Raw genomic sequence first — 72,089 nt, 5'->3', positions numbered from 1 at the left:
TCCTTTATTATAAATTTAAATTTAAAGTTTTATTTTATTCAAAGTAATATATTTAGTTCTAGTTTTAAAAAGCAACTGAACAACTTATAATGCTTGTCTCCTTTTCCTTATCCCCATCCTCATCCTTCTAAGGCAATCACATAACTCTTATTGCTGTTTCCATATTCAGCTAACACATTCTACTGCTAATTTTTTAGTTTAGATATTGTTTCCTATTACAGGAATTAGGTTCCTTCCCTTGTGTTATGGAATGAATGTTTGCATCCTCCTAAAATTTGTATGTTGAAACCTTAACTCCCAATATGATGAAGTTAGAAGGTGAGGGCTTTGGGAGATAATTAGGTCATGAGGGTGGTGCCCTCATGAATGGGATTAGTGGGCTTATAAGGAGAGACATGAGAGCTCTCTCTGCTCTTTCCCATGTGAGGATACAAGAACCTGGCTGCCTAAAAACCAGGAAGAGGGCCCTCACCAGACACCAAATCTGCTGGACCTTGATCGTGGACTTCCCAGCCTTCAGAACTATGATAAATAAATGTGTGTTGTTTAAGCCTACCAGTCTATGATAATTTGTTACAGTGGCCTGAACTAATTAATACACCCACGCCTCTCAGTATAATCATATCAATACTTAATCTTATCAGTAATCAGTATTTCTCTAATTATGATCATATAAAGAATGCTCACAGTTGAGCTGCTGTATCATAACCTTTCTTGTACAGCTTTTTGTTTTGGCTAGAGCTAAGACTTACCTCCTTTCTGTGGGTTTGCTTAGTTTCTGTGTACCTGTAACTAATTTATTGTTAAACTCTCCAAATGAAATGCAAATCTCCTCATTACAACCAAGCAGTGCTGGCATGTAGCTTCTGGAGCCCTCCATGCTCCACATCTGGACTGATTTTCCTCTAGGCTTTCTGCACAGTTGTCATCCTGGGCTCTTCTTTTACCACTTTTTTTTTTTTTTTCTTTCTAGGATTCCCTTAGTCTTTATCTGTGTGGGAACTCCAGTTTCCTGATTTCCACATCTTCCTCATTTGTGATTTACCTCTTTGTTGTAATGGAGTATGTTTCTATGTGGCTTCCTTCAAAAAGGAACATGACAGGACAATTTTTTGATACTTGGACTGTTTGAAACTATCCTTATTCTACTTTGACATTTGGTTTAAAATTTGGCTAGAGTCAGGGTTCTGGCTTGAAAATCATTGCTGACAGAATGTAGGCCTTGCTCTTTTATCATTTAGCTTCCAATGTTGCTGTGTCAAATGCTCTTCTCATTCTTCATCCTTCCTCAGGGACCTGCTATTTCTCGTTGGAGGCCTTTGGGCTCTTCTCTTTATCCATAGTATTGTGAAATTTCACAGAGATTTTCTTTGTTGTAGGTCTATTCATCACAATGCGCACTCGGGTCTTCATAATCCAGAAAGCCATTTCTTTTAGGTGTGGCAAATTTTATGACATTATTACTTTGATAATTTCTTAGTTTTCAACTTTTCGATTTTCTTCCTCCTAAAATTCTTATTTAGATGTGAGGTCTCCTGGACCCCTCCTCAGATTTTATTAACTTTTTCCCTCCTTTCCTATTTTTTATTCTTTCTTATGGGTTTGCTTTACTTTCTGAAGATTTCCTCAGTTATCTTCCCTTCTTTTATAGCATTTTTATTTAATTGTTCTGTGAAAAGTCTTTTAAAAAATAGCAACGTATTATTATCTCATGACGCAAAAAATCTTTTCTGGTTACTTTGAGACTATTAATAATATATTTTAAAAAAGTTAAACCTTTCTTTGCTCACTGTATTGTCTTTATTTCCTGCAAGCGTGTCTTATTTGTTTATTTTGGCCAGTCTTTCCTGTTAGAGACTTCTCTCAAATGTGTGGTGAGCCTTGGCTGTATGTCCATATTTATAATGAAGATCAGAATTTCTGTGTGCAGGGGCAAGGCCTGTCAGCGGGTGGCCTCTGAGTGTCATGATCTGAGTCTTTGTAAGTTGCCATTTTTTCAGAGAGGAAACTTCCAGTCTCTTGCATGAGTAATGTGAGTCTCATAGCCCAATATGCATTCCTAGCCCGGATCCTCAACCCCGTTTTCAGAAGGATACCTCAGCTTCACCCTCAACTATGTCCAAGGACCCTGACTCTGGAATCGCACTAGTTTTGTCTCTCCAGCGAGTAAATCTACCTGAGGAGAGTCCTCAGGGTAAGGTGGGTTCTTGCCTGGATATATGAGGTGCTGGAACATCCTTGAAAAGAGTTTCAACCATTTCTCTCTCTTTCTCCTTTTTTTTTTTTTTTTTTTTTTTTTTAAGAAGTACATGTGTTAATGAACTTGTGACTTTCTAGACTTGTGTGACACAAATGATCTTGCTGGCTGACTTTGTCCTTTTCCTCTAGTCTTAGGGTTCAGCTTTTTGGATGCACGTGTAGGCACACACAGGCACATACACAACCAGGATCATACTATTCACAGACAGAAGCATATTTTTTAAAATGATCGAAAGAAACAGAAATATGGTTTAGACACCATTTTGTGGTCTTATGAATATTAGAAAAACATGGGTTCTATAAAATAAAACCTGTAAGATGAGATGATAATACAATAAACAGATTTGAAATTGGAACTGGTTGCAGAGAGAGGCAGAAATTTAAAATGAGTTCCAAGGGAAAAAATGTTTTTAAAGTAAACATTTAAGAACAGAGTTTTAAAATGCAATAGCAGTAGAAATAACATCATAGTAAGTCAAATGAATGGGGATTGAATACATGCTTGGTAAAAAATATTCCAGAATGCAGAGGTGAATGACAAAAAAATAAAGACAATCAAAGCCGAGGTAAGTTATTTGGAGGATTAATTACTGAGATCATGAGAGTGAGTGTTACTGAAGGGGATGTCAGGATAAACAGAAAGAAAGCAATAGTCAGAAAGATTAAATGACATTTGGCTGGGCTAGTGAATAAGGTCTGGTTTTGTAAACTGAATGAGCTCAAAAAATCCCAAAAAAATTCATGAAAATAACAACAGGTAGATATATCCTGATGAAAGTCTTAAAGTTCAAGGAGAAAAACCCATCTGACATGCATCTAGGCAGATGAGATTGGTCATTCATGAAAGAATTAAAAACATCCAGTTTCAGATTTCAGTTTTCCCTTTGTAATGAGAAGCTAGAAGACTATGAAGTGATTTCCTCAGAGTTTTAAATGGGAGAAAAAAAAGACTATCACCAAAGATTTCTACAATATATATAGGTTTTATTCACATACAAAGGTACCAGAAACACTTTATTGGATATACAATGACTACCAATGCATGAATTACACATATGTTTCTTTTATAAATATATGCAAAACTTTTCTCACTAAGAAATGAGTATATCCACACACACACTCAGGAATAGGGAAGTAATGAAATATAGAAAGATGAGGGCTATCATTGTAAAACATAAATCTTAATAATTATAAATTAAGGAAACAATAAAATGTTAGTACTCCAAAATATGCATATTTTAAAGTGAGAATGATTATTTGAAGGCAAGAAACTAGACCTCAAGTTCTGGACTATATCACAAAAACTGGTAGGCAGAAGTAAAAGTTGTAATCTAAAGTTAATAATTAGAGGAAAATACATTAGTATGCACAGTTGAACAGTTCAACCATAAGTGAGAGGTTAATTTCCTATAAATAACTAGATGGAAGAGAGGGAGAAACATAACTTAAATAAAATAGAAACCAAATAAAATAGGAAAGAATTGAAAAAGCAGAAAGCATTCAGAATGACCGAAAAACACTTCAGGGAAATGTGAGCTTTAATGAAAAACTATGTTTAGCTCCATACAGGACACCCTTGTAAGTTATCTAGTTCTAGCCACTAGTTGTCTTTGAGTTAGTTCACAACTGTAAGTTATTGGTAACTGAGAACAATGCTAAGTAATTCTTGTCTATAAACACACAAATTCTGCTCTGACCTGGTCAATTGAACTACCTCCGACTTCCCCTCAAGAAACCAGTTTGGTCCCATTTGTACATTAATGTCTATTCCTGATCAAATGTGTCTGTCCTTCGGATTCTCTTTTGAACTGATTAGCACATCTGTCTGGTTTGCTTGGGTGTTAAATAAAATCTTAATATGTGTTCATTTCTAAGAAAGTCACGGCTAAACTTTTTGGAAAATTTTTCTTTTAGCAAAACTGATCAGTTCTGATTAGTTATAAATGAATTAAATTCTGAGCAGAACAAAAACAAAGATATCAGACAGAATTAAAACAGCATATATATATATATATATATATAGCCATATTAAAGGAACTCAAAAGGTACGAAAATAAAAGTTCAGGCAAAAATATCTTGGTCAAGTTCAGACATAAAAGCAAGGATTAGCAATATTAGTATATGACTGAATAGAATTTACATCAAGTAATAATAAATCAGACAAATAAAGTCAGTGTAACTATTTGAAATTTCAATCTATAATTAATTTATGCTGTAATAGAATCTGAATATATCAATGAAAGAAATTATGTGGAAATGTCAGAGAAACAAGAAGAAATGGTCAGGTTCAATAGTAGTAAGACTCTTTGTTAAGATTCTCCTCTTATTTGACCCAAGAGCAGGCTAAATAAATAAATGCAAAACAAATGAATATCCAAGTAATATAATTGCCAATATTGATTTGTTAGTCATAGATTGAGTTTTACACCCTATAAGCAAGTAGATGACATAGCTGTGGAGATTTTCCTCTTGCAAAGTAGGCTTGCAGTCTCAGAAAGTTTGAAGTGGACAGAACAGATCATTAAGTTCATTTTTAAAAAGTGTTATATATTCCATAGATATTCTCATCGTGTCCTAAATCTTATTGTGTCTTTGACTTTTATCTTTAACTTAATTAGCAGCTTACCATTGAAGCCTGCCTAAATGATTGATAGACTGATAAATAAATCCAAAAAGTGGCTCTTTGATAAAAACAAATAAAAATAGACAAACTCCTAGATAATGCAATAAAAGTTAAAATAGAAAATAAAGTGCCATACATGAGTTTATTTCTTGTTTAATTAAAAGTGAAGAAAAAAACCATATGAATAAAAATTTATGCAAGAGCTGCTATGTGAGGGTACCAATTATAAGTCATATAATTGAAAATAATCTAAATGTTCAAAGATGGGCTATTATAATATATTCTATTTTATATGTATTTAAACAAGTGCCATCCTGTCATTAAGAAACATATTGTAGAATAATACTAAATAGTTAATGGAAAATTTCAGTTAGTGCAAAAAAAGCTGCAAACAAAATGCAGAGTATCATTTTACATTTATAAAGTAGGTAAAAATATGTATAAAATGCATGATAAAATATATACTAAAATATTAAAAATAAAATTTTCCCTAAATAGAGAGATCACAGATTTTTTTTTCTTTATGCTCAGCTATGTGTTCTAACTTTAACGACACACAATGCAAGTTTAAAATGTTGCTATCTGCATTAAGAATGCCTTCTGTTTCCTCCCTGACCCACTCTTCTTTCCCTAGGAGTTTGCCCAGCAGGTCATGAATGGGTGAGTGAGCTCTGTGGCATCCCTGGGCAGGGCAGCAGCTGATGGGGCCAGAGGTACACACCTGCCCAAAGCTGGGCTCATTAGATCCTCTCTCCTGAGAATTTCAAATTGGGATTCAGAATCAGCAGTCAGTTAACTGTGAGAATGAGCATCATACAAACAAACCTGGGGAACAAGGGCTGTCATTTGAGTGTGGCTATTCAAAAGCCATATGTACTGCTGAGCAGGCAGGAGAGTTTGGTCTGCAAAGAGAATAATCAATGGTAACAACAACAATGGATGCTATTCATTGTGTGCTCATTATGTGACAGGCAGTCTTCTAAGCATGCTGTAAGGACTAACTCATTGATAGGCACATCTAACTTTTAAGGTAGATTCTATCATTATCCTCATTGTACATGTGAGAAAACCAAGACACAGAGAGATTAGATGAATTAGAGAATAGTGCAGAGGGCAGAGATGAGAGACCATGTGGTCTCAGAGAGGCAGAGACCAGAAGAGTGGCTCCCTTGTGCCTCTGGGCATTGCAGGTCCTAGTTCTAGTCCCTTGTGAGGCCTGTTTGTATTTCCTGCCGTCTGTTTCCAAGAGATTACTCTGACTCCTTAAGCTAAACTCCTTGTTCTTCACAAGCTTGAGTGGATAACAGTTTCTTGCAGTTGAACAATCCTTGGCTAAGAGGGAGTATATGCTGGGGGTGACTACATATAAAGTGTCTTTGATATCTTTAAATTCTTTTCATGTTATCTTTGAAACCAGCCCAGCAGAGGAAACAAAATGTTGCTAGATTTCATCACAAACAACCACGTACAATAAGTGGCATTGATTCTCCCAACTCACAAATAATTTTAGAAAGTATTAAAAATATGCCCACTAAGGAGAAGATACTCATTGAAAAACAGCCCTTGAGAGACTAAAGAAATCTCCAGGTACTCTCCCTCCTCTGCACAAAATGCATATTTATATAAATCTTTATATACTATTTCAGGAAGAGTTCACATATTGTAGTGTGGCTACCAGCTTCTGGATGAGAGGCTATTGCTTACAAAAATTGCCTTTTTTTTTAGGTTATGTATTTGTACAGTTTTGAGTTAGTATCATCTAACCAGAGTGTTGAATGTTTTAATAGCTTCTAGTCTAACTTTGTCAATCTCTAGATGGAGAACAATTTAAGGGAGCCCAAAGAGCATGGCTGGAGAAGGAACACAGAGACTGGAGCTTCAGAAATTACTATAGTGCCAACAAAAATAGTTACTGCAAGGTGCTAAAACTGGATAAGTAATTTCCTTTTCTGAGACTCGACACTCGAACTCTTTTCTTGCTAGGTTTTAGGATATACAGTGGTTCCCCCTTATCCATAGGGGGTACATTCTAAGACTCCCAGTGGATACCTGAAACCACGGATAATACTGAACCCTATGTATACTATGTTTTTTCCTATACATACATACCTATGATGAAGTTTAATATATAAATTAGGCACAGAAAGAGATCAACAACAATAAATAATAGCAAAATAGAACAATTGTAACCATATGCCAGCATCACTACTCTTGCACTTTGGAGCCACTGTGAAGTAAAACAAGGGTAACTTGAGCACTAGTGCTGTGATAGCTCAACCGTGGATCTGATAACCGAGACTGCTACTGAGTGACTCACAAGTGGGTAGTGTAGACAGCACAGATACACTGAACCAAGGATGATTCACATCCCAGGCGGGATGGAGTGGGATGGTGTGAGATTTCATCACGCTACTCAGAATGGTGAGCAATGTAAAACTTATGAGTTCTTTATTTCTGGAAATTTCCATTTGATATTTTTGGACCATGGTTGACCGCGGGTAACGGAAACCACAGAAATCAAAATCGTGGATAAGAGGAGACTACAGAAAGATTTCTCCTTCTGGAGGTAATTTATATTTCAGTGTGGTGTTTGTCACGATTACTGAAAACGAGATAGACTTGCCTTGGAGCAATAGGATGTGTTTTTTCCCTGTGTTTCTTGTTTTGGTGTAGCAATGGCTATGTAAAACAGCTGGATAGATATTCTTACATAGAGGACCCAAAGAAAATTCAGTGGCCAAATATCCAGATGAAAAGAGAAGCATTCAGTTAATCATCTGGATGTTTTGTCTACACAAGGAGAAATCTGTGGATGTTTCCAAATATTTGAGAAAATATTTGGGAACATCCAGATGTTTGGCCTTATGCAGCTCAAACATTCAGATGTTTGACTAAATTTCGCCTTCCAACCGGATGCTTCGGCATCAAATAGACCCAGCCTTGGTTATAGTAATTACACATTGTTAAGTGGTGTCACAGAAAATTGTTTGAGGGAAAAACACGACACACCAAAGTGTGGAGGTTATAAATAATCACAAACATTACTAGTGAGGAAAGAAGGAGGGAATCACACCTCTGACCAATCAGGATGCATCACCACTAATATAAATTGTCAGCAGTAATGTTCTCTTTGCAGAAGGCCTAATAATTAAAAATAATAAACATAAGCTGGTGGCTCCTACTGATGAAAACGAAGCCAGTAGCACTTGCAGTGTTTACAAAACATGAAGGATGTGAAAAGGAACATCCTCTGCTTTGAAATGAGTTGAAAATTCTAAACTTCATGGAAACGGGTTGAATGAGAGTTCAGTTTCCTCCTCTTATTTTAATGTGACCTTGCAGTGTCTCCGATTACAGTGTTCTTAAACTTGTGGGAATCAGCCTAATAAAAATACTGTAAAGAAATACAGCTCATCCCTCAGCTGTGGGCCGGCTGTGTAGATTACCATGGTGCAGGAGTCAGGATCTGCCTCCAGAAAGCAGACTCCGTTTTCTACACAGCAGTAACATGAACTTGAATGGAGGCGTTAAATGAGAAGATCATGTTTTGATTCTAATTAAGATTTTAAAACCTGATTTTTAGCCAACTTGTTGTTGGTGAAAAACAGCAATGCCATAAATAAAATAGCCACAGATGGACCCGGATATTTGTTATGAACAACCATCAAAAATGCTTTTATTTTAATTGATTGATACTGAACAAAAGTAGTATTCAGCCAAAACCTTACTGGTAGTCTTGTAATTATTTTTTTTAACCAGTTCACCACTACATTCCAGGGGAACTTCAAGACATCCTACTGAGGAGTCTGGTACAACCTCTGCACCTGATGTGTGTTTGACTTTGCATACCAAGCCTGAAATTGTTCAAGAAAATTAATCTCTTGTATACTTGCAAAAACCTAGCTAGAAAGTAACCTAGATGTGGTCTGGGGTTCATTTTTAAAGTGAACAATCTTCAGAGAACCTGGGATTGGATTGCACTTAGCAATAATATGGTCTGTCATTGTTTATAGGATGGGAATGACTGTTGCAAAGCCAATGCTAATTTTTCAAGGAACTTATCTAGAAGATGCAGAAGGAAGAAACAGACCTTAAACTCTAAAAGCATTTAATATTTTTAATTGTTTTCTGAAGAATTAAACTCTGGTTTGAGAAAGCATCTCAAACATTTTTTCATATCAGAGCAAAAGTTACCCAAGTATGATCCAGTTAAAAGACATGCATATTTTTAAATACCTATGATACACTCAGCTTGCTTTTGTTTTTAAAGAAACAGAAAATATGACTTTGGTTCTAAAAATGCCTTCATTGGAGTAGAGGAGGAAATATAATTGCTACACAAATTGTATGGATTCAACGGAGGAGTTAGCTATGATTTCTTTCTCTGATGACAGTGAAACTTTTCACCTTTACATGCCAACAAACTGGAAAAAATTTCCTACAGTGTTGTGCTCACAAGTGTGATAGGAGAATTGGAAATAATCAGTGTCAATTAGAAAGACCTTGGATATCATTGGGAATGCCTATTAGAAGGGATAGGAGCGTGCTAGAAACAGATGGCTTGGGCAAGAATACTGGCTGTCTCTTCTAGCTTCCTGACCTCATGTAAGATATATAACATCTCTGTGCCTTGGTTTCCTCATCTGCAAAATGGGGATAATAATAGTAGTACATAATGGATAGGACTGCAGCCAGGATTAGATAACAGTATATGTAAAGCTCATAGATCCATGCCTGCTACATGAATAACTTTTTAATCCAAAGTACATGAATCAAATTGCATTGAATCAAAAGTTTCATGAAGACTTGAGATGAGAATGAGAACCAAATAAGCTATATCATAAGAGGCTGTGATCAGAAATAAAATGAGGTATGTTTTGACACTTAATGACATTCTAAAAGATTGGGCGGCAGCAAGATGTACACACGTGTCTGCAGAAAATGTGGTGAGGAGGTGGGGGGTTGGGCAAGGGAGATCAATCTCACAGCTTTCAATTAGGATTCTGTGGGCGGGGAAGAAAACTAGAATTCACAGGGAAGGAACTGGCTGATATTATTATTATTTTTTTTGATGCAGCATTTCAGAAAACATAATCAATGGCATGCGTCCAGTTCCCATTTAGTAACCAAAGAACTAGCTGCAGCTGTTTTTTATGCCTGGTGGTGCCAGTTTGATAGTGTATAATCATATTTGCATAAAGATAAAAAGGAAGGTGTTATAGAACACAGTTAAGCCTATGGTTTCACCATGAATTAAAGGTAATTTCAGACTAATTAGGTATAATTTGTTAAGGAATTCTTCCCAGCAATGATGACTCTGATTTTGTAATTACAGGACAATGCTTACTGTGGCTTTCAAGGCAGGAGAAAGCACACCCGAGGGGGTCGTGTCCCACACTAGGCAGATCTAATGGTGCCACAAAAGACAGGTGTTTTGTCAGATTTCAGCCACACACTTTCACACCTGCAACGCATTAACTACCGCAGCAATGTTAATGAAGACCAGGTGCCTGTTCTCCAGCATAAATGAGGAACTGGCAGGAGATTTGCTGTTTGCTACCTGACGTCTACTCCTGAGTCTCTGAACCCTGTCCTTCTGGTTGAAGAGGAAGGTGAGTGGGGTAACAGGCTTTTGGGTACTTTTGCCTTGGTCCTTTTCAGCTGTGGGATGGAGATACTGAAACATTGGCCTTCGCATTATGGTAGCGACCTCTTTACCCACTCATTGAATTTCCCATCAATTCCCACCCTAAAATAGTGGAAAACATTCTTCCAGCATTAAGTATCTCCAGGCTTTCTGAGCTGCTACCCCTTTTGTGCAGAGTTCAGCCTCTGAGAGTCCTGAAAATAGCTGATCTGCACAATCTACAAAATGGATTTCTGGAAAGTGCTGTGTTATCAGCTGCTACCAGGGAAAGTTTGATTGTAGCTACTTGAGTCTTTTCAAACTTGAAGTTTTGCCATTCCATCCGGAAATGAGTAATGGAGGCCTTGAGCAAGCCTTTTCACTTTAATAAAACACAAGGTTTTCATTGTGTGTGGGGCTACATCATTTTAATGCTCTCTGTTATGAAATACAAAATCTTTTTCTTCCTCCCTTAAGAAAAAACTCGGCAGCAAAGCTTTTCCCTCTTTTTTTCCTCCTTTTCTTTGTTTCACCTCTTTGAGCTGCAGTTGTCTGCTCCCTGCAATTTCCAGCAGTTAAGTGAAAAGTTAATATTGTCACACACACACACACACACGAATTGAAAGTGAGGAAAAGAATGAGCCAGGTCTAGGTTCTCAACAGTAGAATATAATTATCTAAATAATTACCAGTGACTTCTGGCCATGACAAAACAGCTTCTTCACCCTGGGAGATGGAAGGATGGACAAATATCAAAATGCTTTACACTATTTAAATTCCAGGTCCTAATTAAGTTAGAAAAGAATGGATTCACAGACTTTTAGAGTAGCAGATCTGGGTGTGAAAAGGATCATTCACATCCAGATTTCTTTAACTCTTCAATCTCTGAAGTGAATATATTGGACAAACCTTCAGAAACGGATACTCACACTCTTGAGGTGACCTGCTAGTAACATAGATCCAAACCATTCATTTCAGGTCATTCTGCAGTGTTTTTCAAGACATGTTTGCAATGAGCTTACATAAGATTTTCAAGAGGCACCGTGGAGGTACAAATATAGCTGGGGAGTTTCCAGAAATCTCTGGCTTTCCCTTTCCAGGTCCCACCACCTACAACTAAAGCAATTTTAGTTTTCAATTTACTTTATTGATTTGGTGTCTATCAATGATTTAATATATTACTTTTTTTTGGATTAATACAAAAACCTTTGACTACAGCTGCCAAAGAATACCCTATCTTATGGCAGAAAACACTTGTGCCTTTACCAAGTACTCAAGTATTTGAGCAAATCTAAATTCTTCATGTAGACAATGTTAGCCTTGTATGCAGATTCTCCTGAAGGCCACTTCTGTGCACAAGTGCTGAGACATTTGGACAGAGTGAGAAATCATGTCATGTTTTCAGTGTTTCTAGCAAGCTTAATGTCTAAAGCAAATGAATTACCTCTTATGCTACTAAAAATTTGGACTATAGTTACTGACCAGGAAACTCAACTTCAAATCCATGACTCCCCAGTCTTATTAAAAGCCCAGCTGAGATCACTGACATTTGAGAGACTATCTCAGGCCTTGCTACTCAATGTATGATCTATGGACTGGCAACAGTGACATAATCTGAGAACTTGTCAGAAATGCCAAATCTCAGTCCCCAACTCAGACTTACTAAATCAGAATCTACATTTAAAAAACTCCTCTGTTGTTGAGTCAACATATTGACTCATTTGCCTATTAAACTTTAACATTGTAATCATGTATTCTTCTAGATCAGAAATTCTTAATTTGGGATCCTTTGAGTCCATAAATTGGCCTCAGGTTTATCAACTCACTGCAATTAAATGCAAAATTGAATCTGTGTGGAGGTGTGGCTGTGCATGTTTGTGTTTTAACCCATAGATCCTTGTTTTTGGTAAAGAGCAGTCATAATTTTTCAGCTTTTCAAAAGTATTGCAAACTATAAAAATAAAGGACTACTTATTTGTAGTGGCCATGCACTTCTCTGGGTACTGTGCTGGGACAGAACTCCAGACATAAAAATGCTATCATAAAATTATAATTGAATTTTCTGAGCTTCTGCTGAGTGTAAAACTAAATTGTTTTTGCATCTTCTGCAAACAGGTGTTCAATGAATATGGCATTCAATTACAAAACTCTCCAAAGACAAAATTTCCGGGACAGATTCGTGAAATAGTTAATGAATACTGCACAGCAGTCACAATTGAACTGTGCTGGAAAAATAAGAATTGACAAGGATGAAAAACATTAAAAGGGCACTTAACCCAGAGAACTAAGAATTAAAGTACACACCTAATGAGGGTTGGACTCTCTATTTTCTTGCTGCTTGCTCTCCCATGCATATAGTGTCTGACCATAGCTACTTGGAAAATATCTTTTGTCAAACACATTGATTCAACAAATACTTACTAAATGCCAACTATGTGGTAATGTGGAATTATAATTAAGAGATATCTTAAAATCACTCTGTCTGGATTTCAAGTCCAGCTCCACTGTTCAAAGCTACAAGATCTTTGGCAAATTTCTTCTCCTCCCTGTGTCTAAAATGAAGATAACAATAGCACCTAACCTATAGGCCTGTGATGAGGGCTATATTAGTTAATGCACGTAAGTTCTCAAAACATTCCCTGCATGTAGTAAGCACTCAATAAGTAGTGACTATTACTAGGTACCTGGCACTTCTCTAGGCTTTGAGCTCCCCAAAGCTCTCACAGGTCTTTTATGAGGGAATGATAGATATTGAATAATTAATTATATAATTAATTACTGTAAATTGTGATACATGCTATGGATGGAGAAGTATAAGCTGCTTTTAAGAAGACCTGACCAGAGATGGGAGGTCAAGAAAGTTTCCCTGAGGAAGTGAGTTTTAGGTGAAGGGGAATAGGGAATGGGAGAGAGAGCAAGCAAGGTCCAGGGGGCTGGAGCTCAGCAAGTGGTCAGCAAAGGGTGTACAGGAAGCTGATGAGGTAGACAGGGCCTGGGTCATGCTATGCTTACTGGAGAGTCTTGGCCTTTAAGAAATTTGAGGTGTACAGAAAAGGTTTTAATCAAGGGAATGACATGAGCAGGTTTAAATTTTTAAAGTATCTCTCCAACAGGCATGTGGAAAATTGATTATAAATAAAATCAGTAACCGTGGAGACACAAGTTAGGAAGCATTTAGAGTATAATATGAAAGAATCAATTGTACCATTTTGTAGGATGTTGACAGTGAAAGATAGAGCTGGATGAATTCGAGAAACATTTAGTAGGTAAAGCAAGGAGGACTTGGGGTTGATAGAGTCCTGATTGAATTGTATTGTGCTTTTCCTTTTTATTTCTTCAAGACAATAAGAGACATTCAAAAGTGACTTTATTCCTCTATTTTTCCTTCAATTTGTAAACACAGACCTACTTATTCTCACAGGCTTCCCTTAGCTTCATATATGACCTTTAACATCCTCCCATAGATCCGTATATAATTCATATTGTAAATAGCCTTCTCATGTAAGACTGCTCCTGTTCATTTCGGAAGGAAATTCATTTATGCTTATAAGACAAAACTCTGTTTTCTGTTGACACTTCTTGAAAGCTTTTCAAGTTCTTTGAGGTGCCTGGGGTAGGTAGGACTAGATAAAATCTTAATTTTGCCTTTCTTAGAAGGAATACAACAAACAATATATTCTCATAGTTGTGATATACACACAGGATGTTAGTTATTATCCATCTCCACCTGCTTAATGTTGAAAGGGTGGTTTTTCCCCCACCCTTTCAACACTAAGCAGGTGGAGATGGATAATAACTAACATCCTGTGTGTAAAATCTTTGCTTTTGTTTTCCTTGGGGGATACAAGCAGTGAAGAGCCCAGTTATTCAGAATTCCTAGTGTTTCTGCTTTCTGCATATATTTGAGCATATTTAATCTTAATCCAGGACTTACGCTTCCTTATTTCATTGTGGAGGGGATGACATGATAACAATTGTTATTTCCCCCCAAAGGAAAAGAAGACAGTTATAAGAGGAACTAAGAACATATCAAGTAGGTTATAATATTAAGAGTAATAGAATGGTAATTATAGATGACTGTTAGAGAGGCTAGCACTTAACCAGGTGCCTGTAACCACCTTCAGAGTAGTAGTATTCCCAGTTGCCTAGGAAACCAAGGCACTCCATTAGGCTTACGTTGGCCCTGATCCTAAAGCAGCACTCACCCCTTGGTTTTGTGGGATTCTTCTGGCTCTGTCCTATCCTATACCCCCAAATCCCACCTCTTGTGTTTCTACACAGAACTCTGTCCTTAAATATTGTTTCCCACTTCTGTCCTCTCATTCCCTGAGCCTCTTCTCTTTAAGGTGATGGCCAAGAAATTAGAGAAAAGAATGCATTGAGGTGTGAATGACTCTTTTCTTTTGCATTGGCATTGCATGAGAACATAGTGAAGGAACCCCAGGCATACCTCTGATAGGCAGACAGTGCAGCTCCTTGGGATGCACAGGGGTGCAAAAACATTTTTCAGACCTTATTAAGTGATGTCCTGTTGATGGCACTCATGGCTCAATAATCTGTTGGGTTTTTTCCTTAAGTAAAGAAGGTGAGGGTTTTGGGCTCCTGGCCCTCACCCAGACTGGGTTCGCACAGCCCTGAAGTCTGAGCTGAATTCTGCCATCTCTCCAACGGCACTTAATTGCTTTTAATTATCCCTCCACTGAAGCTGAACCATCCTTCACCCGGGTCACACCACAGAACATGGCTCATAAGTTTTACAAGCCACCTTGTGTATCCCATCCATGTGTGCAGCCACCTTTTCTGACCGTAAACAATCCATCAGCCAGCTATCCCTGTCCCTGAAAAGGTCTGGATGCTAAGAGTAAGATCAGGCTCTTCTTGGGGTCACTATGTTGAGTACCATTGTACCAGGAAGCCTGGAGATGAACTTGAGACTTGAATTTTAAATCTGAAGATTGCACATCAACTGAACTTTAACATGGTCTTCCTTTTATTCACCTATGAATGCAATCAAATTTGAGAAAACTAAAGGGATTTGCATTTCCTAAGCCCAATTCTCTTGCTAAACTGTGAATTCTCACTCTGAATCTCTAGTGAGATCTTAGGCACCAGGTCTAAGTCCTCATTTGAATTCAGTAAATACTTGCAAAATAAATGAAAAGCCCAATATTTATGGGTGGCTTGCATAGTGAGGGTCTTTACTTATAAGAGGATTAAATAGAAACCAATAAGATCCAAAATGTATTTTTACACTGACCCTGGTCAGTATCTCAACATAGATGTCTTCATTCATTCATTCATTCATTCATTCATTCATTCCTCAGTCTTTCTGAGAGAAGCTTAGAGAAGGGAGGTGGAGAGTTTTCAGTCAAAGGAGCTAAATTCTGAGAATTTTGACTTTTTTCCTTTCTGGATTGACCATGAAGGCATCCAGGAATATGTTTTTGTTTATCTGTGAAGGATACTAGGTACAAATACAACTGATGAATACACCTCTCCTCAAATAAATTGATTAGACTAGCTAGTTGTCTCAAGCAGGCCTTGGTAAGAGCAGTGCTTCTCAAAGAGGGGTATTGGTTCCATAGATACAGGTGAGATGGCTTTTAGAGGTCCCTGAATGAATGCCTTTTTATTGTTCTAATATAGCATTTAATATTCTATTCTATTGCTTGTAAGTGATATCGGTTTCCATTTAGCAGTGATGAAAAGTTTCCATTAAAAATGCATGTATTTTAGTTAAGGAAAGTGAGTCATTAAAATAAAAATGTTAATAACAATACCAGTCAGTGATAACTGAAAATGTCAAGTCATGAAAGATGCTACGTAAGTGATTGGACTTTGGGAATCTTTGGGATAGAAGATGCAGCGATTTGAATAAAGGCTGCAGGGAGCTATAGAAGGCAGGGCACTCAGTGGAAGGTGTGGGGTGGGAACGAAAAGAAGCAGAGGGATATCTACACCTGCTAGCATAAGAGCATGCAAGGGAGTTGACAGGAGGCTGATGTCTGCAAACAGTCCCCGTCTTGTGGAGGAGTAGTGGTTTCAGAGTGAAGCATGGTGAGGACACCTGGTATGGTGAGAGAGCTCTCCACTTGCCTAAAACCCAACTCCCTGGGGAATGTCTGCACCAGCCCTGGCAGCATAGAGCTCCAGGATTTTTCCAGCTGGCTACTTCCCTACCCTCTCCTACATTCCAATATCATTTCCCCATTTTCAGTTCCACCAGAGATAGAGATTCCTCAAGGCCTTGAGTATTTCAGATGAAATGATTTCGACACCAAAATTGCTTTATGCTCACCAGAGAATGTCCTATCCAGTTGGAAATAAGGCCCATTTGAATTTGCCCCCTTTGTCCTTCCAAATGTCACTGGATGAGGGAGAGGACTTGGCAGAAGAATGTAGTCGGTTTTGGCAGAAGCATCCAAAAGCCTCGGATCCCCTGATGTACGATACAAGCCGTGGAAGTGTCCAGTCTTTGAGTCCGTGTGCCTCTGTGGGAATGTGGGTGAGGGTGGAGGTATGGGTGTGGGTGCACGTTTGTGTAAGGGGTGAAAAAAGAATCTTTGTTGGAATAAAGAAAGGCATGCAACGGGGATCAGCTAGACAGCCAACCCTGAGGGAGTGAGGGAAAGAGAAGACTGTAGCTGACTCCAAGTCAGTAAATGCAAATTGCAGCAGAAGGTTGACCTTTTACTGTAACCGAAGTCAGCTGCAGGTTGTAACCTCATGCCATTAATTATAACAGCATACCTCTGGTGGGCTCTCCTATTGGCCTTGATCTCCCTCATCCTCCCTCTCCACCACTTCCCTCCTTAGTCCCCACCCCACTGAAAGGCTCATGTTGCAGGCTGCACTCTGAGATAAAATACTTTTAAAAGTAATGGGTCTAATAGAGCTGGAGTCAATTCTATACATTTCACTTTTTTTGCAAAAGAAATTGTTTTGTGTTGAAGACTGAGATGGTTGGAGAAGGCCCATTTGAAAAAAATTAGCTAAAGCCTAGATGAACAGAGTCCTTGACTGAAAAAGTTAAACATTCATCAGAGACTGGAATGTAATTATGTACCCCCATTCTCCTTTTGGAAAAGGTTTGCAAGCATTTTGCTGCATGACTGGGGACCTACAAAGATACAATTTAAAAGTAGATGTATAAAGGAAATATAAGCCAGAGAATTCTGTGCACAGGTCAAGAAAGAAACTTACATAATAGGTCTAGGAATAATTTGAAAATTCTGGGCCCTTCTTTGTGTTCCATTTCTTGTTGGATTGTTTTAGGAAATCTGTATTCATTTGTGTGAGAATCTTTGGATTTTATCTCAACTGAAAGAATGGAAAACTGCACACAGACATTTTATACAGACAGCACTGGCTTCACATGACATGTGCAGTTGTACAGAATCCTGTGTTTAGAAGGGCCCTGCACTTGGTTTAATGCTCTGCTGTGAACATCCCGAAGCCCTGAATAACCTTAAACAAATGGCCCCACATTTTCATTTTGTACATTGTTTGCCCTTCTGGTATAGGGGCACTGGAAAGTGAAACATATTAATGGTTGGTGAAGCCAGTACCAAACTTGGAAAAAGTTGATGTCTTCTGGGCTAATATTGTTTCTGGAAGAAGTTAAAATTCAGAATAAAACAAATATATGCTGAAGCTAGTCTTCCCCTTAAAACACAAAGTTGCACAATTATCTCAGCCATGTTTTGGTACTTTGAATAATTAACTGACCCAGAGTACACTAGATTTTCCATAGTTTACTTTGTTTAGCTTGTCCAAAGCCTCTTGATATTCTCCTATTTTAGTTCTTTTGTTCATATATTTGATAAACATCTGATATGATCATGATACTATTTTAAAATCGCATGAAACAGCAAAGACTAAAACACCGCCATGCCCTCAGGAAAGTTTCTCTACAGGGAATGATACAATTAAAAATTGCAAAAACAAAATCTGACACAAGCTTGAAAGAAAAAAAAAACTGCATTGAGATACAACAAATGTTTGAGAACAGAGGAAGGAAATACGGTTCACATTGGGAGGATGAGGAAAGGTAATGAAGATCATGATATACATAAGTGTGTGTGTGTGTATATGTGTGTGTGTATATATATGTGTGTGTGTATAATTTCAATATACAGAAAAGTGATCAAAGGATATTTTTGGAGCAAGGAATGATGTAAATATATAGGGAAGGGAGAACAAATGGCATGTTCAGGCAGCAGTGGCTAGAACAGAGTGACTGGTGTATGAGATACAGACGGGAGGGAGGTGTTATTGGAAAGGAGCTAAGACCAGATTGTGGTGTGGGCAGTTTATTTAGTAGCAACTGCTAATGGAAATAGGGCTAATGGAATAGGAGAAATAGTTATGTAGGTCTATGAGTTTTCTATACTGAAAAAAAATAATTAGAAACTGTCACTCTAGTCTCACCTGGTAATTGAGATTAGGGCCAAGAGAGACCACACAGAGAATGTGAATACAAACAGAGCTATGGTGCATTCCCTAACAGTAAGGATCAGTACCATGTGGTCTTACTGGGAGAAGGAGAAGGAAGAAGAACCTTCTCATTCCTATGCAGTCTTAACACTGAGGTTCAGCTTAGGACTTTCCCACAGGTGAACAAACCTGGGGAACTGTCCTTAAACACCTCCACCATTGGTTGGCTGCTTTTCTGTGTCTTGAAGATATTGGTCCACTTTCCATAGCATCTTCATTTGAATTGTTATGAAAGAAATATGTAAAAAACATATGAAAATGTTTGGAGTTGGAAAACCAACAACATAGAGACTGTGTATTCAAAGCACTTATTTTGTATATAAAATTAAATGGATGGATGAAGCCATGTATGGGTTTATGCTGGTATGAAACATACCAAAGTTTTAACAGTGATGGTGTTATCTTTACATGCTAAGATTATGGGTGATTTTCATTTTGAACGATTTTCATTTTGGGCTTGGTTTTGTTTAGTTTTTGAAGATTTTAGAGAAAAGTGCATTACTATGATTAGATTAAAATTCCATTTTGGGGGCTTGGATGTATTTAGCATTAAATCCATCCACAAAATTATCATTTTAGAAAATATTTTATAATGTTGCAGTGTGTCCATCCTGAATCTTTAGTGCCATGTGGTGCAGTGTGTCAGGATTTGGTTTATTAAGAAGACCAATAGGCGCAATGCTGAATAATCTGATGTTGCTTGACTAGCGTAGGAATGCATCCAGAATTTTTTTTCTTTACATTATTTGTTCTACCTTTAGTTTTATAAAAATATTTTCCAGGCTACACTTTGATGGTGGGATTTCAAGTTGTAAAAAGTTCTTTCAAATTTTGGATGCAGAATTTACTATTGCCCCAGGGTTTCTTGGAAGAGAATTAGAGTTCTGTTTTTCTTATGAAACATATTCAAAGAGATGAATTACTTTTCCATGCAATAAACTCAAGTAAAAAGTGAGATGCAATGTCAGTGATGATGTGACTGCTCATTTGGAGATGTCCCACTCAAGCAGCTCAAATAATTTCCTGTGTTATGTCTTGGGCCAAAAAGCTATTGAAAGAATATAATTTCAAAATGCAATGTTTGCTGCAAGAATGTCAACTATTGACAATGTATTCAGCATACTTATATACTGATTTGTATTTCATCCAAGTTCACATACTGGTTCTAGGTATTTTTAATTGTGATCATATTAGTAAGTTTTTTCTCATTCCTAAGTGCTTTTAGTTGATTATATATGTCAATGAACATGTAGATGTTAGATTGAGCCATATGATATTATAGGTAAGCTTCTTTGTACTTATTTTGATAAATCATAAAAGGTTTATATTTTGTCCCATCTACTTTATCATTTCTTTATGTATTTACATGTATTTGTACAGTTTATGAACTATTTGATATAATTTGGGGACATTGTGCCCTCTTACCTCTAAATGCTATAGTTTGTATTTCGTAAGAAGATAAGAAATTAGAAGAGATTTCCTAAGAAGAGATATTCTCTTTTCTACCCACAGAACCATTACAAAATAAGAAAATCTGACGTTAATACAATGCTGTTATTTAATTCATAGTCCAAACTCATGTTCTCAATTGTCTCAACAACACCCTTTATAAAAATTTTTTCCTGGCCCAGCATCCAACCTAGGGTCACGCTCTATATTTGTGTCTCTGTAGTCTCTGTTGATTTAGAACTGTTGCTTGGCCTATCTTTGTCTCTTTTGACCTTGCTATTCAAGAGTTCAGGCCAGTTGTTTTGCAGAATGACTCTCAGTTTGGGTTTGCCTGATGTTTCCTTATGATTAGAGTCTGGCTGTGCTTTTTATAAAAAATACCACAGAAGTGATGGGTGCTGTTTTGTCCTTCTCAGATAATCCTAACAGGAGGTAAAATATATTAGTTTGTCCCAGTGTTGGTGGTGTTAACTTTCATCACTGATTAAGGTGGTATCTGCCAAGTTTCTCCACTCTAAAATTCTATTATAAAGTTATCCTTTATAGGTAATAAGGAATTTGTGGAGAGTTACTTTGAAACTGTGTAAATATCCTAATCCTCATCAAACTTTCACCCATTCGTTGGGGATTTTCTAACCCCATCATTCTGTTTGCTTTTGTTGATTGGCATTGTACTGTAAGGAAGAGGTTTTTCCTTCTCCACTCTGTGTTTATTTGTTCATTAATTTATTTTTATAAATATAGTATTTAATATGTTTCAGTCTTCACTTGATCTTAGCCAAAAGGTGGGGAAGTGATCGTTTTGATCTTTAAAATGTCAATTTTAAGTGGTTTCAGCCAAATACTTCATGCTATGCATTTAGACCGGAAATATACCAAGCTTGTATCTTCATAGCCCATTGTATTTTTAATTAAAAATATTATTCATAGACTAATTTTAAATTATGGCATGTTCTTTACTTTGTGACTATGTCAGTCTCTATTTTGATTGTCAATATTAAAACCTCTACCCATCCCCTTTACTCACAATAACACATTTCACTCTGCCTGTGTTGAAACAGCTGTAAGGTGAGCCCTTAGTGTAATCTAGTCTATATTGAAGGCAGTGCGAGTTGTGGATGTATGAATATGAACAATGTTTTTAATGCTCATTCAAATATTTTGTTTTCATAAAGTCCCTGTTCTGTTTTTAAAACTTAAGGTTGATAACCATGATTTTAGGGAGGACAGAAATTGAACTCATCTGGTAATAAATGCAGAATACAAATTTCTCCTTCAGCCGGTTTACCTGCACATTTGTGGTATATAGTTGTCATTTTTACAACAGTGAAAAAATCAAAGTATTATATGTAATTGTTAAAAGAATTTCCCCAAATTGAATGAATGTGTTTTAAATTTCACTTACCTTTTGTTTTATGTCTATAATCTAAGGCATTTAAAATGTTAGAAGATTTTTGAATCTTCAACACTTTTTGAAGATTCTAATGTGGTCTTCTGAGATTCTGCGTGTTGTCTTTAAAGAGATCTTGTCAGAGTTACATTTCTTTAATAGTGAAGTTTATATATTTAAATTAAGAAAATAAAGGCAAAAAACAGTCATTCATAATATAAAAATAGTACAGTCGTATACCAATTAATGGCATTCCAGTCAATGACAGATCAAATATATGACAGTGGTTTCTTAAGATTATAATATGGCATTTTTTTTCTGTACTTTTTCCATGTTTGGATATACACAATTTACTGATGATTACAATTGCCTATAGTACTCAATACAGTAACAGGCTGTATACATTGGTAGCCTAGGACCAATAGGCTATACTATATAGTCTAGGTGTGTAGGAGGGTATACCATCTAGGTTGTGCAATACACTCTATGACGTTCACACAATGAAACACTTGAGGACACATTTCTCAGAACATAACCCATCGTTAAGTGACATATAACAGAAGTACCTATATAATAATTTCTATGAGGATTAAATGAGATATTTGTAAGACACATAGCTCATGCTTGATATTTATTACATAAAATGTTAGCTATTATTACTCTAATTCTTAATATAGTAATTGCTACAGCTCTTAATTTCTTTAAAGCAAACCTCAAAAGGTAATTTCTGTAGTGATGTAAAAAGGAACTGATGCAAATAACTGTTGCATGGAGTAGTTGAAAGAATATGAAGTTTCAGTGTTAGATTGTGTGTTCCATTCATCCCAATGGGTTTTAATTCCAGTTTCAATACTTACTAGTTGACAGGAAGGCCAGTTTCATGATTTCTCAGCTAACCTATATTTAAAAGGTGGGGTGTGAATGATGCTATCACTTTCATATGAAAGAATGTCTCAAGTGGTCTAGCGAGAAAAGGTTAATATACAAGAGAGCTCTTGGTAAATATGTGGAGTAGAGGTCAGAGAATTAGAGAGCAGACAGGAGGAGGAGGGGCAGAGTGTCCTTGTGGACAGCAGGAGGTGGTCCTGACTAACGTTGCTTGTGGAGACATTAAAGTGAAATGCTATACAACTCTTCCATAATTTTCAGTGGTGGGCTAACTCCATTTAAAGAGACTGGCTAGGCCAGGTGTGGTGACTAACACCTGTAATCTCAGCACTTTGGGAGGCTGGGGGTGGGGTGGATCACTTGAGTTCAGGAGTTTGAGAGCAGCCTGGAAAACATGGAAAAACCCCATCTCTATTAAAAATACAAAAATTATCTGGGTATGGTGGCGGGTGCCTGAAATCCCAGCTACTTGGGAGGCTGAGGCAGGAGAACTGCTTGAACCTGGGAGGCACGGGTTGTAGTGAGCTGAGATCGTGCCACTGCACTCCAGCCTGGGTGACAGAGCAAGACTCTATCTCAATAAATAAATAAAATAAAATAAAATAAAATGAAATAATAAAGAGACTTGCCAAAATTACACTCCAAGGACCTCTGGCTCTCAGTTTCCTCAACTACGACATGGAGAAAATTTATATTTACAGAGTTGTTGTCAGGACTGTGTGCTTAATACCTTTTGGGTACTCAGAAACAGTCCTGTCAAGCACCTACTGTAAGTCAATAACCCAGATTATTTTCTGATTCACTCCATTTCCTGACATGGCCGATGTCTTAGCTCTACAGACAGACACAAGTTTGGGTTGGTTTGTTGGTTCTGTTGTCGTTTGTCCAGGCTGAAGGCAGTTTGCATGGGAAGTAGTAGCTTGTGTTCAGGGAAGAAATTGTGAAGGGATCACAGGTGGCACTAAGCAGGAACCTGGATGAGCAACATGTTAAGATGTGGTAGTGGTTTGGCAGCATTCCCACAAAAGAGGGAGATTTGATTGTTAGAAGAGTCCTTGGAAGTTGAAAATGTTCTTCGTAAGCTTGTTTACAATAATAAAATGGGAAGACAAGGAGGTAGAAAGATACAGAGTTGGATGATAGGGAAAAAAATCTTACTACTGAGCGAGGGAGTTATTGAAGGGAATAAACTAAGGAACAGAACCAAAGGAGAGGAACAGAGATGGAAACCTTGGTAAGAAAAAAAGCTTAGATGATGGAAATAAAGTACAGTATATTCCATTAACTGCTTCAGCGAGTTCTTGGCTGAATTCTAGTTAAAATAAGATATTTTAAAGAGTGAAGAGACATTTCCTTTAAATGTCCACATTTACAACTTTTCTATGTGAAGTCCAAGGCTTTAGCCTCAGTATGACAAATGTAGCCAGGTATCATTAATCAGATTAGATTTTTATGTTAAACTTGCCTATGACATGAAAATGTATTTTACAGAAAAACATTTTGTGTTTGATTTTCTCAGATTTTCTGTGAAATCAAAAAAATTAAAAATCTGCCTTTATTGGAAAAATAATGTCCAACATACAAGACTTTATATTTTTAAAATATGACAATGAGATGTATTGAGAAAAGGCTGAATGTGTCCTGGGAGGTGGAAGGCCTCGATCTTAGCCATTGAGCTATTACTCATTAGATACAAAATCGAAAAATGTTCTCTTCCTGGTGAAATAAGGGTGATGACTATAATGTTGAAGAGCTTTCCAGATTTGATAGTGGAAGATCCCATGTTCCCTCCCTTCCTCAGTGAAGATCCATAGACAAGTGTGTGATAAGAACACCTACACTGGGGGTGAGCTGAGTGGAGGGCTCGACTCTCCTTAGTACCTTCTTTGGTAACATCAACTTTAAAATTTTTAACAATATTTAGGCATAACAATTATTCTTCAGACAGTCTTATTTTTTCTTTTTAAGTGCATTTAGGACCATAATAGGCATTATGAAACATCTGAGGATGCATTGTTCAAAGTTTAGAGGTCACATACACAATCACACTCATTTGCTCACTTTCTCCATACTCTCTTTAAATGCGTTAGGGAGATTGGGACATTTAATTAGGGTGAGTTAAAAATAAGTGCCTTGGGCTGGGAACCGTGGCTCATGCCTGTAATCCCAGCACTTTGGGAGGCTGAGGTGGGTGGGTCATGAGGTCAGGAGATCGAGACCATCCTGAGTAATACAGAGAAACCCCATCTCTACTAAAAATACAAAAAAAAAAAAAAAAAAAAAATTAGCCAGGTGTGGTGGCAGGCACCTGTAGTCCCAGCTACTCAGGAGGCTGAGGCAGGAGAACCTGGGATGTGGAGCTTGCAGTGAAACAGTCACTGCCACAACTCAGCCTGGGCGACAGGCGAGACTCCCATCTCAAAAAAAAAAGCCTTGGTTTGTCTACTGATTTACAGCTGTTCTAAAGATACAGTTTTAGGCTGAGTGCAGTGGCTCACGCCTGTAATCCCAGCACTTTGGGAGGCCAAAGGTGGGTGGATCTGAGGTCAGGAGATGAGACCATCTAGCTAACAGGTAGAAACCCTATCTCCCTACTAAAAACACTTAGCCAGAGGCGTGGTGGCTGGGAAGCCCTGTGAAGTCCCTAGCTACCAGGGAGTCCTAGGGGGGCAGGGAGAATGGGTGAACCTGGGAGGTGGAACTTGCAGTGAGGCGAGATCCGGCGCCTGCACTCCAGCCTGGGCGACAGGTGAGGACGCTCTGTCTCAAAAGAAAAAAAAAAAGGGTTTTAGAAATAAGAGACAATTTTAATTGAATATTTATAATAAATGTTACTAAAATATAAAAATCAGAATTCTAGACATTAAAGATATTGTGTTTCTTGCCAGTTGATTTTTAAAGAATGGATATAAAATAATCAACACAGAAAAAAAATCCTCAAAAAATCTGAATTTAGAGATTAGCATTTTTTAGGACATATTTAGCATATGGCATTTCTTCTTTGTGGCATTATAAAACTTTCTAAAACTTTGTGTTAAGTGTATTTAACATAACAGTTTCAAAGTGATAACAAACTATATAAATGAAGCAACTATATTTTCCTTCTTTTTTTTGACTTTTCTTCCCTTAATGTTAATCTTTTTTCCTTATGAGCTGTTAGTTAACTCATGTTGTATAAATTGGAATGAACTAACTAGAAGGTTCTAAGGCTTAGGTTCTAGTTGGGTTCTGTTCTACATCTTAAAATCATTTAAACACTCCACTCTCAGGTTTCTTATCTACAGAATGGTGTGATGGAACAAGTTGATCTATATAGTTCCTTCTCTTCTGACATCCTATGATTTTATTAGTCTTTGGCTATGGACAAACCGCAGGGTTTCATACTCATGAAGGCAATTTAATCAATATGAAAGGCAATCTGGATCATTTACCTCAACATTGCCTTTATTTTTAATTGTATGGTAGAAATTCTTTTTCTTTTTGGTTTAGCTGGATAATTGCTTGAATACTTTCCAGGACCATTTTGCAGCAGAATTTCAAATTTCAACTTCCATACTATCTGATTGCCGTTACACTCCGTTGACTGCTAATCCTGGTCTGAGGGCCTTTTCCTTTTTGAATTTAACAAGTATTCTGAATACACAAACTCATATGGAATTAACAATAACTGTGAAAAATAAATGCACCCATTCCACTGTGAGGATTTGCTTGGTTCTGGTGCCTGTTTTTATTGCATCTTTAATGTGTGTGCTATCTATGTCAGTTCATGGAATTGCATGTGGAGGAGTCTATGACTGCTTTTGAATCATGTCTTTCCTGCTATATAAACCCCTAGTTTTAGTCAGTCAGGGAGATGGATTTGAGATCAAACTCCCATCTCCTTGCCTGCAGCACCAGATTAAAGTCTTCTTCCTTGGTAATACTTGTCGTCTCAGTGATTGGCTTTCTGTGTGGTGAGCAGAAGGACCTAGACCAAAACCCTGGTATTTCAGTAACATGCCCCGACACTTTGCTAGATCTCAGATTGTCATCAATAGTGCAGTCCAAGAGATAGGAAGAATAGTTTATAAGAGCTCTATAAAGACTATAACATACTTTGTTTTACATTCTGGATCTTTATAAGAGAGTTATGTCTCCAATTGCCTTTCAGAATCAGAATAAAAAGTTTTGGAATATCAATTGTTCTATGTACACTGTATCTCTTTGTTTCCTTAATGCATGATGGGAGTTACCTATATAAAGAACGTTCTCTGAAAGTGGGGCTCAAGGGAGGAGTTTATGATCATCTACCTATAAAAAAAAATCATTATATCACATCAAAAGTCTTAAATGAGCTTAGGATGTTGAAAGGAATTTCAGAGACATCTGATTCAAACTACTCACTTAAAAAGTGTAGAAATTGGGGTCCAGCATGGGTCTATTAGTGAAAAGAGCTCAACCTTAAAGCTTTAGACACTAAAGCTTTGGACTTTTCTGCCAAAATATGTAAGTTTAATTCTTAAGAATTCTTACATCAGTTATTCTTCCCTTAATAGTATTTAATATAAGACTCCTAAAATGTACAGTTCAAAGGAAACTCCAGGGTCTTTCCTTTTTTAAGGTATAAATGGAGAAGTCAAACTGGAAAAAATGTAGCTTTTACTAACACATGTAAAGATATTTAATTTCCTTGACAATTATATTAATACTAATCTATGTAAGGAATATTTTGCTGGTGAAGTTGTATTGAGGGGAAACTTTTCTCTTGGAACCATCTAAGTATAAATGTAGTGAAATGACCCCATGGTGTTTTCTTTACATAGAAATACCAGTGGGTGCCAGCCAACAGACAGAACTTGGGTCATCAGTTCAGATTTGTAGCAGTTTTGGGGAAAGTATGGTATGAAGAGAATAGAATGATTGAGACGATTAGGTTGAGGGTTATCAGGTTAAATTGCTGCCTTAAATGTGATTAATTCCAATAAGCCAGCAATAATGAACTTTTGCCTATGGATTGTGACTTTAATTCTTGCTTGTTTGGGAGGAAGCATGATACCCTATTCAATGATTATATTGAATTAGCAGTAGCTGGAGCAAGAGGAGAAAGGAGGTGGTTATCTAACCAAACATTTAAAATGAGTGAAATATATTATTGAAAATATTGACAGCATAATTTAAAAGTCTGTAAGTGATTATAATAAAGCTAGTAATTTTCTATTCAAATTCAGCTTCCTCAAGACATAGACATTACTAATGTTTATTCAGCAGTACTAAAAAGAATCACAGAAACCAAGGAAGAATGCCTCGTATCTGTAATAATACTAGTTTCAATACTATTTAAATTTGTTCTTAGATCAAAGAGTATTTTGAAGAAAAAGATGTACAGGGAATTTGCCTGATGCTACCCATAAAAAAGGTAAGTCAGATGTGTTTATATGGTCATTTAATAAAAAATAACTGTCTCAAGACCGAGATTTTTTTGTTTTGTTTTTTGTTTTTTTCTCCTTTATTTAGACTCAGGTCTAGGGTAGACACTTGGAGAAATCTCCACATATAAGTTTTTTTCTATTATGAAAGAGAGATGACAACATTCAATATTTTTATGAGATAACATATTAGTGAATAAATTTATTTTTAAATATTTTGATGTTCTAATAAAAGATACTAAAAAACACAACCAAAAATTTGTCAAGATTATAATCTATTTTGCTGTTGAGAAAATATTAGCCTTCTGAATCACACTCTGAAGGAATTTTCTTGATTTGTTCCCATTTTTATTCTTCTACTTTTCTATTCCTGTTTTCTGTTACTGCTTTTACCAGCTCTTACTACCACTTAACCCAATAGATCTAACCTAGGTTAATTTTTGCTAATAAAGAGAATTACACGTATACTCGGTCTGGTCTCGTTTGCCCATATGTTGTTGACATTTATTTTATGATAGCCATGTGGAAACTTCTCTTGCTTCTCCCAAGATTAAAACCACATGAAACATTTATGGTTATTTTTAGGTTCCCTCTGTTGATACTATTGGTTATAGACAGAGTGTGAACTTTAGTTATTTAATATAAAAGCATGTTTCAGTTTTATATTTTGCATAATTCATGTAGTCAGGCTTGATTAGTGTAGCTGTGTTGAAATTTGTGTTTAGTTTAGGGCCAGCATTTCAAACATGTTTGGTTAACATTGTTGATATGAACAATAAAGCAATCAATCTCTACTAATTCATGTCCACATAGAAATAGACTATTACATGCGTGAGAAGACAGGACTATGAACTATTTGGTTGATATTATTAAATATTAGTGGGAGAATTAGAGCAATCAAGAATTATCATTACAATATTTTTTCCAAATATTTGAAAGGTCAATGAGCATAGAAACGCGAACATGTCATTTAGCATGTTTGGTTCATATTATCTGTCATATACACAGTTTATATCATGATAGGTTGAAAAATAATTCAGCATTAGAGCTAAAATGATCTTTTCTTTCTATATCCACAGCCAAACTCTCCAGATATTTTAAAACTTTCAGAATTTCTAGTATGGACTTTTCTAATGTAATACTTCCAGATATTGCTGACAGTGACTGTGTCTTTCCAGAATTATATAATTAAGGAAAGAAAAGTAAATTTCCTCCAACATGCTTTTTAAAGTTCTGTAAAAATTTCAATATGGGAAGGAAAAGTAAAATGCTTTTTTTTCTCTGTACTTTTACTGGATATTACTTTTCCTTGGCAGTCTCTTATCTTTACTTGGCTAATATTCCTAGTCTTTCTTAAATGTAAAATCTGAATCTCTAAAGTGCTTATTCATTTTACTGAATTCTTTGATTTAATGTTGGTTTTTTTGTTTTACCCTGAACTTATTTTACTTGCTCTGAACTGAAAGAAATACAATCTTCCCATTGTATAATTTTCTTTGGGTTCATAACCTTAGTGTCCCTTTTGCCTTATTCCATAATGTTCTTGTCACATTTTATGTTTCCTTTGGTATCAGTGTTCACTGTATTCAGAAAGCACTGACTTTGTAAAATTGAGTTGTTTGGAAAGTTGTTTGGAGAGAATCTGTTTCTCTCTTGTAAAGCTCCTCAAGACCTTATTGAGGCATGTATTGCTAAGAGCTAGTTTAGATTCTTTAGAGACCTTGTTTAACTTCATATCATTTATTTTATTCTTCTGTGAGTGGAAAGCCGGGTAGGAGCACAGATAGGAGAGGCTGAACTGTTTACTGTGGTGAGATGGGATGATATTCTTTATCCATAGATGGTATATCTTGGCAGGTAGTGATTCTTTTTCTTTTTTTCTTTTTTTCCTAACTCTCAATATACTTGGTACCATATACTAGATCTTAGACTAAAATGTAATAAGTACAAATCATGTCTCTTACTTTGGAGTCAGAGCTCTCCATATCTTTGAAGGAAAAATAAAGTAATGTGTATTTAATGTCAAGATAAAACATCTTATTAGCACTACTATAAAGTTCATTCTTCACCCATCCATTTGGTCAGTAAATATATATTGGGTTTCTATTATGTGTCAGGCTCTATGCAGGTGTGGTGATACAAAGATAATCAAGACATTGTTATTGTTCTTAAGAACATCTTTGACAAATGGGAAAGTTAAGCGTGTGTAAATACAGTGCAATACAGTGCACCAAAAATAGGGTACACAAGTTTTCTTGGCATCACGTATTACAGTTTACATATTTTGGTGAAAGGTTTCAGATTGTTCTCAACTAATAGGTTCATCTAGGAATTTCCCTATGCAACCTCCAGTCTAAGAAAGATGATTTATGATCTTTTAAATCCATTATTTCAGGACTTAGTGAAAGCCAGGCAGATGTGGGGGTTTGGGTATTAGGTCTGTGGTATTGGGTGCATGTTACACAGTGGATGTTCTTATTCCTGCTCATGCCTGTGGTGATCAGTTACCAGCCTTATGTTGACACTGGCTGGAGTTCTGTGTCTGTGGCCCTTAGGCAACCCTGACTTGGTTAGCCTTATTTTCAGGGTTTCAGATGATCACAAACATAATTATCTGCCATTGCAGAGGCTGTTACCATATCTAGAAATGCCTGCATTCCTCCACCATGAAGTCTGTAGCTCTCATGTTCTTGCCACCATGTACTTAGGGTGATCATTTCCCCCTGCACCTGCCATCCTTGTTCTGCCTACAGCTAGTTTTCACTCTGAGCAAGAACTTGTCATTGAGAGACCTCTAGAAGTGGCTGAGACTTTAGAGATGTGCCGACCTATTGGTGGGGTTAACCTTTTGTGTTTCAGAGAAAAGCAGCATCAACCAAAATGGGGAGTCCTCTGAGCCATTATGGTGGGGCTTTTCAAAATTGAGCCACCTAATTGCATGGAGGCAGAAACCATGTTTGCTGGCTCCTTCATCTAAGAGGTTAAATTTTGACAAAATGTTTTCACTTTACGTTCTCAGTAATAAGAATGATCAGGTTGGATCTGATTTTTAAATTGTGTGAAGAAGACCCCTTAAGAAAACTCTGACCATACCTCAAGCCCAGTAGGTCATCTGTTCTCCATTTTTAATAAAATCCAGTACCAAATAGAGGTGAACAAGGGATGGCATCTTCAATAAATGGTCTGATGCTGTGAAAACACTTATGTTCCAGAGAAAAGTAAAGAAAATGACCGTTTATTTTGTTCAGTAGAGATATGCTTTAACTCATCTGACTTTATTTCTTCTCACCATTAGAAATTATAAGCCTGGAATGTTTGGGAGAATCAGGGATAAGTCTGAAATGTTTGAGAGAATCAGGGATTGTGCATTGAAATTGAGCTGATTCGATTCACATCCTTCAATGTTGACTAAAAAAATATACACTTTGAGGTATATGAAGACTGATGATTGTTTTGGGGAAAATAAAAATCAACATCAGAAGACATGAAAAATTTTACTGAGCATGAGTTTCTCTGTGGTCTAAGAGAGCTTCTGCTTATGAAACTTACATGGAAGGTCTTTCATAAGGACGCCCCAGTTGCTAATATAGATCTTACATGCACATGTATATGTTTCTCTACAATATAACTTTTTTTTCTAATTATTAGCATCTATCATTTGAGAAACCCTCCCTTCTATTCGGGATTGATCTTCCCCAGTACTTTTCTCCACTATCCTAGCAATGTTATGCAACAAAACCCTATAAATGGCTGGTCTTTAATATGTTTTGACCCATGAAAATGGAAATTTCATGTGTTTAAAGTTAAAAACTTCCTGAACTCTAGTCTGTCCAGAGTAGTGCTCCAGATTTTACATAGAATAGAGATGAAAATTTGGTTTTTTACGAATTTTACAAAGGATTGGCACTCCTAGTCCTCCCAAGGGGTTGAGGTGATGTGGTCTCCCCAAACGTGCATCTTTTCAAGCTATTTCTACCAGCATGAGTGGAAATAGCTTGCAGACGTGCTTGCTTGTTTGTTTATTCATGTCCAGTGAACAGCTGTAGGCTCACACACAGATATACACATGCACACACATACATTTTGAGGGCAAATGTTAATTAAGTTAGCAACAGGGAGCAAGAGAAACATTTTTTAACTGTCTATAATTTGATTGGAAGATTCTTTCACAAATAAGCTAGCAACTAACTTTTTATGGAGAGCTGTGCTAGTTCCATTTATTCATCTCCCTGCTTTCAAAAACCATCCCCTTTACTAAACAATGACCCCTCCAAAGATTTGAAATTGATTTATCTAAAGAGGACCCTTCATTATTTTAGGCAGGACTCATTTACCACTTCAGTTTTCTTTTTTTTTTTCAGTGGGGAGGATGACAAAAGAGTATAGTGATGGCTTCTTTAATTCAGTATAAGTAACTGCTGTTAGCAGTTGCAGCTCAACAAGTAATTTGTCCAGGGTATCTTAGGAAGAAAATGCACGTGCTGTTTATTTGCCCTCTCTGCTTATTTTAATTGTTCTTTTCTGTACTATGAGCAAGTAGGTTGATGTATTGACCTTCTGTCACTAACAGCATTTGGCCACATGCGGATGCCCATTCAGCTATTCAGTAAAGACAAATCTCCAAGTCCCAGTCATGACTGTAAAGCAATAAAGGAAATTTCAGATTATTTGGAAAGCACTGTTTGATAGGTTATTGAGCTTTTTCTTACACATCACAAGCAGCATGGCAAGGAGGAAGATGATGCTCAGAGACATAAATCCTGCCTTTGGATTCTGATCCTTCTGATTACTGTCTGGGGAAGATTTAGGCAAGCCACTGAGTAACTTCAGTCTCAGTTTCTTCACTGATTGTGAGGATTAAATGAGAGAATAACAACAGTTAATATCTGTTGAGCAGGCTGGGTGTGGTGGCTCTTGCCTATAATCCCAGCACTTTGGGAGGCCAAGGTGGGTGGATCACCTGAGGTCAGGAGTTTGAGACCAGCCTGGGCAATGTGGTAAAACCCCATCTCTACTAAAAATACAAAAATTAACCTGGCATGGTGGCACATGCCTGTAATCCCAGCTACTCGAGAGGCTGAGGCAGGAGAATCGCTTGAACCTGGGAGGTGGAGGTTGCAGTGAGCCGAGATTTTGCCATTGTACTCCAGCTTGGGCGAGAAGAGTGAAACTCCATCTCAAAAACAAAATCTGTTGAGCACCTTGTAAGGATGAGGAAACTGAGGCACAGAGAAGGAGGTAACTTGTCGCAAAGTGAAGGAATCATGATTGGAATTCTGTATGTCCTGCTTTAGAGACAAGAACTTTGTCACTAAATTTTGAGTGACTATACAATGTGTACTCCAAGGCATAAATCAAATAGCAAATCTAGCATATGACAGGCTCTAGCTTGACTGCTGAAACTGTGAAAGTGAACAAAGTAGGGTCACCTTCAGGCTTCCTTTTGTCTTCTTTTTCTTTGACTATATATCTGGCTATCTTTGATATATTTCTCTTGTACCAATTTATAAAATTGTTTTTTTTTTTCCAAAGCAGGTTCAGATCAGAGTGTGAACTGCTGTGTAACTCTTAAGTTCCTGTTAGAGCTCTTGCAACTTAGGTGAAGCGGGCTCTCAAACACTACCCCACCCTGCTTTTGGTGCACAATTCTCAAATGTTCCCAGTGTCCATAAGCAGTGGCCATGAACAGTACAGCTCCCTTGAGACCTTTTTGCTCCCTCCTTCCAACTGAGCCACATTTTCTTGGAAACTTGTTTTCTGACTCATTCTTTCCAACTCTAAATACTTACCTACTTACTTACATGTCAGGGCTATATACTTAGTTTCTAAGTTGGATACTCTAAAATTATGGTGGTGGAACTTTTGTGCTGCTTCTCCTGGGCCATTCATGTGAATTCATGAGAAGCGTTTTGGAAACGGTAGCGGAACAAACACAAGCTTTGGAGGCAGAGTTAGGTTTAGATGTTGTTTCTGCTACTTCTTAGCTCTGTGACCTAAGGCAAATCATTTAACTTCTGTGACTCAACTTCATTATCTGTAAAATGGGGATAATACTGGCTTACACATACTGAGTATTTGTCAGGAGGCAGGCAGTGGACCAGGCACATAGATTATGTTGCTTGTTCATGACATCATCCTATGCTGTAGATGGAATAAACTATCTAGGTCAGGAACCTGAAGCTTTGAGAGGATAAACAAATTAGCTAAGGTCTCACAGCCAGTAAATGTTGGAGGTGGAATTCAAACTTAGGTCTGCCCGACTGTGGAGCCTATGTTTTATCTTTTACTAATTGCTTTCTTTATGATATATGCACTAGTAACTTAAGATATTTGTAGAGTTTAAGTGAAGTAATGTATATAATGTATCTAGTATACAGACAAGCACATTTTTAAAAGAAATATAGTTGCCTTTCTTCTGCCCCTTTTCCCAAAGGCCCTCCAGTGATGGGAAAATTGTCCTTGGCAAGCAAGATAGGGGGACTATTTTTGTCTGGGTGATTGGGGCTGGAGAAGAGGAGAACCAGGAGCTTTTCTGCATCTCAAATCAAACCAGGCTGGCAGCTTTCAACTCTGTCTATACATAGGCCTGGCTGGCCTTGTTGGCTATGTCTTTATTTAGAATCTCATGTCCCTTTCTGAACTTTGTAACCTGAGAAAGAGTGAACAACTGAAGGAAGAATGAAAAAGATTAATGGATTAAAATATATTTGCAAAAATATCCCATAGAAATTGGGGATATTTAGCCTGGTAAAGAGGAGACTGAGGGATATAATTCTCAATATAGTTCAAGGATTATATTATTGATATTGACAACATGTTTTTCTCTAAAAGTGAGAGGTTAGACATGTTGCCATCCAAGTCCTTTCAAAATCTAAAATTTCATGTCTCTGAAAATGAAAAATGGAAGAGCTAGGATTAGAGTAGAAATTTCAGAACCATAAGGGCTTAAAAACTGCAAAAACCTGATATTAAGTTCTGTGGATATGTTAGGCAAATAGGTCTTTCCTTCTTCCTGTGGTTGCTCCTATTCTATTTAGCTGGGAGGCAGTAATTTATTTTGTATGTCCCAAAACATAGCTCTTTGAACACAATTGATGTGAAAAGTTCTGGGTTTTTTTTCATATTGTCATAACTTTTCTTTTTAAAGCTATGAGTATGTATTTTGTATTTTATAAGTAATGGTCACACAATCAACATTTCTTAGTAATTTACACCTTAGCATAAATAAGGTTAGCTGCTCTATTGAGCTGAATAAGCATGAAAAGTATATTTACTGCTCTTAGAATAGTCTTAGCTAGATGCTCCTGGTCAGTGAGCAGCTCTTCTATATGTGGTTCTTGAGGGACCAAGGCTCCCTGATTCGTGTGACTCCACCATCTAATGGAGCTCCATTTTCCATAACATTCAGCTGGTAGAAGGAGGAAGAGAGACTGGAGGAGGCCTACCCCTTTCTTAAAAGTGATTGATCTCACTTGGGCTCATATTTCATTGTGACAGCTAGTTACATGACCACAGCTAACTGCAAGGTAGGCTAGGAAAAGTAGCCTACTTGCCTGACCAGGAGAAAAAGAAACAGTTTTGGTAAACAGGTAGCATTGTCTACTACACACATTTAGAACTGGCTTTATGAAAACAATTGCCAGTGCTCACAGAACATTTGCCTGTTAACCATAGTAGTTATGCCTGTATGAAAATTTCACAAACCCTGGGCCAGAGCATTTGTTATAAGATTTAACTTCCTTGCAGATTTAAGTATTACCTTCCTATCCATTGCTCTTCCTTTCTCTCTTCCTCTCCTCATCTTGCCTGTATCCTTATGACTTGGGGCCATTGTCTACGTACATACTCTTTACATACATTCTAGGCTAGGAGCCAGCAAACTGTGGGCCTTTTTGCATGACCCAGGAGCTAAGAATGGTTCCTATGTTATTTTTTACACAGTTGATAAGGGAATGTAAATTAGTACAATCTCTATGGAAAACAGTATGGCTATTTCTCAAAGAACAAAAAATAGAAGTACCATGCAAGCCAGCAATGCCACTACTGGGTATCTACCCAAAGGAAATCACTATATCAAAAAGATACCTGCACATGTATGTTTATGACAGCATCTTTAGTAATAGTAATGTCATAGAATCAACCTAAGTATCCTTCAATGAATGACTGGATAAGGAAAATGTGTTTAATACACATGCATGTGTGCGCGCGCGCACACACACACACACACACATCATACACCCACAATGGAATACTGTTCAGCCATAAAAAAGAATGAAATCATGTCTTTTGCAGCCACATGCATGGAGCTGGAAGCCATTATCTTTTAAGTGAAACAACTCAGACACAGAGTCAAATACCACGTTCTCACCTATAAACGGGAGCTAAATAATATGTACACATAGAGAATGTTGAATAATAGACACTGGAGTTTTGGAAGGGTGGGAGGGGCATGAGGGATGAGAAATTAGTGAGTACAATGGGCACTATTCAAGTGATAGTTAAACTAAAAGCCTAGACTTTACCTGTATGTAATATATCTGTGTAACAAAACTACACTTGTACTCCTTAAGGCTATTTTTTAAAAAGAATAGTTTCTACATTTTAAAATGTTTGGAAAAAATTAAAAAAGAATTTTTGACGACATGTTAAAAATTATATGAAATTCAAATTTTTGCTTGCTTCTGCCTATATCTAAAAAGACAAGCAGTTGCAACAGAGACTACATGGCCCATAAAGCCCCAAATATTTGCCATCTGGCCCTTTGCAGAAAAAGTTGCAAATTACTGGTCCTAGGTCACAGGACAGTGGAGAACCTCTACTGTGGGATAAAGGTATGATAAACAAGCTATAAGTGTGCTGGTCAAGGACAAGAAAAAGCAAGTGGAGACTATGTTCCTGATCCCTGATCATAGTTATGAGAAAGAGAAGAAAGGATGGTGATCAAAGTTAGGAGAAGAGACTTGTATTATGCACAACCCAGGAAAGGAAACAAGATCAAGACATGATGAGAATAAAGGGTCCTACCAGGAAGAATTGAGAGGTGAGACCCACAATCTGAAGCCCACTCCTAGTATTTCATTTTTGCTTCTTTTAGCCCTTTAAACTTTATGTTCATGTGCATACTGAATCTCCCTAGGCTGCATTGTTTTTTTGTTTTATCTCCTACCATAGCTAGAAGAATGTTTTCTACTCAATGGGTACTGAGACAATATTAATTGATTGAGTGAATGAATGAATGGAATATGGGCTGCAGGTCATTTGTATGACATCTCTGTGAAACTTTTGAGAAATTGACTTATTTGGGATTATGCAGCCTCTCAGACACATGTCTTAGCAAGAAGAAGGTGCTGTAGATTTCGCTGTCCTCTTCCCATCCAGTCTGGCACCATTGTGCAGGGAAGAACCTGCACTGAGGATGCAATATAAAGGCGTTTATACTGAGGAAGGAGTAATAAGGGCATTTTTTGTTGGGAAGGACCTTGAGTACACATACAGCTTAGCAAGTATGATGATGAGCTTTGTGTATCAACTTGAATGGGCTAAGAGATGCTCAGATAGCTAGTAAAACATTATTTCTGGGTATGTCTAAGAGGGTGTTTCCCAAAGAGACTAACATTTGAATCTGTGGACTGAATAAAATTCACCCTCACCAATGTGAGTGGGCAACATTCAATCTGTTGAGAGCCTGAATAGAACAAAAGGCAGAGGAAGGGAAAATTAGTTTTCCTGAGCTGGAACATCCGTCTTCTCCTGCCCTTGGACATCAGCATGCCTTATTCTCAGATCTTCAGGTCTGGACTGGAACTACACCAACAGCTTTCCTGGGCCTGCAGCCTGCCGACGGCAGGTCATGAGACTTCTCAGCCTCCATAACTGTGTGAGCTAATCCTTTACAATCAATATCTCCCTATATAGCTTTACATGTCCTGTTGGTTCCATTTTTCTGGAGAACTCTAATACAGCCAGATTCTTGTTTTATACCCACCTATATACAGGGCAGCTCTCCAGTCTCCTAAATTTGCTCAAAGTAGTACAATGCAAAGGAATTGTCAGACTGTTTGTCTCCAGCATGTAAGTTGCTTAGTGGTAGTATGCCTACTCAAATACTCAGACACTGATCAATTTTCAGCTTAAAGGATGAGCAAAAGCTAGTTCAGGGGAAAAGGTTATATACCATAAAAACACTTCATGCCAGATATTGGAGAAGTGCAGAAATTGGAGCCTGTATAAATACCTTGGTGCTGTTCCATTTGGATATATGCCACCAAAAATAACCTAGAGTAGTTCTGAAAAAGTGTCAATAAATCATCTATTTAGCTTGACACTGCAATGTAGCAGTTTATTTCTTTTATAAGCTTAAGTGCTCTTCAAAGCCAGACAACTTTTAAAGCTCTAATTTGAAACTTACCCCCACATAGGACTAAAGGATGACCGAAAACTACTTTAGGAGGAAGATTAGGGAAGGGCTCAACTTCAGCTTGGCTAAAGTAACTGACATTTCAATAGTTCTAACGTGGTATCCCTAACCCTAGTAGGATTTTGAATTAAGAGACTCATGCAGTCGCTTCTAATATACTTATGCCATACATGTTCTAGCTGTTTGATTCATTCCACTGTCTTTTATTTTCTCTCATCATTCTTTCTCTCCTTCTTTATAAACTTGTTTTTGCCTTTGTTTTCACCCCTGTTAATCTAACTAGCTACTTAGTAATATCTGGATGCACTACTAAGCCATGTGAAAGTGACCCCAGAATGAAGAAGTTGGTGATTAGTTTATTACAGCATTAGGGAGGGGTGGACATTCTGTGATGTGGAATAAATTTGAAATATATTGGCTTAAACAAAAGGCTTCTCACCAAACGCCTTCGGTATACTCATGATTGCTATAATTCCTTAAGGTATGGATGCATGTTAGTGTACAGTGCCAAACAAAGTTGGGACACTTTTTTTTTTTTTTTTTAACTTCAGAACCTCTTTTGGTAGAAAGATAACGTCCCGGAATGCTTACATCATGATACTGTGCTCAGTGTGATAGGTCCATTTTCAGACCCTGGTCAGTGGGTCTGCCATACATGTCAAAGACAAAACAAAGTCCAATGCAAAATTAATGAAGGCTTTTTATTTATAAACGTACATCCAGAACTCATGTGTGGTCATTTTCCTTTCAGCAGGTGTACAAAGGTCTTAGAAAGGAGAGTGCATTTTATGGAGTAAAATGAGGAAATACTGAGACAGCCTCTGATTGGCAAGCATTCAAATGGGGTGGGATTTGGGAAGTGGAGGAGATGTTCTAATTTGTCTTCAGGTGTATTTCGCCCTCCTTAGCTGGCTACAAGGGGACAAGGGAGCAGTGTGGGGACATTTCAAAAGAGGAAGAAAAAGCAGAGATTGATGGGATGCTTTGCAATCAAACTGTCATAATATTCCTTACAGACGGCAGCTGCATGGCTGGCAGCTTCTCAAATGTAACAATGGATCAGAATGTTTGACACTGGGTCAAAGCAAAAGGATACAATTCAAGGTGCTAGGCACTGTACTAAGTCCTATAGGTTAACTTTCCTTATGCTATTTTTCTTTAAGTATACCAACACATGAAGAGCTGTTAAATAACTGTCCAAGTTTATGGCAGGGAAGTCATGGAATTCAGTCTGTAGTCTGTCTAGCTCAAAACTTCTTTCAAATACACCAATCTTTTTCTCCCACTGAAGCCTGGTAAATTCAGAACCTATGAGGAATTTATATTAGACCTTTCACTAGTCACAAAAACAGTAAACGCCTCCTGGCTAACACAGTGAAACCCCATCTCTACTAAAAATACAAAAAATTAGCCGGGCATGGTGGCAAGTGCCTGTAGTCCCAGCTACTGGGGAGGCTGAGGCAGGAGAATGGCATGAACATGGGAGGCGGAGCTTGCAGTGAATCAAGATCATGCCACTGCACTCCAGCCTGGGCGACAGAGCGAGACTCCGTCTCAAAAACAAACAAAACAAAACAAAAACAAACAAAAACAGTAAACTCCAAGGGAAGATCAATTTATGATGAAATATTGTTGAATTAAGAATGACTTGTAAGAAATGGGGTGTTAATCTGGTTTTGCCACAGTGACGTCTCTTTTTAGGAAAAGATGTGTGTGTGTTTGTTTTTTTTTTTGTTCTAATGATATTTGCTATTATAGTATTTAATCTAAAATTTTTTTAGGCCTTTGAATATTCTCAATATATACTTCAGTGATGGATTAAGATGGAGCTTAGAATAAAGATTTCTTTTTATTTTTTATTTATTATTATTATTTTTTTATTTTTTATTTTTTGAGACGGAGTCTTGCTCTGTCGCCCAGGCTGGGGTGCAGTGGCCGGATCTCAGCTCACTGCAAGCTCCGCCTCCCAGGTTTACGCCATTCTCCTACCTCAGCCTCCCGAGTAGCTGGGACTACAGGCGCCCGCCAACCCGCCCGGCTAGTTTTTTTGCATTTTTTTTTAGTAGAGACGGGGTTTCACCGTGTTAGCCAGGATGGTCTCGATCTCCTGACCTTGTGATCCGCCCGTCTCGGCCTCCCAAAGTGCTGGGATTACAGGCTTGAGCCACCGCGCCCGGCCAGATTTCTTTTTAAAGTTCTGTCGTTCTTTGCTTGGCTTTCAATGTTCTTAATAATTGAATTTAACCCAACATTCCCAAACTTACTTTACATCCTCTCCTCTCTTCCACAACTCATATCCTCTTTAAAAAGTCAACTCCTTTTACTTCATAGAAAATCTGTTCTCATTTTTATTCTGCTCCTAGCCCTTTCTGTCTTCCTCTTCTTTCTGTCTAATCAAACCTTCCACATTATTCAAAACTCAGCTCAAGGCTTTATGAAGGCTATGCAGAGTAGTGGGCAGAACAGAGAAAAATTGTCCTCTTTTAAAAAGTAGATTTTTCCCATTTTTTTCAATTATGAAAAATCTCATTTGTAGATAAAAGTAGAGTGAATAACAATGAGTGGTCTTAACAATGGTCACCCAACTTTAGCATTTATAAATATTTTTCAGACGTTGATTCATCTATTTGTCTTTATTACCACTCTTCCCCTTGCTCTTCCACTGAAGCATCATTTACAAGCAGACTGAGACATCACATTGTTTCACCTCTATATTCTTAAAAAAGAATTTTGCATTGAAATTCTGACTTTGTCATTTATTATAATAGCTGTGTGACTGTGGGGAAGTTTTCAGAAATCTTGCTGAATCTCCATTTCCTCTTCTGTAAAATGGTAATGATGATGATGATAATATTAATACAAACAGACATACAGTAATTCCTTGTACTGTTGCTATGAGGCATAAATGAGATAATATATATATAAAGATTTCCAGCACATAATAACAGCTCAAACAAGTTTTAGTTTTCTTACCCATTCATAGGTATTTGCTCAAGACGTATTAGTTCCTCTAAAATTCAATTACTCCAACTCTCATTGTCCTGCTCATTTAAATTCTAACAATTAAAAATATATTCTGTATCATTCTAAATGTTTATAAAGCATAAGGGGAGAGAGGGAAATAACCTAGTATGAGCCAAGACAAAAATATGAATTAAAAAGTGGTTAGATTAATGCAAAGAAATGTGCAATATGCTATTGACCCAATATAATTGTTACCGGCAGATGGAAATGTGGATATTTAAATTCACAAATATATAATTACATATACTTGTAAACTGGTTGTTAGTTTTGCATCAATACTTAGACTACAAGTTCAAGCAGAAGAGTCCTTCATTTTCTTCTTTATCCTGTTTAATGCTTAGAACAGAAATAAGCACTAGGTTTTCAATGAAGACAATTTTCCAGAGATATTGTTGAAAAATGATTGTTTTAAGATGTCTTGTTTGATGATTTTATCTCTGATTTCAACAACCGAACTGATTATAATTTTACTGAAGTATAACATATATTGGAATATAAACTTTAAGACCCCAACCTCTTAATTTACAATTGTAGAAACTAAGGCTCACACTGGAGTTAGAAAGTTTTACTTCTTTCCAAGCTTTATCTTTCAATTCTTTTCCTTGTCTCATTATACTTGCTGGCACACCAAGTACAATGTTGAATGGAAGCATTTGGAGGAGACTTTTTTGCCTTTTTCTCTATCTTAGACAAAAATTTTTAAATATTGTATCATTAGTTATATTAGCTGTAGATTTTTCTAAATGCTGTTTTCAGATTGAGAAAGTTGTTTTCTATTTCTAGTTTTCTGAGAGTTTAAAAAGTCTCAAATGGCTGTTGAATTCTGTCGAATGCTTTTTGTATATCTATTGTGTGCTCATATACTTTTGCCCCTTTGGTTTATTAATATCATGCATCATATCAGTTGATTTTTTAGTATTAAACTAACCTTGCATTCCTGGGACAAACTCCACTTGGGAATAATGTGTTATCCTTTTTATATATCGTTGTGTTTGTTGTCCTAATACTTTGTTAAAGAATGTTGTGTATATCCCCTTGGTCTTCAGTATTTTCTTCTTACAATGTTTTAGTTAAGTTTTGGTATCAGGGTAATATTATGGGCAATACAATGAGTTAGGAAGTGTTCCAAAGAACTTTATTTTCTGGAAGAGTTTATGTAAGATTGGTATTATTTTTTCCTCAAATGTTTGATACAATTCACTGACAAAACAATCATGACTTGAAATTTCCTTTGTGGGATTAAAAACATTACTCATTCAATTTTCTTACTAGAGATATCTTTTCATATATATGAATATATACATATGTAATTTCCCCCTATTTCTTCTTGGATCAGTTCTGGAATATTGTAATTCTTACAAAAAATTTTAAATTTTACTTAGTTGTCAAATTTATTGGCATAAAGTTGTTTTCTTGTGTTCATAAAACTTATAAGTGGCAAAGAGTAAAGCAACCTAAGACTTCTGATCTCATGTCCAGTGCTTTATGTACTGTGCTACCATATAATACAAATCATGACTTTCCTAATTTGCCAAATATTTGTTTTCCGGCCATGCACCAAAATGTTTGCTGTGCTATGGAAATGCTGATTATTAAAATGATATCTTTGGCTTCAAAAATCCTATAGTTTAGAAAAGGAGAAAAACTTATAGATGGATTCTGTGTCTTTCGCAAAGTGATAAGGGCTACCATAAATTTAATATTACAGAGGATGAAGTGATTAATTACCACTGGAAGTAGAGAAATCAGAGAAGGGTTTGTCGAGAGGATGATATTTACACTTAGCCTTTTTTGTAGGAATATTCTAGGCAGAAATATAATTCAAGGTATTAAAGAATGAATATATAAAGGAGCCAAGATGTGAAAAAGCAGGTTGTGCTCAAGGAAGAATGACAAATTTGTGTCAGTGGAGGTGTGTTCAGAAGAGTTTCACATGTGGATGGGGTCAGATTTTGAAAGATCTGGCCTTTCAGAGGGAGTCTAGGATTATTCCCACTAGCACTAATGGTTTAGGTCTCTAGAATCTATATTTGTGTGTCTTTTCCACTTTATGACTCCTGTCAACACAATAATGATTAGAAGAAATCACTAAATATAAATGTTAAGATTCTCATCTATTTCTAGCCTGGCAGTTTACTCACCATAAGCCACTTGCTTAGGGGGTTAATCCTTAAGCTGATTATTTATCATGCAGCATTACCACCTCTCACTAAAAGGAACCTAGATTTGCTTTAAAAACAAATGTCACTCTAATCTAGAGAATGGGTAGGCATGAGCTGGAAAAATTGTGTTGTTATAATGATTCACTGCCAGAAATTCTCCTCTTCTCTGGGACAGTGAGCCAAATTTACTGCTCTGTTCTTGAGCAGAAAGAATTTATAGTCAAAATAAAATAACAACAAAAAAAACTTTAGGGTTCAAAATAAATAATTTTAAAAGTTTGGAAAGGAGACTCTTTTCATGATCTAATTTTTTTTTTTTTGGTTTTGTTTGATTTTTATTTTTAAAACAAGTGTGATAGTTGGCTTAAGTTTGGCCTGCTGACCAAAATAATGCAAGTTAGACACTTATTATTTTGGTTTACTTGTTGCTGAGAGGTTCTCTAACAGCACCAATGGGTTAAAAAGAGGATCACAGTGACCTGTGGTGCTGGATTGCAAAAAAATACGCAACCTTCTCAGAAAACTGACAAGCCACATATTTGTTAACCTGTTTTAACTGGTGAAGAAACACTGACACACTGTTTTCCTAATACTAAATTAAGTCGATGGGCTTATATTGCGAAGTGTAGTGAAATCAGCTCTTAGGGCCAGTAGCAAAAACATAACATACTGTTAAATCTTTGAGGCAGCTGAGAAGCAATAGAAATCTGTTATTATATGGATCTGTAAAGTACCCCAAACAGCACTGTTGATTAAATTTGTTATCAAAATGTGATCTAGTTCAGGTACCTAAAAAGGTAGTTAAGAGATCTCCTTCACTTTATTCTTTCAGATTAATCAAAATGTGCCAGTAATTTAGGTTTCTAAATACAGGAAAAATCAGGAAATTAAATGTTAGCACATTATAGAAACATGGTTTGGACAAATGAGCTCACTTCAGATACCTATTTAGCAGAGGATCAAGGTACAACTCTACTTCTTTTAGAGATGTAATCTTGGAAAAGTCTCTTGACTATTCAGCACTCATTTCTAATCTGTACTTTCACACTCTTAAGAATAAATATATTGTAAATTGTATAAGATAGTCTGTACAACATTCAACACATTTTTTATATGTATATTAATGTTTGTTAATCTCTGAATGGCCAGATTGGTGACCTAGAAGTTGAACATAGAGGTTTTTTTCTTGTCTAGTCTGAAGACAAATTCAGCTCTTTCTTATAAAGTCATACTTCCCCAGATGTGCAGCTTTGTAGTTTCCTGGTCCTTTCTTGCACATAATTTATTGAAAACTGAATTGGAACAATATTGATTACCAACAGTTGTGAGAGCTTTACAGTCTATAAAGCACTGTCATAGACCTTGTCTTTTTGGATCCTCATTCAACCCTTTAAGGGTAATTATATTTCCTAGTTTATAATGTGGACACTGAGGCTAAAAGTGGTAATAACTGTGTAAGATCATATAACTAGTACCATAGTCCAAGGCACTCATATTTTCTAATGCAGCATGTTTGCTGTATGCATATATTCCAATATAAAATTTAGGTAACCATGAAATTCATCATCCAAGTTGGGACATTTTAAGAAGCGAAAGGAGGTGACATAAATAATTATGCCAGGACCATAGACATAAACTGTGACTGTCTTGGGAAAATAGGAACATATTGGTAAAATCCATCTTGATAAAATCCAAGTTTTATGGTACTGGATGTTCTATATGAAGTCTCTCAATTAGTCTCATTTTTTAGACTTCGTTTGACAGATAAAAGTATTATTTAAAAACTGAACTTTAAAATCTTCCAGAAAGGGAATATAAATTTAAAAATACTAACTTTTTGACACAAGGCAAAAGAACACAAGATAATTTTTGATTTTCTAATTGCATTCTTTCTCCTTGTATAGGAGAAAACTTGTCCTTTACTCCTCAGGTGAATTCCCTGAGATACAATTTGGGTCAATTCTGAAAATGTCCACCAAAGGAAAGAGCCGTTGTATGTTAACAAGATGACTAAGAAACATATTGAAAAACTTTATAAAAGTTTACTAAACAGTATTTTCAAGGCAGCCTGGGATTATTTAACAAATGCACAGGGTTCCAGAGAACATAAAGTGATTTTTAAAGATTAAATGCTGACTGCATCTGTTGTCTTCTGTTTTCTATCTATATTCATTGATAACAGGCCAAACAAATATGCAAAATCTATCCAATCACAAGGGAATTTATAGGCCTAATGAAGGATTTCTTTAGAATTACTTTCAATGAGGGGAGCAGTAATGAACTGAAAAAGTATTTCAGATGCTTGTGGATGTTTCTAAAGACTTTTTCTTTTCTCTGCTCTCCTCTCTCCACTCTACCCTTCCGCTTTCTTCCTCTTTTTTTCTTTTTCTTTCTTTCCTGTTCCTTTTCCCTTTCCTTTTCTTTCTCTTTCTCTTTCTTTTTCTCTTCTTTCTCTCATTCTCTTTCTTGCTCGTGCTCACTCGCTCTCTCTCGCTCTATCTCTCGCTCTCTCTCGCGCTCTCTCGCTCTTCTCTCTCTTCTCTTCTCTTTTCTCTCTTCTCCTTTCTCCTCTCTTTCTCTCTTCTCTCTCTCTCTTTTCTCTTTCTTCTCTTTCTCTCCTCTCTTTCTCTCCTCTTTCTCTTTTCTTTCTCTTTCTCTTTTCTCCTTCTTCTCTTTCTCTCCTTTCTCTCCTCTCTCTTCTTTCTCTCTTCTCTTTCTCTTTCTCTTTCTCTGTCTTTCTCTCTTTCTCTTTCTTCCTCCTCCTCTCCTCTGCTTCTCTTCCCCCCTCCCTTCTTTCTTCCTTTCTGCCTTTTTTGATTTTTTTTTTTCCTCTTTCCCTCCCAAAGCCTAACACTGGACTTTGAACTTACAAGGACTCCAGGAATACAGTAGTACCCCCTTATCAGCAGGGGATAAGTTCCAAGTCCCCCAGTAGATGTCTGAAATTGTGCATAATACCTCACTACATACTATATGTTTTTCCTGTATATACATGCTTATGATGAAGTTTAATTTACACATCAGGCACAGTAAGAGATTCACAACAATAATAATGAAATAGAATAATTATAACAATATACTTTAAAAAAGGTTACATGAATATGGTCTCTCTGAAAATATTGCACTGTACTCACCTATTTTTGGACTGCAGCTGAACACAGGTAGCTGAAATAGTGGATAAGGGGGACTACTGTGCTGGCTAATGGATTATTTGTTTTTGAAAAAAGTGAGCAAGTAGTTGGCCAATCTTCCAAGAAGTACCCTTCTAGACTTCAAGTTTTCCTCATCCTCCATAGCAAAAGGAATGGAACAACACTGTGCTGCAGGGTTTTTTTTTTTTTTTTTTTTTTTTTTGAGACAGAGTCTTGCTCTGTCGCCCAGGCTGGAGTGCAGTGGCCGGATCTCAGCTCACTGCAAGCTCCGCCTCCCGGGTTCACGCCATTCTCCTGCCTCAGCCTCCCGAGTAGCTGGGACTACAGGCGCCTGCCACTTCACCTGGCTAGTTTTCTGTATTTTTTAGTAGAGACAGGGTTTCACCATGTTAGCGAGGATGGTCTCGATCTCCTGACCTCGCGATCCGCCCGTCTCGGCCTCCCAAAGTGCTGGGATTACAGGCTTGAGCCACTGCACCTGGCCTGTGCAGCACTTCTTAAACTGATGTCGAAGAGCCAGTTAGTGCCATCTGACAGTTACCTTTGCACCTCATCAAGGAAGATCCTAAGCAAATACAGCCTCTCATTATGTCTTGGCAGCTGGACAATTTCTAGTCTTCCTAAAAACAAAATGTAAATCACCTCAGTAAAACTTATCCAAGACATTCTAGACTTAAGTGGAGCTTGGTGAGGGTGCAGGCAAGATAGTCTATTTTTAAATTTTAAAGTGAAGAAGAAATGGGGGATAAGTAACTGAGAAAGCTTCATCTTACACTTCATATATTTCCTTCCTCCATCCGTGAGTCAATTTAACAGTGAATGAAAGGGATCAAACAGATAATACTTCTAACATGGCATCTCCTTTATTTTTGTTTTGTAATCCTGGCTCCAGCAGTTGCTACTCATGTAACCTTGGGTGATTACTTAAACCATCTGTAAAATGAGAATAAGAAGAGTCCTCCTCTCAGAGCGTTATTACTGGGATTGAACATGGTAACATAACTAAGGCCCCTGGAACAGTGACTGACACCTAGTAAATATTCAATTTATTACACAAAACAAATTTTTTTTTTTTGATGATGTCTATGCTGTTCCTATTCTTATCTCATACCCAGGGTGACTGTGTTGCTTCCTGGGTAATGTTCTTTTGGAGATTCTACCAAGGAATCCCAAACCCCAAAGTCTTACTCCACATGCTCAGCAATGCTCAAAAGGCCTTTAACAGGGAACAAAACCTCTCACCCCTCAAATGCTTAAGAGGCAACTCTGGCTTGAGTCCAAAAAAGACTTTTAGAAAAAGTAATTTTTGACACTGATAAAGGCAGAGAGTCTCAGGTGTTGCCTGGGAGAGAGAGCAAAGGCAAAAAGAAAAAAAAAAGCCACATCCCACTGTACCAAAACAAATCTGAACCTCCTCAAAATTTCACCAGCATTTCATTCATCCGAAGCTTTGAATAAAAAGCAAGAAAGTAACACAGCCCACAGGGCATTTTTTGGGACAAAGAAGATTCATTCCCAGGGCTGCAGATTTCCTAACACCTGGGGATGTGTTAGTGCACATGAATGAATATTCCATTGTTTTGAGGATCTCTTTGTAAGTATCTTGCTTCAAGAATGATGGGTGACGTCAATCAGGAAAAAATCCCCAGTGAATCCTAGGACTTATTGCTCCAATTAAGCAAGAAGACACGTTAGAGCATGAAAGATTGGGTAATAATTCATACCTGTTGTGTTTCGCTGTTAACTGTGAGCCTAAATGTAGACTCTAACCTCTCTTAAGTATAATTTTTTTCTACACAATAGCTCAAGGCCTTGAATATTTAAGAAAATTACATATAAGGAAATGTTAAAAAATAATCTCCCTGAAAAAAAGTACATGGCTCATGAAAAATAAATCTGGGTAAATTAAGTTATGAAAGATGTATTTCAGTTAGAGCAGGAGCTTTGAAGTGTGTTTCCTGTGCAAAAACAAAAACTTGGCTTCCTCGACGATAAATTGCCAACACAATAGCCTTTCGGGTATCACAGGAGCTTGCAGTTTATCTGGGCTTCCAGGTCACCCTGGGTTTAAGCCTGACTTACTGTCACCCTCCTTTCAAGAGTACTGGGACTTCTGGTGTGAGGCAGCATTTAAAGCCTTGGATGAATGTGTTTCTTTTTCTGAGGAAGTGTCTTGCTTTTTCTGACAGCTGCATCTGGCTGCCTGTTGAGCCTAGTTTTCTTCTAAGAAATGATTTTTGGAATAAGGACCGGAAGGCCTTACGCGGCTGACCAGGAAGTAGAATTATACAATGGCCGTGAATGTGGAATTCGCGGCCTGGGTTCAATCCCAGTTTTGCCAATTCCCTAGTAGGGTGAGCTTGGGCAAGTTACTTCATTCTGTAAACTTCAGCTGCCTCAATTGTAAAGGGGATAAGACTACCTAAGAGAGTTCCAGTGAGGGTTAAAATGGAAAAATGCAAATAAAGAAGCACTTAGTATATCACTGAGCATAAAATGAGCCCTCAAGGAGAGTTAACTATTATGGTTAACTCAAAACATCTTAGGATGTAAGATACTGGTGGGAGTTCTTTTGATCAACAGTTTAACTGAACTACAATCAGAATAGATTTACTTACATATAAACAAAAATTATGAGGGCCTTCTATAGACAAGAAGTAAAGCACTCTCAAGCTTTTGCAGGGGCTATTGCCCTCAAGTAGCATGACTCTAGTTGAGCTAATTAAACATGCATTTGCATAACAATACCGAGTAGAAAGTGGCAAGCTATAAGAGAATGTAGATAAAGTGCTACTGGACTTCAGAAGGAGGGATTATAATCTAGTTGAGGGAAGTCAGAGAAGACTTTACAGATGAAGGTCCCGTGGTGAACATCTCTTTATTCTTAATATATTGACAACAGGGTTCATATGATTATACTGACTTGAAAATTTCAGACTGGAAAGATCTACCTTCTATAGTGAAAAGATTTGGACGTGTCTGAGAGAGTTGAAGTTCAATGTATATTCTCTGATTACAGTAACCTCGGGCCATAAAAATCAGTATCCCTTTAAAATGAGAATCAGGTTTGGCTTTTCCCCAGAGGACAGTTGGCCATTTGCCTGGTGGTCTGTGCAGTAACATACAAACTTCCCTAGTTTGAAAAGAAGGGGAGGGAAGGAGGGGAAGAAAAGAGAGAAGCAGTGCTGATCTTTTGTCTGTAAAATCTCTGCATGATGGTCAGGTGTGAAGAAAACTTGCTCAGGCTCTCAGGCAAAGTTGTGTTGCTCTTGGTGGAAACAACGGAAACTTTTGTCGTCGTCGTCTTCTATCCTGTTCTAACTCTCCTGCTATCTTCTTGTTATTTGCCATTCTATTCACTCCTTTGTTCATTCATTCATCAAATATTAAGTTTCTAGTCTTGGAACTTAAGTGCTGCTGTAGAGGTAAGAAGATGAATACAGCAAGGTTCCTTGTTCTGATCACCCTTGTAAGAAAGGCCAGCAATACTCACGAAGAGTTATAACCCAGGATATATAGGGAGTGGGGTCTTGCTGAAATGCTGGAGAGGCTGGCTTTTCTGTGTTTCTTCTATTTTTGTGTGTATTTCCCAGTTGACCACCTCTTTGATTTTGTATACTGCTGCTTCATGCTTCCAGCTCTTTTTTGTAAGTAAGCAGCTAAGCCTATATCTAAAAGCATTTTTAAATTTGAGTGTATGTATAATTTATATATATATAAAGTGTATATATATATAAAGATTATATATATATAATAAAGATTCCTCTCTTATTATACTAAGTTGAGTTGAGTTATAGGCATGAAAGGGGAATTACGGCAGAGTTGGGAAAAACTGGTTGGGGACATATTACGAAATAATAACACAGAAGTAAATTTTGGTTGTGTTGCAGAAGGGAAGAACAAATTCATTTTTCTCCTGTTGTCTCCTTCTAGAAGCATCTAATCATGACTAATTTTATGGAGGGACCGCTATTTGAGAGGATTTTAAGAATAAGAAAGGCCCTAGTCCAAAAATATTTCCCTCTTTGATTCCAGAAATCTTCAGATAAATGATTTAATTCTTTGCCTCAATTACTGCCCTCTTTGGTCCTATTATTTTTTTCAAATGCAGGATTATATGGGAAATCATCAACTCTTGAGAAAACTGTCTCTCAAAATCACTTTCCTGTAGAATTGAGAAAGATGGGAAAATCAGAGTTTTGTTTTTTTGTAAATATCATCTAACTCCATTCATTAGACTCTGTATAACTAGGAAAGTACAGACTGTTGCATTCATTTTACTTCTTTTTGTGGAACTCTGGACTATATCTGTGATGAAAAGTAAATAGAAAAGGAAACATGTAACTAACAAATACAAAGCCTAAACATGTTCACCAAAAATATCTACACAATTGGGATACAGTTTATTTTCTGGCCCCTGATTATCAGGATAACTGCCTTACTTGTTCCTTTCACTGTACATGTGAGGAGATGGCATTGAATTATAACAAAGATTGTTATGGTCTTCAAACCACTAATAGAGAGAGCTTATCCAGTTTTGCAAGTTGGATCAGTTGACACGAGGCAGAAAGCTAGAATACATTTGCATTCATTGGTTCAGTGGAGTTTCTTGCTGAAGTATGTTGTGCCACATTATCTCGTCACTGCTTTATAACTGACATATGCCCAATTGCCTTATATACTTTAGAAGCAACTGTCATTTTATCTTGAAGAACAATTAAGTCTTCTGAAGGCTAAATGTTTCCAAGGAAGAAAAAAAAGCCAGACTACAGTTTAATTTATTGAAAGTTATTTATAATTTAGTACTTACTGTCCTGAAAATGCCTGTCCCCTTGGAAATATGATTCAGATGCCCTGAACTGAAGAAACATTTTCCTTTTTCCTGTGTAAAATGTGAAACAAAAGACAACTGAAAAACACTTCATTAAAACAGTTCCTTTGTCCTTTTGACAATGAAAATTGAAAAGAGACATGCCAGTTTGGCTATGTGGGTGGTCCTCTTTCTATACTAACCTTAACATGACCTCACAGAAATCACTGAAAGTTATTTGATGGTTCTAGAGATTTTAAAAATATGTGTTGAAAGGCAATGGTCCCGTGAACTCAAGGATTTCAGAAATGCTATGTTTTTAAGAATGAGGTTCCAAAGGCTGAAAGATCTGCCCAAGAACTTGCGCTCTGCCCAGACCTTAGTGTACCCAGGACATAGCCTGTTTTCACACCTGGACACACTTTTCTCTAGTCATGTCATGCTCCTTGGTTATTTACATCCACTTTTTCAAGGTCTCCTATAGGCTAATTTTGTCATCAACTGCATGTAATTGGTCTAAGTCAATGTATGTATGATGTGACCAAATGAACTTAAAGTATGTTCCCCATGGGAATATCGCTGACATTTATTTTTTGGTTCAGTAATTCTAGAACATTCCTAATCTCATAATGTCCTCAACTTCTTCAGAGTGCAGCAAAAAGATTTGATTATCTGATGAAAAAATGAAGACTAGATACTGTATTTTTGGTTCTTTTTAAGTTTCTTACTCTTTTAGTTTTTAATATCTAAGGATTGTCTGAGAAAAGTCAGTACAGTTACTAAGAAAACTGTTTTTTGATCTATTTTGCCAGTCGGACAATTCAGTCTAATAGTTTTGAGAAATGAAAAATGAACCATGTACTTTTGCCTTTGGTTAATATTTCTCTGTTAAATGAAATTTGATATTTTACCTCTAACTCTATTAAAATGATGCTGTCCAAAACTATCATATGGTAAAAGCCATCCTCTTTTTGTGCTATTATAAAGTATCTTTGTCTAGTTTGGTTGTAGAAAAACCAAAAATAATAAACAAAAGGGCTCTTGTTTTAGTGATACAGCCCTGGTAAGTAGCATATAGGAAACCTTCAGGGATGTTGTCATGAAATCTTAGGAAATGTATCTTTCTTCTCTAAAATATCACAAGATTAAAAAAAATAGCTTCTACACAGCCTTCCTGTAAAATGGAGTCACTGCAATATGTATTTTTTAGCACGTTGTATAACTTTTGTTATTCATCTTGATATGAATCATGCTTTTAGAATGTTTGGCAGGTCTTTGAGTTTAAGTTCCCAAATGAGTATTCAACATAGATTAATTAAGACTGTTATTTCATGGAGTATAAATACAACTGCTTATTAAAACATATTTATTGAAGATAAACAATTATGTAATAGAAACCAGCTACAGAATATAATAATATGACTAATGAAAAAGGCAATTGATTACAAATGACATAATTACTGAAGGTTAAGAGCTATGCAATTGATATTACTTGTTATTTCTTATGTAGGCTTTAATAAGCATTTTGATCATTATTTAATGTCCAATTTATTACATCCAAACAAAGAGTTACTTTCCGACTTGGTACACGTTGCCTTAACAGTGCTTAGGGGAGTTGAGAAGCTTATAGTTTTACCCTTAGGATTGAGGAAGGACATTGATAAAGAATGTTAATTGTTACCGATTGTATTTTATTTTAGAAAATGGAAAGAAAAAACCAAGGTCTTTGATTGGCACCTTCTGCCAACTTTGTGAAAAATGAGGATCCTCACATACTGACCAGTGGCCGCTCAGTTTCTACAGAGAGGACTGAAGATGACCATTTGAATTTTTGTGACTTGCTCTTTCCTAAGAAATTCTCTAAGAAATAATTTCATTACCATTGTCACCCCAACGGGGTTTAATGGGAATTAGTAGCTTTGTTTTGACTCTGGCATTAAAATGGATATTTTCCCCCAACTTCTCTGTGGTTCCTTAGTTTCCACAGTAATGTGATATGCTCTGTGATACTGAGAAGGGGGTGAGGCTTAAAGAGGCACAATGAGTAATTTATGGCCTCAGTTTTAGGCTATGGAAATAAGGAGTATGTTATGAAGTTAGAATAGTGTGGATAGAATTAAGCCCGTTCCCAGGGGCTTACAGGATGCGAGAGATGGGAATTGGAGCAAGGAAGGGCAGAATACGCTGAACACAGGTTTTTAAAAATACTATTATAACTTTTATTTTAGGTTCAGGGGTAAATGTGCAGGTTTGTTATATAGGTAAACTGTCATGGGGGTTTGGTGTACGGATTATTTCATCATCCAGATAATAAGCATAGTCCCCAATAGGTATTTTTTTTCTGATTCTCTCTTACTCCTACCTTCCCCACTCAAGTAGCCCCCGGGGTCTGTTGTTTCCCTCTTTGTGTCCATGTATTCTCATGGCTTAGCTCCTACTTATAAGTGAGAACATGCAGTATTTGGTTTTCTGTTCCTGTGTTACCTTGCTTAGGATAATGACCTCCAGCTCCAACCATGTTGCTATGAAGGACATGATCTCATTCTTTTTTACAGCTGCATAGTATTGCATGGTGTATATGCATCATGTTTTCCTTATTCACTCTACCATTGATGGGCATTTATGTTTGCTATTGTGAATAGTGCTGCCGTAAACATATGCATGCGTGTGTCTTTATGGTAGAATGATTTACATTGTTTTGAGTATATACCCAATAATGGGATTGCTGAGTCAAATGGTAATTTCATTTCAAGTTCTTTTAGGAATCACTACACCACTTTCCACAATGGGTGATCTAATTTACAGTCCCACCGGCAGTGTATAAGTGTTCCCTTTTCTCCACAACCTCACCAGTATCTGTTATTTTTACTTTTAATAATAGCTATTCTGACTGGTGTGAGATGGTACCTCATTGTGGTTTTGATTTGCATTTCTCTAGTGATTAGTGATGTTGAGCATTTTTTCTTATGCTTGTTGGCTGCATGTATGTCTTCTTTTGAAAAGTGTCTGTTCATGCCCCTTGTCTCCTTTTTAATGGGATCATTTATTTTTGCTCCAGGAGAGTCTCAAAATGATGTTTCACATGGATGTTAGTCTGGCTACAGCTTTTATTCTCCTGAAGGGGTAGCATTTAGCACAATTGTGAAAATGATGAAGTGTGTGTTTGTGTACGTAGTATTCCTGTGCTCTTTGTTCTCACTTCTTTCTGGCTCTACTCACTTCAGATGTTACTAGATGTTGGTAGTATTTTCAGATCACAATAAGCTTCCCCTCCCTCCTGCTTACACACATGCCAGTGTGTACACACAGACAAACGTATGTATGCATGCTCTGTATAGGTAACTCTTATATGGCTAGACTTTCTTCCTCCATGCTTAATTCCTAATTTAAAAATTTACATGTTTGATGTATTCTCTCTGGGCTCTACTAAGGGTAGGAAACTATTGCAGTGGTGAAGTCAAAAGCATTCACTTTGGGTTAGAATGCTTTGGATTTCACTACTTTGGCCCCTATTCTAATATCTATATCTCTACTACTTTGACAAAACCAGTTTAAATTCTCTACATCTCAGTTTGTTTTCTGTAATTTCAGAAAAAAATTTTAAAAAGTCATGTCTACTCCTCAGTATTATAAACAATGAATTAGATAATTCATATAAAGCATTTACTTTAGCACAATGTCATCCACATAGTGTCCCATAAAATATAGAACAGTTGGCTTCTGCTGTTATTGAAGAAGAATAAGCTACCCTCATATAATCAGATCTTCATCTGGGTGTGACAAGTCAGATTATTTGCCGCTTGCACATCGAGACATCAAGGCTTATAGGAGCTATTATCCTTCCTGAGTTCCTTATACACTTCTCACTCCACAAGTCCAGCTCAATCAAATTTTTCAACTCTCTTCATAGTACTTTGCTAAATGCAAGGGGGCTATATGAAAATGAATAAGAACTTTGCCTTGCCTTTATCCACACCTGAGATTTTTTTTTTTAATCTTCAAGATTTTCCTTATTTCATCTGACATAAATTTGACACATTTCTTGTTTTGAAATTTGTAGGAGAGGGCAATAAGACGGCAAAAATGTGGAGGAGAGGAAGGGTTGACAACAGTTTATTTGGGGTTGTCTTATTCATTTTTGAATCCTCAATATATTGTTAAAAACATGGTGCTTAAAGTGCTCAGTAAGTATCAGTTCGATGAATGAGTGAATGAATATTCTTCTTCTTCTTTTTTTTTTTTTGAGATGGAGTCTCGCTCTGTCGCCCAGGCTGGAGTGCAGTGGCCGGATCTCAGCTCACTGCAAGTGCCGCCTCCCGGGTTTATGCCATTCTCCTGCCTCAGCCTCCCAAGTAGCTGGGACTACAGGCGCCTGCCACCTCGCCCGGCTAGTTTTTTGTATTTTTTAGTAGAGATGGGGTTTCACTGGGTTAGCGAGGATGGTCTCAATCTCCTGACCTCGTGATCCGCCCGTCTCGGCCTCCCAAAGTGCTGGGATTACAGGCTTGAGCCACTGCGCCTGGCCGTGAATGAATATTCTACCAAGTGTGCTAGGTAACTTCTTGCTAGGTAGAGACCATTGTCCTCTGAATTGGTTTGTAAGGCTTCCAACGTAGAGGAGTATACACCCAGGTCCTCAGTGTGGTTGTTGTGACAGCTAGTAGCGAGTCATTCTCATATAATTCTCATTTTATATGTCACTGAAAATTGGAATCTCCTGACTCAGTGTCATCATAAGAAAAAGAATGGGAACAAATTATTTTGTCTGAGTTTCTCTTTTAAAGCAAAGGATCATAACCTGGGATTAGAAACTTCAGCAGCTCTATGAGTTCCATAAAATTATTGCCAAAAATTTGGGTGCATATGCAAAATTTCTGGGGAAATAAATCATAGTTTTTATCTCATATATATATATATATATATATATATATATATATTTTTTTTTGAGATGGAGTCTTGCTCTGTCTCCCAGGTTGGAGTGCAGTGGTACAACCTTTCCCTCTTGGTTTCTAGCTATTCTCCTACCTCAGCCTCCCGAGTAGCTGGGATTACAGGCGTGCATCACCACACCAAGCTAATTTTTGTATTTTTAGTAGAGACAGGGTTTTGTCATGTTGGCCAGGTTGGTCTCAAACTCCTGACCTCAGGTGATCTGCCCACCTTGGCCTCCCAAAGTGCTAGGATTACAGGCGTGAGCCACTGTGCCCAGTCAGTTTTTATCATATACTTAAGGGACCCAACAACCTTTAAAATGTCACCTTTGAATTTATAAATCTCCAGATTCGTAAAGCAAGTTCTTAGAGACCTTCAAAGAGATGCAAACTCACACAGAATAATAGTGGGAGCCTTCAACACCCAACTGACAGTATTAGATCAGAGAGGCAGAAAATTAACAAAGATATTCAGGACCTGAAATCAACACTGTACCAAATGAATCTAATAAATATCTACATAACTCTCTACCTGAAAACAACAGAGTGTTCATTCTTCTCATCTGTACATGGCACATACACTAAGATCAACCACACAATCAGATATTAAGAAATTCTCAGTAAATGGAAAATAACTAAAATCATACCAACCACTCTCTTGGACCACAGCACAATAAAAATAGAACTCAAGACTAAGAAAATCACTCAAAACCATAGAATTAAATAGAAATTAGAGAGCCTGCTCCTGAATGACTTTTGGTAAATAATGAAATTAAGGCAGAAATCAAGAAATTCTTTGAAACGAATGAGAACAAAGATGCAACACAACAAAATCCCTACACAGCTAAGGTAGTGTTAAGAGGAAAATTTATAGCAGTAAATACCCATATTAAAAAGTTAGAAAGATCTCAAATTAACAACCTAAGATCACAAATAAAGAACTAGAGAACCAAGAGCAAACCAGCCCCAAATCATTCATTTGAGAGCATGTACAAATAGAGGCCTCTAATTCCACTGACATTCAAAAGACCCCAGTCAATGATAGTCTAGTTCAACCACTCAGATTTAAATTTCAAGTCTGGGAGGCTACTGAATTATTCTATCAAGTTATGTATTTTTGAAATATGGATCTTAGCTAATTGTTAAATCACAGATTGTACTGAGAGGGTTTGTTATGAATTAGATGTCATGTGGGGTGGAGTTTCAACTAAAGTCTCTAGGGAAAAGAAACTAAATTTTGATGAGAAGGAAATGCTGAAACTAGAACAAACCAAATGTGTCTTATGGATTGATGAGACAAACAACCAGTATTAATTTAAGAAGGACATTTGTGGGTCAGTGACTCTGTGCAGTCTCTTCTGGAGACACAGACAAGAACTCTTCCTTTAAAAATGTAATACACTAGTAAGAAACTTTAGGGTAATGAAAACTGTTAGGATGAGGTGGGGAGACTTATGGCAATAGCACATCGGCAAATGACAATGGAAATAACCTTTATATTTTTCAGCTTTCATATTTGGGCCTCTGGTCATCACTGTAACATTGACAAATGACAGAACCTGTACTTCAGACAATTTTCACAGATATTGCACAGGTCTATATTAGGCTGGTCTTACAGAAAATATTACTATGTGTTTTGAAAATGAGCTTTGTGAGCAGCCACAAAATATATTTCTCCCTCAGTGGAAAGAAAGATGGCAACTGTGATTCAATGGAAGGTGGATAACCTTTGAAATGAGAAAGCTTGGTTTGAATATCAACTTTATTGCTTAGAAGCTGGAAAAGAGGAATTCTCACTGAGCCTCAGTTGCTCCACCTGTAAACTAGGGATATTAATGCTTAATTCTGGGGTTGCTGTAAGGCTTAGAGGTTAATGCCAAACTTTATGAATAGTAGGCAACTAATAAATGGTAACCATTATTAATAATATAAAATTGGTATAATTCATTTATATGATAGGCAACAAAGTGATTCATGTAAGTGAATTTCGAGGAATAGAAGCTTTCCTCTTGAAATGCTAAATTTTTAATTTTTAGCTGCCTAATAGAGGTGAGTTAGAATCTCATTGTAGTTTTTAAAAAATTTAATTTATTATTATTATTATTATTATTTGTAGAAACAGGTCTTGCCATGTTGCCCAGGCTGGTCCGAAACTCCTGGGTTTAAGTAATCCTCCTGCCTCAGCCTCCCAAAGTGCTGGAATCATAGGCATGGACCACTGCACCAAGCCCTCAGTATATTTTTGTTTTTTTCATTTTCCTAATGATTAGTGATGTTAAGCATCATTTTATATGCTATTACCATTTGTATTTATTCTTTGGAGAATTATCTATTCAGATCCTTTGTCTATTTTGAATCAAGTTGTTTCTGTGTTGTTTTAGGAGTTCTATATATATTCTGAATATTAATTCCTTTTATGAGATACACCATTTCCAAATATCTTATTCTGCAGGTTGTCATTTTACACTTGATATTGCTTTTTGATGTACAAATTTTAAAAATTTTTATAAAGTTCAAGTTGTCTATTTTTTCTTTGGTTTCCTGTGCCATTGGTGTACTATCCAATAGATTATTGCCAAATCTAATGTTGTGAAGCTTTGATTCTATATTTCCCTCTAAAGGTTTTATAGTTTTATTTAGGTTTTTAATCCATTTTGAGTTAATTTTTTATTTATGGTGTTAGGTAAGAGTCCAACTTCATTCTTTTGCATGTAGATATGCAGTTTTCCCAGTACCGTTTGTTGAAAAGACTGTCCTTTCTCCATTTAATGGTCTTAACACTCTTGTCAGAATCATTTGACCATATATTCTATTTAAATGGTTTATATGTCTGTCTTTATGCCAGTGCCACACTGTTTTGATTACTGTAGTTTTCTAATAAGTTTTGAAATCAGGAAGTGCATGTCTTCCAGCTTTGTTCTGGTTTTTCAAGATTATTGTGGCTATTTGGGATTTTTTTGAGATTCCATATGAATTTTAGGATGGGTTTTTCTATTTCTGCAAAATACATCATTGGGTTTTTTAAAAAATACTTTAAGTTCTAGGGTACATGTGCACAACCTGCAGGTTTGTTACATACGTATACATGTGCCATGTTGGTGTGCTGCACCCATTAACTCGTCATTTACATTAGGTATATCTGCTAATGCTATCCCTCCCCTAACCCCCAACCCCATGACAGGCCCTGGTGTGTGACGTTCCCCTTCCTGTGTCCAAGTGTTCTAATTGTTCAATTCCCACCTATGAGTGAGAACATGCGGTGTTTGGTTTTCTGTCCTTGCAATAGTTTGCTCAGAATGATGGTTTCCAGCTTCATCCATGTCCCTGTAAAGGACATGAACTCATCCTTTTTTATGGCTGCATAGTATTCCATCATGTATATGTGCCACATTTTCTTAATCCAGTCTATCATTGATGGATATTTGGGTTGGTTCCAAGTCTTTGCTATTGTGAATAGTGCTGCAATAAACATACGTGTGCATGTGTCTTTATAGCAGCATGATTTATAATCCTTTGGGTATACACCCAGTAATGGGATGGCTGGGTCAAATGGTATTTATAGTTCTAGATCCTTGAGGAATCACCACACTGTCTTCCACAATGGTTGAACTAGTTTACAGTCCCACCAATAGTGTAAAAGTGTTCCTGTTTCTCCACATCCTCTCCAGCACCTGTTGTTTCATAACTTTTTAATGATCACCATTCTAACTGTTGTGAGATGGTATTTCATTGTGGTTTTGATCTGCATTTCTCTGATGGTGAGTGATGATGAGCATTTTTTTCATGTGTCTGTTGGCTGCATAAATGTCGTCTTTTGAGAAGTGTCTGCTCATATCCTTTGCTCACTTTTTGATGGGGCTGATTTTTTCTTGTAAATTTGTTTAAGTTCTTTGTAGATTCTGGGTATTAGCCCTTTGTCAGATGGGTAGATAGTAAAAATTTCATCATTGGGATTTTAATGGGGATTGCATTGAATCTGTACGTTGCTTTTGGTAGTATGGACATCTAAACCTATTGTGTCTTCTAATTCATGGACATAGGCTATGTTTCCTTTTATTTATATCTTCTTCAATTTCTTTCAACAGTATCTTGTAGTTTTCATTGTACAAGTCTTTCATTTCCTTGGCTACGTAATTTCCTAAGTATTTTTTGATGCTATGGTAAATGGAATTTTAAAAAATAATTTATTTTTCAAATTGTTCATTGTTGGTGTATAGAAAAGCAATTAATTTGTGAGTACTGACTTTGTATCCTGGTACTTTGCTGAATTCATTTAATAGTTCTGACAGTTTTGTGTGTGAAATTTTGAGGGTTTCTATATGAGATCATATCATCTGCAAATAGAGGTAGTTTTACTCCTTTATTTCCAATTTGAATATCTTTTATTTCTTTTGCTTTTTATTTCTTATCTAATTGTTGTGGCTAAAATTTCCCATACTATGTTGAATAGAAAAGGCAAATGTGGGTATCTCTGTCCTGTTCCTGATCTTAGAGAAAAAGTGCTTAGTCTTTTACCATTGAGTATGATGTTCCCTGTGAATTCTCCATATACGGCTTTTAGTATGTTGAAGTAGTTCTTTCTATTTCTAGCTTGACTGTTTTTTTTGTTTGTTTGTTTTGTTTTTTTAAATCATGAAGCGGTGTTGAATTTTGTCAAATGCTTTTTCTGCATCTATTCAGATGATCATATGTTTATTCTCCCTAATTCTGTTAATGTAGTAGATATTTATTTTCATATGCTGAACCATTTTTTAATTTCAGGCATAAATCCCACTTGGACATGGTGTATAATCTTTTTAATATGCTGCTGAATTTGGTTTACCAGTCTTTTGGTAAAGATTTTTGCATCAATATTCATAAAGGATATTCATCAGTAGTTTTCTTTTTTGTAGTGTTTTTTGCTTTGGTATCAGGGTAGAATGGGTAAAGAAGTGTTCCATTCTCTTCATTTTTATTGGAACATTTTGAGAATAATTTGTGTTCTTTCTTCTTTAAGTATTTGGTAGAATTCATCAGTAAAGCCATTAGATCCAGGGCTTTACTTATTGGAGATTATTGGTTACTAATTATATCTCCTTCCTAGTTACAGTTATAAGACTATTCAGATTTTTTATTTCTTGTGATTTAGTCTTGGTGGGTTTTGTGTTTCTAGGAAACTGTCCATTTTATCTAGGTTATCCAATTTATAGGCACACAGTTGTTCATAATACTGTCTTAAAAGTCCTTTTTATTGCGACAGAATCACTAGTAATGACTTCACTTTACTTCTGATCTTAGTAGTTACAGCCTTTTCTTTTTTTCTTAGTCCATCTAGCTAAAGGTTTATCAATTTTGTTGATCTTTTCAAAGAACCAATGTTTGATTTTATTGATTCTTTTATACATTATTTTTCTATTTCACTGGTCTCTGCTGTGATACTTACTATCTCCTTCTTTTGCTAGCTTTAGGTTTAGTTTTTTCTTTTTCTACTTCCATAAGTTATAAAGTTATGCTATTGATTTGAAATCTTCTTGTTTTTTAACATAAGCATTTGTAGCTATTCATTTCCTCCTTAGTGTAACCTTCACTGCATCTCATGAGTTTTGGTATGTGTGCTTTCAGTTTCATTTGTCTCTAAATATTTTGTAACTTTCCTTATGATTTCTTATTTGATTCATTGGTTGTTTAAGACTGTATCATTTAATTTCCACAAGTTTTTGAAATTTCCTTCTTTCTATTATAGATTTCCAACTTTATACTGTTGGGGTCAGAGAAGATATTTTGTATATTTATCTTTTTAAATTTATTGAGACAAGTTCTGGCCTAATATATGATTTATACAGGAAAATATACTATGTGCACTTGAGGAGAATGTTGTTGAGTAGAGTGTTCTGCACATAATTTTAGATCTAGCTGATTTATTGTGTTCTTTAAATCTTCTATTCCTTATCTTCTGATTGTTCATCCCTTATTGAGAGAAGGGTATTGAAATTTTCAAGTATTATAGTAGAAGCATCTATTTCTCCCTGTAGCTCTGTCAGTTTTTGCTTCATATATTTTGATGGTCTGTTACTAGAAGTGTAAATGTTGATAGTATCTTTTTGCTGTGTTGAAACTTTTGTTAATATATAATGTATTTTTTGTCTCTTATAAACTTTTTGGTTTTAAAGTCTATTTTGTCTGATATGAGCATAGCCACTACTGCTATCTCTTGGTTACTTCATCCATGCAATGTCTTTTTCCATCCTTTCACTTTTAATCTATGTATGCCTTTGGATCTTCAGTGATTTTCCTGTAGGTAGCATATAGTTGGATAATATGTTTTTATTCTTCCAATCTGTCTTTTGATTGGAGAGTTTAATCCATTTACGCTTCAGTTAATATTTAGTATAAAGGGACCTCTGCCATTTTGTTGTTTGCTTTCTAGATGCCTTATAGCCTTTTTGTCCATCACTTCCCACATTAATGTCTTCTTTTGTGTTTAGTTATTTTTTTATAGTGAAATGTTTAAATTCCTTTTTTATTCCTTTTGTGTGTATTTTATTGGTATTGTCTTTGTGGTTACCGTGGAGATTACATTTACCATACAAAGTTACAGCACTCTAATTTGATTCTATACCAGCTTACCCTCAATAGCATATGATGATCCTTTAATAGCTCCATTTATCCATTTCAGTTATGTGCATAAAATTACATGTGAACACATGTATGCACAAAATCATATGTGTGCCCCCAAAAATAAACTAATAATGCTTTTGAATGTACTATTCTCTTCAACCATGTGTAAAACAAAATTTGCAGTTACAATCCAAGGTTATAATAATACTAGGTCATTGGCCTCTTAAATCTATAAAAAAGTGAAATTATAAGTCATTGTTAAGATAATACTAGCTTTTATAATTGTCCATGTATTTCCCTTTACTGATACCTTATTTATTCATATGACACTGAATCACTGTCTTGCTTCTTTTCATTTCTCCCTACAGAACTCCCTTGAGTGTTTCTTTCAGGGCAGGTTTAATGGTAATGGACTCTCTTAGGTTTGTTAATCTAGGAATGTCTTAATTTTCCCCTCACTTTTAATGACAGTTTTGCTGGATATAGAATTCTTGGTTGCTGTTTTTTTGTTGTTTATTTTGTTTTGTTTTGCTTATAGGACTTTAAATATATTGGCTCACTGCCTTCTGGTCTCCCAAAATTTCAGATGAGAAGTTTGATGATAATCATTATTGAGTGTCCCTTGTATGTGAAGAGTTGTTTCTCTCTTGTCCCTTTGTCTTTGGATTTTGAAAGTTTAATTATATTGTGTCTTAATGTGAGTATCTTTGAGTTCATCTTACTTGGAGATTGTTGAGTTTCTTGGATGTTTATATTGATGTCTTTTATCAAATTTGAGACATTTTCAGTCATAATTTCTACAAACATTCTCTCTTCTCCTTTCTCTCTCTCATTTCCTTCTGGGACTCCCACAATGCATGTGTTAGTCTACTTCATTGTGTCCCACAGGCTCTTAAGGCTCTGTTCACTTCAATCTTTTTCTTTATGTTCCTCACACCTGATAATTTCAATTGTCTTGTTCAGTTGATTTGTTTATTCTTTTGCTTACTCTAATCTGCCCTTGAATTTATCTAATAAGTTTTTCATTTCAGTTATGGTGCTTTTCAGCTCCAGAACTTCTTTTTGGTTTCTTTTTAGGTTTTATCTTTATTTGTATTTCCATTTTGTTGATACATCATTTTCTTAACATCTTCCATATTTTCCTATAGTTCTTTGAGCATCTTTAATCTAGCAGAATTTCTGCAGGTCTTTTTTATGGACAGTTTCTGTTTATTTAGTTTTTGTCCATTTGAGTGGGCTATACTTGTCTATTTGTGTGCTTCTAATTGTTTTTGTTGAAAACTCGACATTTCAATCTAATAATGAAGTAAGTCTGCAAATTGGATTCTCCTTACCCAGAGTTTGATTTTTTTTTTTTGTTTTAGTTTTATTGTTGTAGTCTGCCTCTGTGCCAAAGATTAGTCTAAGGTATAAACCTAAGGTTTTCTCAGCTCTTTTCTGACCCTGTGCATTTCCCTAGTCATGCATGATTACTTTCTAATTTTCACCATATATGCAGTTGCTTTTGAATGTCCTAGGATTCAGTGTCTGGCTTTCAAATGACAAAAAGAAAAATAAAGTAGGGAAACAAAAGAGGGGCACTTGCCCTTTAAATTATTTGGAGTCACTTCAGCCAAAAAGAGTGGGGCTTGCAATAAGAGATTGTGGGGGAGGTGAAAAAACAATGACCTCCCTCCCCTTCATCTACACTTCTGTGATCAAAAGCAGTAGCAGCAATGACAGCACAAATCCTTACTAGTTGGAGGACAGAGTTTTTTGCCCACCCTGGCTTCCTTTAGGTGTACACAAGTTGCTCCAGGATTACATGCACAGTTGCCTGTTACAGGACTGGTGGTGAGAGTGCGGAGGTGCTGTGCTGGAAACTGAATTGATCGGTAACTAAGCAACTTATTACCAAAGCCTTCCCATAAAAGTTGCAAGACTCCAGAGTTCCAAAATAATTACATTACACAGATTCTGCTAGTGTAATTGTTGTCTATGTGGGGAGACAGATTCCTGGTGTTTCCTACTCCATCTTCCCAGAATCCTCTCCAGACTGGCTAGTTTTGAGAAAATCTTAGCTTCAGTTTTAAATTATCATTCTCATAGGAAAGAATCATGCAGAACTTTAGCTTTAAAAAGTGAATGTATATAGTAGAGAAACAGACAGATGGGGTTTGTTACTTCTGTTGATGGGACTGTTTAAGGGTGGTCTCTCTTGGGTAATTAGACTGGCTTTCTGCTCAACTCCACAGTTTGCTGCTGCATCCTCTGTAATCCATTGCACACTGCGGTTCCCCCATGAAGAGCTAGAGCAAGCCTATTATATTACATCTGAGTGTATTCTGATACATTGGTGCTCAAATTCTGTTTCTCAGCATTTGAGGGTTCCATGGGAGTGATCTAGGGGCATGTAATTAGTAAGAAATTGGCCAAGAAGTCAGACTAGCCCTGTTTTCACTTCAGTAAGAGTAACTAAACTAGTATCTGTTTAAATATCAGGATTTTATATGAGATTCCAGTAGAAAAGAAGGGGCTCTTGTCTTAACAGCATCTGAGAAGTTAAATGGAAAATTCTTTATCCAGTAAATGTTTGGGCTGGAGAAGATGGGAAAGTGACCACAATAAAATCTGAAACTAGTAACGACGTTCACCATCTGTCCTTCTCTTCCATTTCTACTAACTAAATGAGCTCAAATACTAACCCCTGAAGAAACCACCTCCGATCATTCCCACACATAAGAATTTTCTTTGCTTCTTTTTCTGATTACTTATCTCCATCATTACATTGGACTGGCTAGGCCGATGGCTATATTAAACAACCCCAAGTCTCAGTGGCTTATCACATTATAAAGATGATTTCTTTTTTAGGCAAGCTTCAGAACCAATATTCTTGACCAGGTGGCTCTGTTGGCTGCCCTCCTCAATGAGGAGCTTGGATCCTGTCACCATGGCATCCCCTAGGCCCATTCAGAGGCCTCTGATAGAGATTCTGTAGTCAGTAGAACAAGGAGTGACAGTGTGGGGATTTCACTGGGCATTTGAAGAGCTAGGCTTAGAATTGACATATATGACTTCCTTCCACATTCTATTGGCCATCATTAGACATACTGTCCCACACAGATACAAACAGATATAGGAAATGTAGAAGTCCTTGGTGACCAACAGGAAAATGAAATTATTTGTTGAACACATATAATGATGTTTTCCAATGCCATCAGCTCACCCTTGTCCACATACTGTCTTGGGGTACAATTTCCTGTGTGTTCACTTTAAATCTTCAACTAGACTGCAAGCTCCTGAAGGCAGAAATTATGCTTTATGTGGTACTACTTGCAATCCTTAAATTGCCCAGGTATATTAGTTAAGGTAGTCTAAACTACTATAAAAACAAACTCAATGATAATTTAATACCTTGAAGAATTTATACTTTTTTGGCCTCAAAATAGCCTTAGGAAGATGTTACAGTTCAGCAGCAGCTCTCATCACTATGCCATTTTCCTGGGGCATAGGCTAATGCAACTTTATTGTCCTCAGGGTTGCTTTGGGGATGGCCATTCCAGTCAGCAGAAATAATGAAATGGTATAGAGAATGTGTGTGCAAGATTCAATGGATCAAGCTGGGAAGAAACACGTTTCATTCACATTCAATTGTCAAGAACTCAATGACATGGCCACGCTACACTGTAAGATGTAGGAGGATTGAACATGTAGTTTTTAGCTGGATAGCTACACTCCAATTACAACTCAGTTGCTATGGAAGAAAAGGATAATGAATGTTGGTGAAAAATTTCCCCACAGAGGATAAGGGAAATTTTGTTCAATTTAACAATTCTTCAAATTAGGTATTGTCATTTCCTATATTTGAAGTTAGAAGTGATACTGAGAGGTGAACTAATATGTTCAATGATGTACAACTAATAGGTATTAACACGGGGATTTGCACCTAGTTCTTCTTGCTCCAAAAATCACTTATTATCTTCTATAGTATCCTGTTTTGCCTATCAGAGTGATGCCTTATCATTGTTTCATCTCATGTTCTGTCTTAATTCTTCTTAACCCTTTTCTTTCTGCTTCTCTTGTCATTTTCAGGAGTAGTGATGTACAAAAAGTGATTCCTGTTGGACATTCAACACAATACTTGAATGTACTTTGAACACGTCATGTTCTGTGAAGGTAAAAATGTAAGTCACACCAGACTCTTCCTTCAATTTTGACACATTCTATTTTTATTTTGTCATAGTCAACTGGCTATGACATATTTCTCATTATGGTTGGCTAGAATGGTGAACATGTATCTACTAAATACTGATTTCTCTGGAATAAGTGGTAGAAGGACATGTTACTCAGTTCTTGCCCACACTGAGAAATGTGAAATTCGCGGTGGACAGTGGGTACTTCGGGAATCCTAAGGAGGGAACGCCAAGGAAGCATGTTCTTGATTATGCTATTTCCCTTTGGTGGTGTTTGTTGTTGTTGTTTGTTTGTTTTAAATTCTCTTAGAGGTTTTTCTTCCTTTGGGTTTCGTTCTGCCACGAAGCTGCTCTGGACAGTGCTATCATAAGTCATAACACAATACCCCATGGGGGATAGGGATTAATTAAGCAATGTTGGGCGTAGTTTATAAGCCCAGGATTCCAATTCACCAAAGACTTGGTATTTTATTTTATTTATTTTTATTATACTTTAAGTTGTGGGTTACATGTGCAGAACGTGCTGTTTTTTAACATAGATAAACACACGTTATTGTGGTTTGCTGCACCCATCAACCCGTCACCTACATTAGGTATTTCTGTTAATGTTATACCTCCCCTAGCCCCCCACACCCCAACAGGCCCCAGTGTGTGATGTTCCCCTCCCTGTGTCCATGTGTTCTCATTGTTCAACTCCCACTTATGAGTGAGACTATGTGGTGTTTGGTTTTCTGATCTTCTGATAGTTTGCTGAGTATGATGATTTCCAGCTTTATCCATGTCCCTGCATAGGACATGAACTCATCCTTTTTTATGGCTGCATAATATTCCATGGTGTATATGTGCCACATTTTCTTAATCCAGTCTGTCATTGATGGACATTTGGGTTGGTTCCAAGTCTTTGCTGTTGTGAATAGTGCCGCAGTAAACATACATGTGCACGTGTCTTTATCAGAGGAGATTTATAATTGTTTGGGTAGATGCCCAGTAATGGGATTGCTGGGTCAAAAGACTTGGTATTATAGATGGTACTAATAAGAAAGCAAAGAGGGGCAAGAGAGAGTCTCTCAATCTTTCCCTCTCTGACGAGCATGTGCACATACACACACTCATTCATACAAATACACTTTCCAAGTCACTGTTTTTAGAAGTCTAAACACATGTAAAAATAACCATGATTTAGAAATAGGTCTGTCATTTACTCGCTGTAAGTGATTGATTCACTCAACTTTTCAAAGCCTCAGTGTTCTCATTCATAAAGGGGGATACCATTTGCACTTATTTCATAGAGTAGTTTTGATAATGGTTTGGTAATATATGTAAATTGCTTAATACATTTTAACTGTTATTTTTGTCTATTAAGTCCAAAATGTCTAAAATCTTCTCCAACCTATACCATTTCAGACTAGTGAAAAGTTTCATGGGCTTTTTTTTTTTAAATGTCCACAGATATGAGAGGAAAGAACAAGATACAAAACTACTAGTTTTGCATTTTTGTTTTTAACATTATAATTTTAGGGTCACCATAGTCCTTGATTCAAGCCACATTTAGCCTGAATTCATCAGAATATAACTATAACAATTGTCCATCTATTGTTCCTGGAGTTAGCCAATTAGACATTATTGCATGCATAACTGTCTGGTAATACAGTGGTTTTGTGAAATCCCACAATCTTGGAATAATATTGCCAATGTTTTAATTCTGAGTGGAATAAGAAGAGGGGCCCATTGGCTTCCCATGGAGGAGGTCTTCGTTGGAACCCAGATACCACCATAAATTAGGCAGAATGTAGGAGAAAGATGCCAAAACCCCCAAATAATCTTAGAAATTTCCCATATGTAAGTTCTTATGTCTGTTGGAAATAATAGAGATTTATTCTGTTGAGATCAAATTTCCTCTAATGCAATGCTGTACACTGCTGGAGAAGATTGGTAGGCTTTACAATTCATAGCAGTGTTCTTCTTTCTAGAAGGCTGAAGGGTGTTGACAATGGAAAGTTTTTTATGGTGGCTAATGTTCTTCATGAAAAAATTAGATTCTTAAGCCTTCCTCTCAAGGCTGGAAATCTTTACCAAAACCTCTCTTAGGAAAACTGATAGAAGTTTTTCTTAAGGTCCACACAGAAACCTAGATTTTAAAGTCAGATCTAAGATCCAGTTTCAACTAAAATATATTGGGACCCTTCTATCTGCTGATTTTCTTAGGAGCTGTTAGATCCTTCATGTTATTGCCTTCACTAATTATATCTTCTAATCAGATGGCTCTACTGATGTATCATTTACTTTGCAAATTGAAGCATACCACCCTTTTCCTTTGATTACCTATTATAAACCATCCTTTAGGTACCTATTTGAAAAGTCACAAATTATTGTTGATCCAGACTTCATAAAGGAAAGATCAACTCATCAGTGTTTGAAGATCATTTCAAGTAGCAGAGTTCACTGCTTTGTGATGAACTTCAGGCCACTTCAGGGCTTGCTGTGCTGAGGTTCTTAGATCTGACTTTCAAGGGAGCTGATACCCCAAGACTGGAAGTATTTGTGAAATAGAAGGAATGAACAATAAAGAAGAATATAAAGTTGGCTTATTTTTTCATTCTACATCATTTGAAATATCTTTTTTAGCTACGTAAAAGGGAAAACATTAAAGACAGCCAAGGATCCAACCTCTGATGTTATTTCAGTGGAGAGGAAAACATGGAGACTTTACTGCTCTACCAGTTTAGCAGAAATACTGGAAGTCTGTCGATCAACTGGAGGATTCTTTCTTGTCTTGGCTTGTTTTGGAGCTGGTACAAAAGTTGATAGTCTTAGTCCTGTTTAATTTATGTAGCTTCAGAAAGAAAGGTTGTCAGGGCCCACATGATGAAGAAAGAGGAAGAAAAGCAAATGAGACTGGGGACGGGTCTAAACCTCCTCCAGCAGCGCTGTCATCCTGCTTATCAGGTAAGAAGAAAAACAGATTAAAGCAAGTTCTTTGTTTCCAAATTCCAGGCTTGCAAAGGATGTATTATGATATTCATTTCAAAATATGGTTACATCTTGAAAGCATTTTTGTTAGAAAGGCATATTATCTTTAACAATGAAGCAAGGAAAAAAGCTTGGTGCATTACTGTAGACTCTTAAAATACCTTAGCAGATCTTACTTTATATATATCTTTTAACATTAGCATTCAAAAATCCTTGGCAGGAACAATAGGAATGGTTCAAAGTTCAATTCATAATCATAAACAGACTTCTCCATTCCCCCCATCACGGTTTTAGTTTTTATGAGTGTATTTGGAGGGGGGTGGAGAGAAGAGAAAGGGGTCACATTTAAACATTCCCCCCACCTCTCTTCCTCAGGATGAGCTCTAATTTTATAATAGGATAGTTTTATTCAGAGTTAACTACTTTGGTTTTGGTTCTGAATGATAATCATAGAAAATATAAAGTAACATTTTAAAAGCTCAGACTGTGAAAGAAAGGAATAGTACAGCTTAGTAAAAGCATATGTTGCTAGTGGGACCTCACAACCACATTCAAATTACGTTCTTGCCAAATCACGTTATGTTTCTAAAGCTCCTTATTTAAATTTCCCAAGTGAGGTTCATATGGCATGTTCTGTGTTTTTGCTATATAGTATTGAAGGGAGGTCCTTAGAAATCTTTCCCCTTAAGAACCAACTTTTCTTTTCTAACTAAAAGTCCAAATTAAACCTAGTTTACATTTATGGGATATAAGACTCCATGCCACCGACAACAACAGAAAAAAAAAAAAAAAAAAAAAAAAAAAAAAGCACACACATCTGCTCTTGGCACTGTTGGGGTTGTAATAATGGCCTGTGGAGCAATGGAGCAGCAGTACCTACCATCAGAGCGCCTGCCAACGTTTGCTGTGGCTATATGTAGAGGAGTTAGGTTCCATCATGATCAGCATTTGCAGGACCTTGAAATGCCATCTAATCAAGTCCCAGTCTCAAAGAATGTATTAAAATCACTCCAGGGCTATGTATTCTTTTCTTTAAAAAATTGAAAATATGAAGTCACTGCATTTCCATGCTTTACAAAATATGGAGTAAGGAATTCATCCTGAAGTTGAATGTCACCAGTTTATGTATATGTTTGCTCTCACATTTAAAGACAGTTTCTGTGTAGCCTTCTGTTCTGTTCAGAAAGCCTGATTCTTTTTGGTCTCTTTTAGGCTCAGTTTAATCATTGTTTATGATTGCAACAGTTTTCCTTTGGTACTTCTGAGTTATTTACAACTTAATTATATCTATCACGACAATGAATAAAATAAGTTCCCTCCTCTCCTCCCCATCATCTTAATACTGTTTGCCCATCTGAACTTAAAAGCAAACCACACTGGATGGTTGGCTTGAATTAAGCTTGAAACTATTATGATATAGAGGTCTTTCTGAATCACTTTCTGAAATACAGAACACAGCCAGAGAGACAGAAGGGTCCATATTATGATCACACAAAATATAGTGTACGTAAACGTAACCCTACAGAATGCATTATAGATATGGTTCTCTAAGGTCCTGATACTTATTTCTAATCTCCCCCTCCATCTTCTTTATGCCTTATCCCATGAATTTGGATTAAAAAAAAATCTTATACAAGGTAAAGCAATAGCTTTGTTCTTTCCTAGAGAAATCTCTGTTCTTTGTTTAGCATAGTGCTGTGGTTATGAGCACAGACTAT

General features: G+C 36.7%; 1 long non-coding RNA gene across 1 annotated transcript; it reads left to right on the top strand.

Moving 5' to 3' along the window:
• Positions 1–28,066: 28,066 nt before the first annotated feature.
• On the top strand, positions 28,067–69,782 carry LOC116270017. Its single transcript, XR_004177878.1, has 3 exons — positions 28,067–28,126; positions 67,301–67,392; positions 69,745–69,782. It is a non-coding gene; the product is annotated as an uncharacterized LOC116270017 (long non-coding RNA).
• The last annotated feature ends 2,307 nt before the right edge of the window (positions 69,783–72,089 follow it).

This window comes from Papio anubis, chromosome 13 (genome assembly GCF_008728515.1).
Source record: "Papio anubis isolate 15944 chromosome 13, Panubis1.0, whole genome shotgun sequence".
In the NCBI taxonomy this organism is placed as follows: domain Eukaryota; kingdom Metazoa; phylum Chordata; class Mammalia; order Primates; family Cercopithecidae; genus Papio; species Papio anubis.
The sequence above is the reverse complement of the archived record's forward strand: the minus strand, read 5'-3'. Positions and strand labels throughout refer to the sequence as shown.